A 72,089-nucleotide genomic window follows, 5' to 3' on the forward strand; every position below is an offset into this window, starting at 1 on the left:
AATGGTTTAATAAAATGGATTAAACCCTTTACTGCTAAGTTTCTAGTTTTGTCTACCAAATGCTCTATTTGAAAAGTATGTTCTGTACTAGAAAACCGAGCATTAAATTTGTGTCCTATGACCTGATCCATACCTGGTACCCCTTATGATGACTTAATGTATATGAAACATATATATTACTAAGATCAAATGGATCATAGGTAGGCTGAATCCGCTCTAAGCCCACAACCAAACAAGGAACATGAAATGAAGCAGAAAGGACACATCATATTACCTGTCGGGTCCTATTAATATATATCCCTTGATGTATACATTAAGGAATCATAAGGTTAGCATTATGGTCCCTTTCTACTAAATGTACTAAACTCGACTGTTCTGTTTGTCGTTTGTAAAAGGTAAGTTTTCCCTAGTTTATAACTATCTTAACTCGAAATAGTTTGCATTAACTTTCAATTGGAAGTTTCACAATATGAAAGTAACGGGAAAATGTAAGTACCCAGTAGTCTTTTGAATTGACATCCTGACCTTTTGATTACCTTAAAACACGTTTGTTTTATAAAGGTCATAATGTGAAGGCTAGTTCCCGTACTAAACGCTCTCCCTGTCAAAAGATTCTAGGAACCAAACACGCCTTCAACAAACGAATTGCTAGGCCGTGTAATCCGCATTAAAGTTATATGATCATGTATACCCAATTTATTATCAACTTTTGTTTTGAACAATGCGTTAGTGATCATTGGTATAGTTAGATCTGGTAGTAGTTCTCATGCTATAGCATCTTAGTAAGTTCATTATGTTATAGTATCTTAGTACGTTCCTTGTGTTATCATGTATAGTGTATAGTATGTCTCTCTGATGTATTTATCTACATCCATATTTCTCTTTATAGTATGCTCTAGCATCTAGTATTAATTGAACCTCAAAACTATACCCCTTATAGTTTACTAGTGTTGTACTTGAACTGTTACTGAAAAGACTCATTTTACTACTAAGTTATGCTTGTACTTTCAAAAACGTAGTTTTGTTAAACTATAAAGTAACATAACTTTAAAAGAGTTTTTGAAATATTTTGATCACTTACAAAAGACATAAGCAATCTTTTGAAAGATGTTTATAACAAACATTTACACAATTATCATTGTGTTCAACTTGTATTCCCCCTAAAAGTATTTAAAACAGTTAAAAGATTCATTACAGCGTATGAACTCACCTGATGTGGGTGATTCAAACGACTATGCACGTAAGGATGAGAAGTTCCACGAATGAAGTCCTGAGTCACAAACGAGTCCTAACTGACATATAATGGCATCTATTCGCATGAATTTAGTGTTTAAAAGAAACTAACATGCAAAGAACAACCTTAGGGACAACGAAACACTTGAAAAGACGTGTTGAATCACATGTGATTGACAAAAAGGGAGTTTACAACCACTGAGTTCACGGTCATAGAGTTTACAGTCCTTGAGGTTTATGGTCTAGGGTGTTTACAGTCTGGGGTGTTGACGGTCTAGAGTGTTTACGGTCAAGGAGTTTACAACTGTAAACTCCAGGAAAATCATGCAAAACGGTTGTTTCTTGGTGCATATTCAGAGTTTCTAAGGTATATGGAAGGGTACTTACAGCTTGGAAGTTTGAAGAGGATTTCACGGCCCAAGAACCATTATGTGTTCTTGGTGTTCTTGGTGATCTTGAAGATAAAACCCAAAATCGAAGTTGGTAGATTAAATCAAATGGTGAATCAAGAAGAAAAGATGTATGAACTCATAGAATGGAAGGAATTACTTACATTTTCGAGGATTTGAGGGATGATCCTTTGATACTAGAGAGAGAATTTAAGTTTCTAGAGTTGTAAAGGGAAGAAATGATCAAAATGATCATAAATTATATATATATATATATATATATATATATATATATATATATATATATATATATATAGGAGGGAGTTTACGGTCACCCTGACCGTAAACTCCTCATGAAGAGGTTTACGATTTTCTGGATGGCCTAGAACTTCCGCTGATACTTCCAAACACTTATTCCATGAGTGTACTAGGATAAAACTCCTTAGAATGACCTTTAAAAGGGCTAGAACTCATTAGAAGTGAGTCTGACATTCAGTTGAGTTGACTGACTGAGCTATCAAAGAAAAAATTTTGGGTTGTCACATCATCGCCCCGTTAGATGGAACTTCCTCCCGAAATTAGCTTTCTTACATTACTACTGGGGTGGCGCTCCTCAGATTTGCAGAATACCTACTTGTAGACCTGGCAACTTTGCCCGAGTGTTCATGATAGGATTCGTACATTGGTCCACCTATCATTACCTCGTGTATACAAGTCGTATATAATTAAGATTAGTTAGATGGTCGGATGTGCAACCGTGCCCCAGGTCCACAACCAAACAAGGAACATGAGATAGGGTGGAAACACACATACTAGATCTATGTAATCATAATTATATACCACTCTTGCATATACACTGAATTGTAATAGGTGGGTTGCATTCATCCTTAGCCTTTGTGCTTGAACTTGGTCTGCTGGACGAGTGGTATTTCAGAATGGTATGCGGAACTTATGGCGACAAGGCTTCGGAGGACAAAGTACCCTTTGCATGAGTACTTCGAGGTTTAGAATACAAAAGACAAAATTGAGGTTTATGTCGGATTGTCGATACGAATGACGAAGGTTTCGCGAACTTGACGGTCGAGGCGATAGAAACATATGAACTTAGTATGGTGAGGACCACGCCAACTCATGATGAATGATAGTACTGAACTCTAGACTGAACAAAGTTTGGCTGATTTGAAAGAAACATCTTTTATACGATGATGTACCCCTAGCGGGTTCGACAATGTACTCCTAGTGTGTTCGAAAATGTACTCCTAGTGTGTTCGACAATGTACTCTTTGTAAATGTTCTAGTGCTTTCTCTTTTCCCTTTGATGTTAAAACTCCTACGTATCGTACCGCTATGTGCGAGTACATACAATGAATGTGCTTTGATTATTTGTGTTGATACCTTATATCATGATCCTCCTTGGTACCACTACGTTCGCATGTCTTATACAAGTTATGAATAATTAAGATGAATAAGACAGTTGACTGAGTAAAGCTGCCTCAAATCCACAACCAAACAAGGAATAGTAATTAAAGTGGAATCACTCACTCTAAGTCTACAACATATTAGTCATGCACAACCCTAATGTATATGCTAAGCCATCATAGCTTCTCTAAACGGATCTTTTAGTTCTCTTGACTACTATGATCTATTTCAATAAATGAGTTACTATAATTACTTTTAAGTGTCTTCCCCAAGTTTTAATCTTATATATAAATATAAATTAATATTAAAGTAATTCATAGATCGAAGACGTACCGCTGCTCGCTGATGACTCTGGGGTTGATTCTCTTGTGGTGATCATCAGAACGCGTCCATCCGCGCCTGAGTTCTTTGTTATCGGGCAGTCCCTCTAGTAGTGTCCATTCTAACATAACCATAGCAGGCTTGTTTTTCTTCAACTCCGGGGACTTGGGAGATCGGTTGAGTCGGTGTCCTACAAAAACGGATTGTGTGTCCCTTTTTGTAGCAGTTCAGACACTGCATTTCCCGGCATACTCTGGTGTGGTGATAGTTGCACTTCCACACTTCAGGAGGGTTCCAACATATCGACTGGTAGGTGCTGGAGTAGTAGGCATTATAGAGGTGTACATCGTACACGCTTGTTGCTCTTGTGGGGGTTCATGTGTTGTTCGCTTCTTTTTCCTCTTGTTCCCCGACTTCTAATTATAGTCCTTTCCCTTCGATGGTTCGGGACCGAGGACTTCTACACCATAGCGGACTCCATGGTCAATGAGTCGTTGGGCCAGGCTTTTGGCGCTATCGAATGTGGCAAGAAGCTTGAAAGTTACATATGGGGTCTGGCTGCTCTAACCCAATGAGATGTGTTGTCTTCTACCATCCTGGGGCATAGCACGGCTGAGTCGCTAAATCTGTCAGTGTAGGCCACTATTTTTGAGCCGACCATCGTGAGCTTCCATAGTTCTTGTTCCAGCTTCTAAACTTTGCCCCTCGGGTAGTATTCTTCCAGCATCATCTCTTTTAGGTTCTCCCAACCTATTGAGTTAGCCATTGATAGGTCAGTGACTTAACATGGCTGTTCCACCATGTCAAGGCTCTGTCGGAGAAGGTGCAGGCAACAAACTTGACTTTGCTCCCTTCTGGGCATGAACAGATTTTGAAGACCGAATCTATTTTCTCGAACCATTGCATCAGGTCAATGACTCCCCCGTCTCCATTCAAGAATTTGGTTTTGATCATGAAGTCCTTATATGAACACTCTCTTGGGTGTCCGTGAGTAGCTCCGGGGTTGGCTAAGTGGGTACCGCTACCAGATCCGAAGGTACCACTTTCGCCGAAATGAGCTAGAGCAGTTGCCACTGCGGAGGATATCCCTGCTTGGAGAGCAGTAGTATCGAATTGTGGCGGAGGTAGTGGTGGTTGAGTTGGAGTTATCGGAGTAGTGCGTCTGTTTGATCTGCGAGGAGGCATCTTTGCTAAAAGAATACAAAGATGAGACATGAATAAGTCAATAGCAATGGATAAAAGCCGAAAGCTGAAAGACAAGGTTATCCTAGTTCTGAATGTATCGGGTCTTGACTTCCACAGGGTTCTGGAAACAATTCATAAAAGATTCTATACCTAATAAACTTTATGAATTTGGAATGGCTATCCTCGAATGAAAATTTGTTACTTGAATAACTATTACTAGTTGCATGTAAGAAAATAATCCTAACACATAATGTGAGCAATGTTTCCACTAACTCATTAAGTTAACCAAGATTATTATTTATTAGTGCGACGCATATGACGTTTTGGTTACTTCGGCTGATCCCTCCTTGAAAACTTCTCGTGAACTTACTCTTGTTCCTCCTTGACTCTTCTGTTGACTACTATGAGGAAGTGGTTACATCTATATGGGTTTGTCGTGCGAGAATGGACGTGACTAAAGAATCTATGAGATTTAGGGTAACTCTATGGGCTGATCCTTACAGAGTCCTATAATTTTACAATGTATACAAGTTGTAATAATTCAAGATAAAATAGACCTTCGAATAAGTGATCCTACTCCAAAACCACAGCCAAGCAAGTAACAAGTAGTGAAGCGTAGATCATAAATTCTAAGTCTATAAAATCTCAATTATATAAAACCTTGGGAGTATACATTGCAAGATTAGAGACCTATCCGTAAGGGACTTTTAAGTTATCACATAAGTTATTTATATAGTGCCTAAAATACTCCTATAGTATTTTAATGTAATGTACTTGGTATGTTTCAAAGTTGTTATTGTGTTATAGTATCCTAGAATACTTCTATAGTACTCTAACTCTATGTACTTGATATAGAATTCTCTTGACTGGTGTTAGGTAAGTTTTAAGACTGTTGCAAAACCACATCACTCCCAAACACATATCGGTCACATCTCGAATGAATATAGTTGATCAGGTTATATTGATCCTATCTGTGATTACATAATTGTCCAACTTTGACCGTAGTGTTCAACCTTTAAATACTTTTGTTCTGTTCTTCTTATGCTACTTGTTCTAGTATGTAGACATGTATAAGCAAGTAGGTATATCTTTATAACTTATTGTTATAATCATAAAATATATCTTTATCCTGAGCACTTAAGCCCCATTTTATTTATAGTTGTATATCTTCTATCGGTTGATATACTTAGTTCACTATAAACAATGCTCTGATACCAATCTGACATACCCCAAAACCGGAACGGCGGAAACTTTCGGGGGTGGAGGACGACATGTTTAGTATCACAAGGATGGCATCATAGTAATCAAAGTAATGAACAACCATTTCATTAGAAAGAAAGTTTTTACAAAGTATGTGTTCTCAAAACATAGAATACATATGTAATTAACAAAACAAGACTTGGAGCTATACTGCTACATCTTCTGAATTCCAGACGCGAGTACATGTCTATTATTTTCCTAAGAATACAAGTTATTTTAAAAGTGTTGATTAGCAATTAAGTTGGTGAGTTCATAAGATTTTAGTGATCTGAGTAAGTTGTAATAAAGTTTAGTAAGTTATAGTAAATTGTAAGGTTTGTTTAGAAAAGTTTGTCTATTCCTTCAGAAAATCCTATATTTCCTATTTTGATGATAGATAAGTAAAAATGACTCTACAATTCTTTTCTATGAGTACTAAGTGGATACAAGTTATATAGAACTCATAGTAAATAAACAATCAATTGTGTGTTTCTGCCCTAAGCCCGCAACCAAACAAGGAATAGAGAATAAAGCGGAGGGCACAGATCCCATTGGTTGTTAGATCGTCGTTGTATATAACCCTGGCGTAATCACTTGTTAATCACGGAGTTAATTGTAATAGTTCCTTTATATTTGATTATTAGATTCTTTAAGAAAACCCTTATTTCTTATAATAAAAATGGTAACCACAGTGGTTACTTCTATAATCACTTACTTTATACTGGTTATATATAATCTAATATCGAATTGACAGTTAATTGTGTGAATTTGCCCTAAGCCCACAACCTAACAAGGAACAAGAAGTAAGGCAGAAAACACACATCCAGCTACCTATCGGGTATTAATTATATATAACCCTGATGTATAAACTAAGGTATTATAGAGTTAATCACCTAAGGTCCTTTAATATATACTAGTTTAATAAAATGGATTAAACCCTTACTAGTAAGTTTCTAGTTTTGTCTATTAAATGCTCTATTTGAAAAGTATGTTTTGTACTAGAAAACTTTGCATTGAATTTTTGTCCTATGACCTGACCCATACCTGGTACCCCTTATGATGACTTAATGTATACGAAACATATATATTACTAAGATCGAATGAATAATAGGCTTGGTGAATCTGCTCTAAGCCCACAACCAAACAAGGAACAGGAAATGAAGCGGAAAGCACACATCCTATTACCTGTCGGGTCCTATTAATATATATCCCTTGATGTATACATTAGGTAATCATAAGGTTAGCATTATGGTCCCGTTCTACTAAATGTACTAAACTCAACTGTTCTGTTTGTCGTTTGTAAAATGTAAGTTTTACGTAGTTTATAACTATCTTAAGTCGAAAATAGTTTGCATTAACTTTCAAGTTGAACTTTCACAATATGAAAGTAATGGGAAAACATAAGTACCCAGTTGTCTTTTGAATTGACATCCTTGTTGGATTAATGTCACAACTAGAAATCTTGGTAACTTGTAATCACAACACCTATAACAACTATGAATCAATAACATGAAAGCATGAATGACGCTTATTTTATAACAACAAAACTTCATCAAATACTTCATTCTAGCCCTACAAATGGTCAACAAAGAATTGGAAACCTTTGAAATTCCAATTTAAGCTCACTTTGAAGTAGGACTTCCTTATTGGACCTAATGGACCAATGAGCTTCCAATTTAACTTTCTTGAACCTAGAACTCTCAAATGGGCCCTAATTGGACCCATATACATGAAACCTAACATTTTTGGGCCTTATGAACCCAAAATAAACTAGATTAACTTTAATGGGCCTTACTGGACCAAAACAAATTTATATTAGCCCTAATAGGTCTTAAAAATCATTCTTTGAATTTTATTGGGCCAAAAATCACCTAACTTAACCATAAAACAGACTTAAGCATTCAAGGCCCAATTCTTTCCTTTTCCCCTCTCCATTCTTGGCCCAAGCCCAGCAAGGAAGGAGAAGTTGACTTATGCTTCCCACCTCATTTTTACATGGAGGTTTTCTATGCACATAACTCATATCTCCATGCACCATCACATCACTCACTCTCTCTTCTCTCCTCTCTTTCTTCCTCTCGGCCGAACCCAAACACACACACACACACACACACTTCACTCAAAATTCTCTCAAGGAAACTCTCTCCACTCCTCTCTAAATTTTCGAGATCTAAGAGGCTTTCAAAGAGATTCTTCCACAAAAATCATCATCTAAGGTAAGTTCATGCTTGGATCTATGACCTAGATTCTTTGTTATATCAAAAACCTCTTCCTAATCCATACAAAATCATGATCACTCTCTTAGAAATCATCTAAGTTTGAGATCTTCCAAGGAAGGTTGCTAAAGCCGAGAATTAGCATCAAACTTCTTCTAATCTTCTTCAAAAACCAAAACTAGAACTCAAGGTGAGTTTCATACCCCTCTATATTCGGTTTTCATATGTTTTATGGGTGAGAATACAAGAAAATGTAGATCTATGTGTATGTGTATGCTATGTGTGATTTTATGCATGTATGTGTGTGATGTTATGTGTTTTTGAGATAAATATGTAACAAAAAGAGTGATAATTCGAGATCTATGACATGAGAAAGGAAACAAACATAATCTAAGTTATTTTACAATAATCAAGTCAAGAAAAATATCTTATAAGGTTATGAGGAACATACTTTAACATAAAACTCATTTTAGGGCTTAAAATGTTAAAAATAGAAAACTTAGGGTAAAATCTGCCAAGTCACGGTTTCTTGAGGGTCAAAAGAGTCATGACAATCTTCATAATCATTTTTTCTGAATATTAGAATTTTCAAAGGACTTAAAATGCAAAAACTTGAGTTATTGGGCTAAATATGGGCTTTTCGGCCCAACAAGGCCAAAATTGCGAAAATTGAAGTTTTTAAGGGGCTAAATTGTAATATTCTGTAAAAGAGGGGACATGAAGTGCAATAAAACTATTTCTAAGGTAAAAAAATGCTATTAAACTCCCAAAAGGATCAAAATGGAAACTTTTTGTATTTTGGGCCAAAATTGTAAAAGTTGTGAAATTTGGGGTTCTAACCGAGAAACACAATTCTGGAAGGGCTAATACTGTTTACTAAATATAATTTGGGTTAAAAATGTCTTTTCAACAAGTTTATGATACAAAAGTGTCAAGAAAATGTTTTTAAGGACTAAAAATGAAATTCTTTTATATAAAGGACTAAAAGTGCTATTTTTATAAAAGAAAGGTAATGAAAAGGGTCAAAGTCATACTTCTAAACAAATTAATTCATTAAGACAAAATACAAGATATCTGGCTAGCGACAAAACAAAAAACAAATACACCTACAATACCAAAATATCGTTATAAACGAATTGATTCGGTCTCGAATCACTATAAATCAACAAACGTTAAATCAAAACATGTCAATAGATACGTGATGACTACAATGAGTAAATCTACAAAATTTGAGCTTATGTGTTTCAAATTATGCTTGTCGGGCCTTGCAAGCCCACCAACATGATCTTTGGGCCCAAAGGGATAACGCTTATATGTTATTGGGCCTTCAATGACCATATTTTAAAAAAGGACTTTCAATAGCTTTGTGTGCTAGTTGGCCAAAGTGTCCCGCTAGAAAATCTAGTAAGGTCACAGTAATCAAATACGAGTTGGACTATCGTGTCTTTCGCATCCACGACAGCCTAATGAACTTACGATAGTAGTGGGACATAATAGTCCCCTTCTCTTCATTTGTTAAGGCTTACGCGAAATGAAAGTAGACATACTTAGGACGATATATAATACATGTTAATTCAATATTCATTTGTTAAGACAACACAAAAATCAGTAATCACGAATACATTTCAGCATCGGGAAACATCTGGTTTTCCGGGGAATTCAATACTACTCGTTCGAAATATTATAACTATAATACAAAATACCCTTCATATATATATATATATATATATATATATATATATATATATATATATATATATATATATATATATATATATATATATATATATATATATGTGTGTGTGTGTGTGTGTGTGTATGTGTGTGTGTGTGTGTTTAAAATCATTCATGCATCAACTTATGGATCTCACACTTTGATAAACAAAAGTCTTTTCAGAAAATATTGGATTTTTTTTGGTTTTACAAAATATACAAATCATTTTTATCACAACATTGCTTATGAACTCACCAACATTTCATATGTTGACGTTTTTTCAAAATAACTTGTATTCTCAGGTAACAGGTAAACGGAAGATTTATAAGAAGTAATGTTAGATATTATGTTAAAAACACTCGAACTAGTTATGTTATGAATGTGTAATGTAAAACAATGCACTTGATGTGAACAATTTCAGTTGTAATATATTGATGCATGGTGACGTTTCTGTTATGATTCATTTATATTCATTGTGATGGTATTCAATTAAAGTCACGCAAGCCTTCGGACATTTCAGCCGTCTGGTTCGAGGGTGTGACAGGTTGGTATTAGAGCATTGTTTATAATGAACTAGCATATCTAACCCCACATTGATATGCAACTATAAACCAAAAAGGAACTAACCCAACTCTGAACAAAACAAAACAAATAAAAACACAACTATAAAACATCTTTGCTTGTGTGAATTAGGAAACAAAACATAAAACTGAACCAAACAAGATAAGGCTAGCATCTCGGTTAACCCATGACTGTTCATAGTCGTATCAAGGAGTGGATGTAGCCTGATCAACTACATTCCTCCAAGGTACAACTATCACATGTCCTGAGGAAATCAAGATGGCTAGGGAACCTAAAAGCATACCCCTTTAGCACCAAAAAGAGAACATCAACTTAATCTATACAATAACAGAAGCGTCATAGGAGTAATGATAGTTATTCGCATGCCTCCTCTCAGTCGCTATGGAAGGGGAGCAGCAGGGCATTTAGTTTCACCAGGTCTTAGTGGCTCACGGGATGATTGAAGATGAGCTTGAAGGACATCAAGGGGAAGCACACGATGTTGGGCCTAACGATTACACGGACACTGACTACGACTTTGATGAGGCCGATGATGACATGGAGGAAGGACAAGACTCAGGAGAGGACTCCGCCACATCACCTGTCAGCGAGTCGCAGCAGGACCACCCCGCCCCACCAGTGAATCCCGCAATGGAGAATCGCTCCCCCGAAGCTGAGATTTCCGCCATGCGGCAATAGCTATTCGCCATGGAAGCACGCATAGTGCGAGCTGAGCATGAGAGGGATGAGGTCATTGGAGAAATGACTGGATAGCTCAGTTGTTGGCTCAACACTTCGGCATATGACCTCGCTACTGCTATAGAGCACTCTGTAGAGTGTTAGGAATAGACTTGTCTTACTAGTACTAGGATCTATAGTATGTCCCCCCCCCACTCTATGTTTAAGTGACTACACTACTCATAGAGCCGTTATGCTGACAAAAATGCATCACTTATGTATTGCACTTTCGAGCAAAATTTTCATGTATCAAAAAAAAATGCGGATAACATTAATGAAAGGTTTTATGTGTTCCACTGTGATGTTGTAATCTGCTATGTGTTATATATCCATGATTGTATGCTAAATTGTGAAATTACTTAAGTTCGCGCCACACACCTAGTTTTTAGGATCACAATCTCACAAAAGCAAAGACACTCAACATCTTTCCGTTCCATGACAGAAAGATACCTCGACGACCCACCCGCGGTAACCCTGGACCAACCCCTCCAGAGGTTGACTCAGCTGCATTCCAAGCAGCTGTGTCTGCTGTGGTCATCGCAACTATGGCACAAATTCACCAAGGGAACAATGGAGGAGTCAACTGACAAGGGGCCGGAAGTTCAAACAACGGGATAAATCAAGGACCGACCAAGACATGCTCCTACAAGGATTTCACCAATGCCAAGCCGCAAACCTTTAATGGCATGGGTGGTGTCATAGCCCTGAAGTGGTGGATTGAGAAGGTGGAATCAGTGTTCGAAATATGTGAATGCCCCGTGGGATTGAAAGTGAAGTTTGCCTCGTGCACCTTTGTCGACCAGGCTCTCACCTGGTCGAATGGGCATATAGAGGCCATGACTCTCCCTGTAGCCAACTCGATGCCATGGACGGAGCTGAAGGAAATGCTGACGGCTAAGTACTGCCCTCGCGGCGAAATTCAGAAGATGGAGCAAGAGCTGTGGGATCTCGCTGTCCGAAACTCTGATATAGATGCGTACATATCAAAGTTTAGCGAGCTGTCATTATTGTTCCCTGGCATGATTTCGTCTGAAGGAAAGAAAATCGAACAATTCATCTAGGGACTGACTTCCCTAATTCAAGGAAATGTGATCACTGCAAAACCTAAAACGTTCGACAGCGCCAAGAGAATGGCCAAGAAGTTGTACGACCACAACAACAAAAAGGGCGAGAAGCCAGCGGAAATCGAGGGCAAGAAAGAGAATAATAGCAAGAAAGGGAAGAACAAAAAGAGGAAAGGGCGACAAGGCTCGGAATCAACAAAGAAGCAACAAACGGTGGCGGTCAATGCTGCAACCACTCAAGTACCCTTCACACCACATGCTCCAGCCTCAGCTAATCCAAGTGCTCCTAGGCAGTATTCTGGGAATCTCCCAAAGTGCAACAAGTGCAACTACCACCACAACAGCGTATGCAGGGAAATGCATTACACCAGCTGTAATCAGAAGGGTCACACTGCAAAGTATTGCAGGACATATCCTCCCCAGAATCAACCGCGAGGAAACAACAACAACAACAACAACAACAACAGCAACCGCAACAACAACACCAACAACAGCACCAATAACGCGGGGTCAAGCCCCACATGCTACGGATGTGGAAAGACAGGGCATATCCGCCAGAATTGCCCCAACGCCAACAACTCTGAGAATGCAGGAACATGAAGGGTGTTGGCTATGGGTCAGAGAGAAGCAGTTCATGATCCCACTGTTGTTACCGGTATGTTTCCCCTAAACCACTCCTATGCATGCATTCTATTTGATACTAAGGCAGAACGAAGTTTTGTGAGCAACAAATTCAAACACCTATTAAATCAACAACCCCAGAAGCTTAATGAGACCTTTACGGTGGAAATGGTTAATGGGAAGACAAAATCCACTGGGGAAATCTATATCGGATGTACCCTAAACTTAAATTACCACGTCTTTCAGAAAAACTTAATGCCTATTTCCATTAGGAGTTTTGATGTGATTATTGGCATGGATTCGTTAAGCCCCCACCATGCTGATATTATTTGTCACGAGAAGGCCGTTCGCCTTCATCTACAAAATCATGAAACCCTGGTTATTTACGGAGACAAACCCAGTACAAACTTTCGTCTTATCTCGTGCATTAAGGCGCAGAAGCACCTACGAAAGAAGGACTTGATGTTACTAGCTCACATAGTAGAAAAATCTAAGAAAGAGGTCAAAATTCAAGACATTCCAGTAGCTCGTGAATTCCCAGACGTCTTTCCTGATGATCTTCTGGGGATACCCCCAGAAAGACAAGTCGAGTTTCGAATCGACCTTGTACCAAGAGCTACCCCTATTGCCAAATCACCCTACAGATTGGCTCCTGCGGAGATGCAAGAGTTGTCCAGTCAACTCAGTGAGCTTTTGGATAAAGGATTCATCCGACCCAGTTTCTCACCTTGGGGAGCTCCAGTTCTCTTTGTCAAGAAGAAAGACGGTACATTCAGGAAGTGTATCGACTACAGAGAACTTAACAAAGTTACTGTCAAAAACTGATATCCACTTCCATGAATCGACGACCTATTCGACCAGCTCCAAGGAGCTAGTTACTTCTCAAAGATAGATCTACGATCCGGATACCACCAACTCAAGGTCCGGGAGGAGGATATTCTAAAAACCGCCTTCCGAACTCGTTACCGACATAATGAATTTCTCGTAATGCCCTTCGGTCTAACGAATGCTCCTCCAGCATTCATGGACCTAATGAATCGAATATGCCTACCTTTTCTTGATAATTTCATAATCGTTTTCATCGATGATATCCTAGTATATTCCCAAAGCGAAGGAGAACACGGCCAACATCTTCGACAAATCCTAGAAACCCTGCGAACCGAAAAGTTGTACGCAAAACTCTCCAAGTGCGAGTTTTGGCTCTGAAACGTGAACTTTTTGGGTCATGTTGTTAGTCAGGAAGGAATACATGTGGATCCTTCTAAGGTCAAAGCCATCGAAGGATGGGCAATCCCAACAACACCCAAAGAAATTCGCCAATTTCTGGGTGTCGCAGGCTATTACAGAAGATTCATCTAGAACTTCTCTAAGACCGTCAAGCCACTTACCTCGCTTACACAAAAAGGTGTACCCTTCGTATGGACGGAAATGCAGGAAGCCACGTTTCGATCTCTGAAGCAAGCACTCTGTAGTGTGCCAGTGCTATCACTACCCGAAGGAACAGAAGACTTTATAGTCTACTACGATGTGTCAAATCAGGGTTTAGGCTGTGTACTCATGCAGCGTGGAAAGGTGATAGCTTACGCGTCCCCATAGCTAAAGACACATGAAGTGAATTATACGACCCACGACCTGGAACTCGAAGCAGCGGTCTTCGCCCTGAAGATTTGGAGACACTACTTGTATGGTACCAAGTGCACTATCTTCACTGACCACAAGAGTCTTCAGCGCATCTTGAATCAAAAGGAACTAAACATGAGGCAACGAAGATGGGTGGAACTGCTAAACGACTACAAGTGCGAAATCAAGTATCATCCAAGCAAGGCTAACGTGGTAGTCGATGCCTTGAGTCGGAAAGAATACTCAAATCGTCGTGTGAAAACTCTCTCGATAACCATCCAATCCCACCTGACCTCGCAAATCAGAACGGCTCAGTTAGATGCCATGAAGGCGGAAAACAAAACAAGTGAAGCGTTGCGTGGAATGGAGAAGAACTTGGAGGTGAAAGAAGATGGAGCATACTACATCATGAACCGCATATGGGTCCTTAAACTTGGGGGATTCAGAGAGGTAGTCATGAACGAGGCTCACAAGATGCGATACTACATCCATCTGGGTTCAGACAAGATGTACTTGGATGTTAAGCAACATTATTGGTGGCCAAATTTGAAGGCAGAGATTGCCACTTCCGTGAGCAAGTGCCTCACTTGTGCTAAAGTAAAGGTTGAATATCAGAAGCCCTCTGGATTACTACAGCAGCCAGTAATTCCCAAGTGGAAATGGGAAAGGATTACCATGGATTTCATGATCAAACTACCCAAGTCACCGGACGGTTTGGACACGATTTGGGTAATAGTTGATAGACTAACGAAATCCAACCATTTCCTGCCTATAAAAGAATCATACAAGATGTAGCGCCTAACAAGAATCTACATCAAAGAAATTGTGAGACTCCATGGAGTACCAGTATCCATCATCTCAGATAGAGATAGTAGATTTACTTCACACTTTTGGCAATCGCTTCAGAAAGCTATGGGAACACAACTCGATATGAGCACTGCCTACCACCCACAAACGGATGGTTAAAGCGAGCGAACCATTCAAACACTAGAAGATATGCTCCGAGCGTGTGTAATAGACTCTTGAAGATCGTGGGATACCCACTTGCCTTTGATCGATTTCTCATATAACAACATTTATCACTGGAGTATCAAAGTTGCTCCTTTCGAAGCATTATACGGGCATAAGTGTAGATCACCGTTGTGCTGGGCTGAGGTAGGAGACACCCAGCTACCGAAAGGGAAAATTCCAAACAATGCCTTAACAGGACCGGAAATCATACACGAGACGACCGAGACGATAATTCAGATTAGAGCACGACTACAATCGTCATGAGACAGACAGAAGAGCTACGTCGATAAACGACGAAAGCCCTTGGAATTCGAAGTCGGAGATAGGGTGTTACTAAAAGTCTCTCCTTGGAAAGGAGTGATTCGTTTTGGGAAACAGGGCAAACCGAACCCTCGATTCATTGGACCCTTCGAGATTCTTGCCTGAATCGGTCCAGTGGCTTATAGATTTCAACTACCCGCCGAGCTCAGCAGTGTACACCCTGTGTTCCACGTCTCCAACTTGAAGAAGTGCTTATCCGACGAGACTCTCGTCATTCCATTAGAGGAAATCGAAATCAATGAGAACCTTCTTTTCATCGAAGAGCCGGTTGAAATCATGGACGAAGAGGTAAAGCGTACCAAGCAGAGCCGCATTCCGATCGTGAAAGTTCTATGGAACGCGAGACGCGGACCAAAATTCAAATGGGAATGCGAAGATCAAATGAAGCAGAAGTAACCTCATCTATTCTCGCATTCTCAAATCTAGCTTTCAAAAGAATTTCGGGACAAAATTCCCTCTAACGGGGGGATGATGTCACAACAAGAAATCTTGGTGCCTTGTAATCACAACACTTATAACAACTATGAATCAATAACATGAAAGCATGAATGATCCTTATTTTATAACAACAAAACTTCATCAAATACTTCATTCTAGCCCTACAAATGGTTAACAAAGAATTGGAAACCTTTGAAATTCCAATTTAAGTTCACTTTGAAGTAGGACTTCCTTATTGGACCTAATGGACCAATGAGCTTCCAATTTAGCTATCTTGAAACTAGAACTCTCAAATGGGCCCTAATCGGACCCATATACATGAAACATAACATTTTTGGGCCTTATGAAACCAAAATAAACTAGATTAACTTTAATGGGCCTTATTGGACCAAAACAAATTTATATTAGCCCTAATAGGTCATAAAAATTATTCTTTGATTTTTATTGGACCAAAAATCACCTAACATAACCATAAAATAGACTTAAGCATTCAAGGCCTAATTCTCTCCTTTTCCCCTCTCAATTCTCGGCCCAAGCCCACTAAGGAAGGAGAAGTTGACTTATGCTTGCCACCTCATTTTTACATGGAGGTTTTCCATTCACATAACTCATATCTCCATGCACCATCTCATCACTCACTCTCTCTTCTCTCCTCTCTTTCTTCCTCTCGGCCAAACCCAAACAAGCACACACACACACACACACTTCACTCAAAAATCTCTCAAGGAAACTCTCTCCACTCCTCTCTAAATTTTCAAGATCTAAGAGGCTTTCAAAGAGATTCTTCCACAAAAATCATCATCTAAGGTAAGTTCATGCTTGGATCTATGGCCTAGACTCTTTGTTTTATCAAAAACCTTTTCCTAATCCATACAAAATCATGATCACTCTCTTAGAAATCATCTAATTTCGAGATCTTCCCAGGAAGGTTGCTAAAGCCGAGAATTAGCATCAAACTTCTACTAGTCTTCTTCAAAAACCAAAACTACAACTCAAGGTGAGTTTCATACCCCTCTATTTTCGGTTTTCATAAGTTTTATGGGGGAGAATACAAGAAAATGTGTAGATCTATGTGTATGTGTATGCTATGTGTGATTTTATGCATGTATGTGTGTGATGTTATGTGTTTTTGAGATAAATATGTAACAAAAAGAGTGATAATTTGAGATCTATGACATGAGAAAGTAAACAAACATAATCTAAGTTATTTTACAATAATCAAGTCAAGAAAAATAGCTTATAAGGTTATGAGGAACATACTTTAACATAAAACTCATTTTAGGGCTTAAAATGTTAAAAATACAAAACTTGGGGTAAAATCTGCCAAGTCATGGTTTCTTGAGGGTCAAAAGAGTCATGACAGTTTTCATAATCATTTTTCTGAATATTAGAATTTTCAAAGGACTTAAAATGAAAAAAATTGAGTTATGGGGCTAAATATGGGCTTTTCGGCCTAACAAGCCCAAAATTGCGAAAATTGAAGTTTTTAAGGGGCTGAATTGTAATATTCTATAAAACAGGGGACATGAAGTGAAATAAAACTATTTCTAAGGTCAAAAATGCTTTTAAACTCCAAAAAGGGTCAAAATGTAAACTTTTAGTATTTTGGCCAAAACTGTAAAAGTTGCGAAATTTAGGGTTCTAACCGAGAAACACAATTCTGGAAGGGCTAAAACTGTTTACTAAATATAATTTGGGTTAAAAATGTCTTTTCAACAAGTTTATGATACAAAAGTGTCAAGAAAATGTTTTTAAGGACTAAAAATGAAATTCTTTTATATAAACGACAAAAATTGTTATTTTTATAAAAGAAAGGTAGTGAAAAGGGTCAAAGTCATACTTCTAAACAAATTAATTCATTAAGACAAAATACAAGATATCCGGCTAGCGACAAAACGAAAAACAAATACACCTACAATACCAAATATCGTTATTAACGAATTGATTTGGTCTCGAATCAATACAAAACAACAAACGTTAAATCAAAACATGTCAATAGATACGTGATGACTACAATGAGTAAATCTACAAACTTTGGGCTTATGAGTTTCAAATTATGCTTGTTGGGCCTTGCAAGCCCACCAACATGATCTTTGGGCCCAAAGGGTTAAAGCTTATATGTTATTGGGTCTTCAATGACCCATATTTTATAAAAGGACTTTCAATAGATTTGTGTGCTAGTGGGCCAAAGTGTCCCGCTAGAAAAGCTAGTAAGGTCACAGTAATCAAGTGGGAGTTGGACCATCGTGTCTTTCACATCCACGACAGCCTAAGGAACTTACGATAGTAGTGGGACATAATACTCCCCTTCTCTTCATTTGTCAAGGCTTACGCGAAATTAAAGTAGACATACTTAGGACGATTTACAATACTTGTTAATTCAATATTCATTCGTTAAGACAATACAAAAATCAGTAATCACGAATACATTTCAACATCGGGAAACATCGGGTTTTCCGGGGAATTCAATACTACTCGTTAGAAATATTATAACTATAATACAAAATACCCTTCATATATATATATATATATATATATATATATATATATATATATATATATATATATATATATATATATATATATGTTTTTAAAATCATTCATGCATCAACTTATGGATCTCACACTTTGATAAACAAAAGTCTTTTCAGAAAATATCGGATTTTCTGGGTTTTACAAAATATACAAATCATTTTTATCACAACATTGCTTATGAACTCACCAATATTTCATATGTTGACGTTTTTCCTAAATAACTTGTATTCTCAGGTAACAGGTAAGCGGAAGATTTATAAGAAGTAATGTTACATATTATGTTAAAAACACTCAAACTAGTTTTGTTATGAATGTGTAATGTAAAACAATGTACTTGATGTGAACAATTTCAGTTGTAATATGTTGATGCGTGGTGATGTTTATGTTATGATTCATGTATTTTCATTGTGATGGTATTCAATTAAAGTCACGTAAGCCCTCGGACGTTTCCGCCATCTTGTTCAGGGGTGTGACATGTTTGGTGCAATTGTCAAGCAAATATGGATGGCAGGTGTATTTCTCAAACCTTCCATGGACATGGACAATGGTGACATTGGAAGTTTAGAAAAACTTTCTCTTCCCATTGGAAAGGGATCGGCCTTGGACAACCCGGTTGACCGGAAGGTAAAGAGAAAGTCTAAGTCTGGAATAGTCTGTGTACCATTCCCAAAGAGTCTATATGTTCTCAGTGTGAAGAAAAGGGGCATTGGAAGCGAAGATGCCTAAGCTACCTGAAAAAAAAAAGAATCAAAACTTCGACTCTACTTCAGGTAAGTCCACCATCTAACTCTCTTAAATTTCATTTGGAGATTCTTAATACATCTTGATGTATGGAAGGATCAAGCAAAGGGTAGGAAACTTAAGAAAAGAGTATGTTGAATCTGACCGCGTAGATGGATTTCTATCGCATGGTTTGAAGATCAGATTCTTGAGCTAGTTCTCAGGAGTTATGATAGATTGCAAGGAAACATGTAATAGCATAGTTTTCATTTTGAGTTACATTGTAAGGAACAAGTTTTTTCTACATTTTAAAATAAATAAAAGTTTGTTTTCTTTATTTTTATCTCCTTACAATGGCATTCATGAAAACTTGATGTTTGTATGTTTATAGCAATATTGGAAATATGAATTTGATTCTTTTCATTTGTGGTAGTGTCTAAATTTACCAAATAAGGAAAGATTCTCATCACCCAAGTTTCAATTGGACCAAAACTTGGAATCATACAAGGTGTTTAGTGTGATGTATCATAATTTTCAACTTTGGAAAATCAAGACTAGTTCCGTGTTCACATGTATGTATGACTCAAGAGAAGGACTAAGGGATCAGGTACACATTCTTCTACACTAGCCAAAGTTCACCACAAAAGATGGATAAGACTATTTGTCATGATTTACTAAGGTTTAGTAAATATGATTATACTTACAAGCTTAAGTATAATTCTGAAACATTGGAAATGTTTCAATGTATGACAGAATGAATAAGAAGAATCAAATTAGGCAGAAGGATAAAAAGTTTCTCAAATCTGAAAAGATGGGAGAGTACTTTAGTATCATGTTTTAAGATCATCTTAATGATTTTGAGACCTTATCATAATTCATCCTCTAAGTGCATTCTGATAGTTAAGAAAAGGAGTTATGAATTGTTGAAGTGGTGAAATCAAGAAGATGATTCATACTTCGTTCCAAAAACAATTCTTAGAGTTATACTCTAAGATTGTAACTTAAGTGAGATGTCTTAAAGAAGGTTTAAAACACTTGTCAATTGTAAGAGTAAAAGTTTTCGACTCTTGTACATTTGAAATTGGTAATTTGTGATGTTTTTGATAAAACAAAGAGCAACTAAGGCCAATTGTGTTAAGTGTCTGTCTTGATTAGAATCCACACTATCTCTTGAATATTTGGCAAGAAAGTCTTATAGGTCAAGGAGATAGTGGGAGTCTAAAAGATCCTGAAAGGGTTTCAAGAAGTAATCAAGAATAAAACATGTATTTCGTCACTAACACACAACTAGAGGTTTATAACCTATCGTGTTGACATTTCTATGCCCATTCCAGTTAAGTTGGCTATATATATATTTAAGTTCTACATGTTCTCAATTTTGAACTACTGCTACAATACTAGCCTTATAGATTTCATGACTTTCGTTTAACATGTTAGAATGCTACATAATTAAATAAGTTAGAAATATCTCAGGAATCGTAGTTTAAACAATTTCAATTATAATACCATAGACTAAATATTTAGCAAAAGAGTTTTCTTTTGATCATATGAATAGTAGCAAGGGCTTGACACTCATGATCAAATTATCTTCTCCATGTTTCAGTCTTCTTATTTCATTTTAGTCACTGCATATTCTTGCATATGTCAGTACTTTATCATTAGTAAAATACTCAAGGTTTAGAAATGATGTCCTGATGGCATTATGAATCCATATAGTTTATTGAACACCAAACATGGGAGAACTAGTTATGTTCTGATCCTATGGAAAGTAGAAAGGGCTCGTGATCCATGATCGAATTTAACTTATTCATGTTCTAGTCCTTTCACCCCATATATATATATATATATATATATATATATATATATATATATATATATAGAGAGAGAGAGAGAGAGAGATAGGGCATATATGCTTTCTAAGTCCATTCCTATTATTGAAACGAGTCACTATCAGAACATATCTCAGAATAAGCCTTCCTTTGTCCTAGGACTTTGGGCCTAGATTAGGAATACCAGCAATGATTTCCTTTTAACCCATGGTCAATTGGCTTTTTCTTCTTAACACTTCTATTCATGATACTATGTATACGGTAGAGTTTTGAAGTTTGACTTTCTATGATTGGCCATGTTAGTATCAAAAGGAAATCATAACATGTTACACAACTCTTTCATAGACATTCCAAGTTGTTCATATAAGAATCAGAATGAACTTAGTATATGTACATGTCAGCTAGTTAACTAAACCAAGTCAGCTTCTAACTCAAGGAAACTCCATTTTACTTCAATATGTTTGTTTACAACGTACACTTTATAACTAGTCTCTCTGAAAGATTAGAATGCAAGGATTGGATGAACCTCAGCAAGAGCTTGTCGAAAGCATAAGTTTTCCTTTCGTTTATGAGATCTATTCCCAAAATACGAATTTAGACAATATTGATAATCCTAACAGCTAATCCTTTCAAAGGTTTTAAAGCAGTAGACTTTAGTGGATGAGGTTATAGACATCATTCATTGTCAATTCCGTTATAGTTTGTTTCAATAATCCTTAGAAAATAATAACCCAAAGGTTTTAAAGCACACCATAAAGTTATTTAGGTGGGCAAACCCCTTTGCCAATTTCGATCACCACGAAATTCGTAGATAATTTAGATTCATTGACTATCAATAACATGTTAATCTTAGATTACATTCATATCTGATTCAATGACAGGGTCGCCGCGGACCACTGAATAGATGGTGAATCGACCATACCAAATTACATGGTCCCCGGCTCTAGTTAGGCTTGATATTCGCGAGTTCCACATCATTCTCTACCTATACTCTCAAATTAATGTGTCGGTTAACCACACGGGCTTCATCAACAAGTTATAAAAAGAATGTGCAACTTTTATGGATAACATAAGATTCTCATTAAGTAGATTGTGTGTTAACCATGCACAATCGCATGGTCCCCAACTCATGTTTTGCTTGAGATTCACGAGTTCCATTTCATTCTAAATTATACTCTAAATTGATGTGCTCGTTAGCCACACGAGATCCACCAATAGAATATAAAGAGAATGTGCAATTTTCATGGATAATATTAACCTCACATTCTATTAATAAAATGGGATTTTGTTTTATACTTATATTTAGAATACTTTTAGATTGACCATTATCACTATCAAATCCTTTCGGTAACTCCATTCTCAAAATGCAATAGGGCGGGGAGGGTGGTAAGCGCAAAGCATATTAAAAACCAGCCTCATTAGGAATCATAGAGACCTCCTTAAACGCCTACATTGGAATGGGTGAGCCTAGTCATGGTAAGACTGATAATGTCAACATTTAAAACATAGGAGGGCGCATGTTGTAAATTTCTTATACATTTAATAGACAAAATGCCAATATATATAAGTATAAGAGATAAATTTAAAACCTTTTAAATTTAGTAGTCTATTATTATTTATAATTATTTGCAAGGGTGGAATGTAATAATTAATAAATCATGAGGGGTTAATATTCAACATTTACAAATCTTTATTATAGATAATATTAACTATTTAAATTCACTATTTAAATATTAAATAAATAAATATTGAAATTTAAATCATTATTAAATAATATCTATTATTTTCTAGATTTAAAACATTTTAAATTTTGTATTTAGCCGTAAATAACAAACCTTTAAATTTGAAAAATGAAAAATAGGGAAACCCTAATTCGGACGGCTCACGTCGTGAGCATAAAGCCCTCACGTCGTAAGCAACGACAAAGGGTTTTTTCAAATACGATTTTTTTAATCTTTCTTCTTCCATTCAATTTCAAACAAGAACTTCCAGAAAATATGGATATATGGTTGTAATCATGAACCAATGGCTCTGGTACCACTGTTGGGTTTTCTACGCATCAAATAAACTCTAAATTAGGTAGCAGAAAAAGCAAAACTACGATATACCTAAGTGTAGATGCAACGTATGGAACTATGGTTTCATGCTAATTACATCTACCCTAGAAAACAAAAATCGTAAAGAAGAAAAACATACCTCTTATCAATACCTTGATCTCCATGTTTGAGATCTCGTCCTCTACGAAGTTGCTTGGATGAGAGGACCCAAATCAGAATCCCTTTATCGATATCACACCCAATGACATGAAATAGTGGAATAAAATAACTAGGAGAAGGTTCAATTTCACAAACCCAAAGATGGTTAGACATAGTCCCTATGGGAGGAGGAAGAAGAGTTGGTGAAACTTCAAGCCAATGTACAAGGAAGAATGAAATCCTTAAGGCCCTATTTATAGCCTTGGATCCCTTCCTAGGTTTGGTACTCCTTCCCATGCGGGATAGGAAGCCAAAAACGAAATTCACTCCGTTTCCCATGTGGTATGGAGTGATTTTCGTCCAACCCTAAATCCATAAGTGTGATGGAACATTCTTGATTAACCAATTATCGATTAATGAATATTCAACCCTTCAATTAATTAAACTGTTAATTAATTCCCAAAATATTTTCTAGTTAGTATTTAATTAACTCTAAACCATAATAACTAATAAACCAATGTATACTTTATTTATTCTACTCAATTTGGGTCTTGCGGGCAACCCAAAAGGATCCTATTATTCTTAGAAATGTTACCACTAGTTGATGACCTTGGACACTCTTTCCAACATCTCAACCGTCATTCAATCATCGGCCTCTCACCGGAACCACATCTCTGCTGGGGCCAATGCTAATACTATCAACCACCACATGAATATGTAGTCATATGTGGTCGAGAATTGGATAGATAGTCGAACATATGCACCTACTCGAAAGCTATAAATCAAACAAGAACCATGCAATACGACTTTAGACTAAGGTTTTTCAGGCTATCAAACTTAAACTAAATACAAATCCTAGGGTATCTACTCAACGATTAACCAATACTGTCATTACCCTAACCAATTATTAAACCTAATAGTATCACACAATCAACAGGAAACACCCTACCAGTCTAGCATACCATGACATCAAGTGTCATATATTGCACATACATAATGAGATATCCTATTCAAATAGCATACGTGTACTCTAATAGTACCACTATCCTAACATACAAAGGATATATAATGTCGTATGCGGTATAGTGACAAGACTCACCTGAATAGCAAAACCAGAGAAGCACAATTATACTCTCGATCAGACTTTCAAAACTAAGTATCACCAATTAAAGATAGAAATTCAATCAAAAACCCAAGTCCTTCAAGTTTAAACAGGTTAAAATTTAATGGTCAACGATCAATTAAATTCAACGGTGAAATAGGTCAACTACCACCACACCTGGCGATCCCTTGGTCGTGTTGTGTACAAGTCCCGATAAAATAGATGCGTTGCAACACACCACCACACCATGAGAATTCCTTATCCACGTCATGGTTTCAGTTAGGATGTCTTTTCTTCTTTAAGAGCTTAATCCTTACAGATCAACGCCTATAAATTCATATCTGGTTCTTTTCCATGACATAACGGATAAAGTTTCCAACTTTATCCAAAAAGACATCACCACAATGCAAGATCTTGAACTCTAAATCCAATAAAATCTCTAAAATCCATGACATAATGGAATTCTATTGACCACAAGAGTGTCATATCAAGCTCTAGAGTTCCTCAAACTCCAAAAGCATCCATGAAAGGGACCAAAACCAACTATAAAGAGCGTAAACTTGGATCTAAAGGAACAAAGGTCAAGGTACAAGCTTTATACCTCACATGACATATAAATCTAGAGAACATAATGGATATAAGCCAATTCTTTAGTTCAGTGCTCCAAGATAGAGCTCCTTCTTCGTCAAGCTTCACAGAAAACCAAGAAGACAAGCTTAAAAACAGGGGAACAAGTTCAATCATCAGGCATGGAACTAGGGTTTCGAGTTGGGAGGATGGAGGCTAAAGAGAATGACCTGATGCAAAAGTTAATGCCTTTAAATATGGAAAAAAAAACCCTAAAATATTGGGCTTTGGCTGCAACAGCAACCACGATGTGTCGTGGTGACCAACCAAGCACGTTCTTATTTAAGTTCCATGGCGATTTCATGTTCAACAACCTACCATGTCGTGGCATATGGTTTTTCCCAAAAGCTTTATCTTTGACTTTCTTAACTCTTCAGTTGATCAAATTGGGAAAACGGGTGTTACAACTCTCACCCAGTTAAATTAGATTTCATCCTCAAAATTTGTCCTTACCACTTACTCCTTAAACGCCCTCCAAACATCTCATAGGCTTTCTAAACCCACCCCTCTCTATATGAGCCGACACGACTCCCTCTTTCTAAGGCTTGCGATTAACAATCAAATTGTCTCCATGAACAGGCACAAACTCCATTCTTGAAAAAAATGCCCATCAATCAAACCCACATCCTACTATAGTGCTAAAATAATACTCTAAATAGACTTCCATCTGCCGATATAGATGATGATTCAATCTTTTGCGAGAACTTGCCACCTAACAAAGAAACTAATACCAAACACATCACAACTATCCTACATCAAGAGGGACTAGTCCTTTAATCATAGTTTAAAGATTCCTACGTATTACTTGGATTTTTGGCAGATGAAGCCATCCCATACATCAAAGATACTAGTCCGTTTCAAACCAAGTGAATGCTCTGGGGCAAATCATTGTCTTACAATCACCCCTGTAACGGCCTATTTCAGGTAATGAGTCTATTTCAACCCAACTAGTATCTTTTAATCTAACGGAATATTTCGACCAACAAGTCTATTTCAACCCATGAAAATGCTATGGTCCACCCGTAGTGTAACATCCCCTTCCGGCATATATCATTATATTGTCCGCTTTGGGCTCCCGACATGAAAACTTCCCAGGGGGTTACCCATCCCGGAATTGCTCTCGCCTAGGCATGCTTAACTTCAGGGTTCTTATGGGATCTGCTTATTGGATTAGTGTCTAAGCCCGGTTATGTATGGTCCTTTTGGTTTGCCAGGATAATTTGTGGAGAGAGAGAGAGAGAGATAGAGGGAGAGAGGTTATTATGGTTTATTAATATATTATACGAATAATATATTAAAAGAGAAATCATATAGTTTAATTAATATTGGACAAGAATTAATTAAGAATTAATTATATGGCTAAAAGAGATAAATTAAATAAAGGGGACTGGAACTGTCAATTGTGTGATAGTTGATTTTGGGTTGTGGATCATCCTGGACATATGAGGGATGAAATTAGGAATGGAAGCCCACTCTAATTTCGGCCAAGGAGGCCTTATTCCAGAAGGTTATCAAGCTGCTTAAGGCCTAAGTCATCCAGTTAGGGTTTTGACTGAAACCCTAGCAGCTCAGCTATTTAAAGGACCCCAGGGCTTCAGTTTCAGCTACACCAAGAAAATGTAAGGTTACTGTAGCCAAAATCTATCCTCTCTCTTTCTCTCTTCTAGATCATCCTCTTGCTTGTGGTGTTTGTAAGCCAATAAAGGTGTTACACTTGTGACACTAAGCTTCTTGAAGATCAAGGATTCTTGCAACTATTGAAAGGTATTATCTAAACGTGTTTTGTTGTAGATTTCGATTTCAAGATATCCTAGATCAGGGTATTCAAGTATTGGATGAATTTCATGTACAACAGAGAAACCTAGATCCAAGCTTTAGGGTTTTGCATGAGCACATAAGATTGTTCTTTCGTATAAAACCCATCAATGGTATCAGAGCCTTGATTGGTTTTTTTGTTGTATTTGATGTTTTATGTTTCATTCATGCTTGAAAAATCGAGTTTTTTGGTCTTCTGCCTGACAGAATCGTCGAGTCCCAAAGTGTGCTCGCCGAGTCAGATGAACTCAACGAGACCATAAGGGGACTCAGCGAGTCGGGCTGTCAGACAGAGCGAATTTCGGGATTTCATGCCTATTTTGCTATCGGATAATTACCAAAACATTATTGATTAATAAAATACAAATTTTATTGATATTGTGTGATTATCCTTGCCAAAATAAAAGATAATTTCAAATTAATTGAATAATTATTTCCTTATATGATAAATGTTAATTATTTGAATTATTTGTTCAATTATCTTGCATTAAATTGGATTACGTCAAAATTAGATAATCATCATAATTAATTGTTTAATTATTTATTTGAATTTTGATCAAGATAGTTTTGAAATGTTTCAAAACTTGTCCTCAAGTTTTAGAATTTAATTTTTGAAAAATTTTGAATTAATTAAATTCCAAACCCTAGACTTGATATGATGACCCTAGAGTTTGTTGTATGTGGCGCGTAATGTAATCCTAATAACAATTAAATACATATTCATATGTAAATTAGCGATTTCGTTAGATAAAGTGTCAGAAAAACACTTGCTATTGGTTTAGGAATGTTATCGAGACTCAATCGAGGTGGAAAGCCCCTTGAAGGGTTTACAGCCGTGAAAGGTTTCCGGCTGTGATCTATTATTTGCGGCCGTGAAAAGCCCCTTGAAGGGTTTACAGCCGTGAACTATTCTTGATAAGTCTATGAATATTTGAAGGGTGTACAGCCGTAAACTCAAGAACAAGTATGCTAGATTTGATAAAAACACGTTTTAGGTGCCTCACAACAACACCCAAAGGTGTTTCTTGATGATTTTCGGAAGAAAAGAGGGTGGTTTGGTCTTCACGGTTGAGAGGCAGAGAGAGAATGAGAGAGTTTTCGGCCAAGAAGGTTCAAATGAAGGTGGAAGTCCCGTATTTATAGGCTGGGTGTATGGTCGGTGGTGGGGGGCCACCTGTCACCAGCCGTAAATGGGTTTACGGCCATAAATGGGTTTACGACCGTGAACTCCAGTTAGGTCATGAAGTGTTGTTTTGTTCGATGGAAAACTCATAATTTCGCGTGGTTTTAGTCCCGACTCATATATATATATATATATATATATATATATATATATATATATATATATATATATATATATATATATATATATATATATATATATATAAGGTTCAATTATATAACTAAATGATTTTCCAAACCCAAGGAATTTGACGGGACTCAATAAAATTCAAATTTTATTAACGGAAATTGGCTAACGGTAACAGAAATAGTTTCAGGTTGTCACATCATCTCCCCGATAGAGGGAATTTCGTCTAGAAATTCGGATTCTGAGTGGATGGTTAAGGATAAGGAAAAGAGACAGGTACTTCAATTCTATTCAATCCTTGCGTTCTTTCAATAAATTTGGATCCTCGCTCATTGCTTCAGCGGATCATCATTATTGGATCTGTTGTTCTGATCTTTGGAGAGTATGGGTTTAACTTGCTTGTCTATGTCCGTCCAACTTGGTAGGATGTCCATTTGTAGTCCTGAGCAGCTTTTGTGCTGAAGTTCATGGTAGGACTCATACATGTTTCATCTATCATCACCTTGTGTATACAAGTCGTATATAATTAAGATTGATAAGACAGTCGGATGGGTGGCTCTGCGCCAAGTCCACAACCAGACAAGGAACAGGAGATAGGGTGGAAACACACATCCTAAGTCTGTAGAATCTTAATTATATACCACCCTCGTGTATACACTAAACATTGATAAGTTAACCGTATCCGTCCCAAGCCTCTGTGCTTGAACTTGACTTGCTGCGTGTCTGGTATTTCTAGGAGGTCTGTAGGGAATACTTAAGGAACGTTACGAGAGGATATCACACTCCTCGCATGGGTACTTCGGAGGTTTGAAGTGAGGGACAGTTATGAGGTTCGCATCTAGTTTGTCATTAAGAGTGGCGAAAGTTTTGTTATTCGGTCAATTTAAGGCGAAGGGCCTCATCGGTGACACATGGATTTGGTATAGCGTGGACACAGTTAGAATAGGTGGGATGACATCGTCGGATCACGTGTTAAGTTAGTTCAGAAGGAGCATTTTGACCTTGTTATTACTATCGCATATGTTTTGTGCTGCGTTAACTGTGTACTAACTAAAAGATCGTTCTAGTGAATGTTACTTGATCTTATAATCCCTATCCGATTCCTTTATAATCGCTTGGTGTCTACAAGTCATATATAATTAAGATTGATAAGGCGGTCAACTGAGTGACTCTGCCCAAAATCGACAACCAGACAAGGAACAGGAAATAAGGCGGAATCACGCACTCTAAGTCTATAAGTTGTTAAGGTTATATGGCCCTAATGTTTACACCAAGTCTTTATAGCTTTCCAGAAAAGGGTATTTAATTTTTATATAGACTATGTGCTTTGTTTAGACGAGGAAGAAATTATTATAGTCAGGATCTAGTTGGCAATGGTTTTCTTGAAAATGTAGGTTTGGGAAATGATTCGAGTTGTAAAAAGTACCACTGTTCTCGGGGGTTTCTGGGGTAGACTCTCCTGCAGTGATCATTAGAACTCTTCCCTCTTCGCCAGGGTTTCTGGCCAAAGGACAATCTCTCCTATACGTAGTGTCCCGTTTCACCACATTCGTAGCAGGTCTGACTCACTTCCTCAAATGCGACTTGTGAGATCGATCGTCTTGGCGCCCTACAAAAACAGATAGTGTGTCCCCTTCTGAGACAGTTCTTGCAATACAACTTCTGACACCTTCCAGTATGATGGAAGTTGCACTTATTACATGTAGGGAGGACCCACCTTTTTGGTATTAGAGCCAGGTTTTGATCTTGGGACTTGCGGTTCAAGTATACGAAGCTTTGTTTCAAAATTTCATCAGGACGAAGGTGTAGAGCAACTCTAGGATGGGTGACCTCCTAGGAAGTTTCCGTGCCGAGAGCCCAAAGTGGACAATATTGTGATACGTGTTGGAGGGGGATGTTATATATAGTCTTACAATCACTTCTTTTGCTACGATCTACCTATAGTATTTTTTTTCATGGTCCAACCATGGTCTTTCAAGAAATTATCACAAAGACAATTTAGCCTACACTAGTAAAAAACGGACCCCTAGTCTACTAGACCTCATTAGGTGTTCGGACCATGGTTTGAACCCTAAGGAATTCATTAAACAAGAAAAGGTAGAGTGGCCCTCAACAGAACCCTCGAATTGAGGCTAATAACTAACCCTATCCTACGCCACCATCAATGATTCTAGTCTTCCAGACGAGATAACCCTAAAGCCTTGGCATCTTCTATGACCACAAACTGATTGATAAACAATATTCCTTACACAAGGTTCATCCTTGACAATAATCCGAACATGCTACCTTCTATCCTTGAATATAAAACTTCGAGATGGATTGAAACTCTACAATCTTGCAACCTAAAAACAACTCTCTTGTAATTAGAATTAAATAGACTCTAATGAATTTATATAACCATTTAAGATTTTGGGCCAATCCACATATCAACAAGAAAGGCAACCATAATTAGTCATGAAATATAGATTAGAGCCGATTAAAATAAATATCATTCAACCGATCATCGAGGATTACAATAAAACAACGAACATAAATGGAAAATTATTGAGGACACCAGTGAATGATGCACCCGAACAAACTGAAAAACTGATAACTCAAATTGTAGCCCTTGGGATTCTAGTTTTCCAATGTCATTTATCCGATAACTACCAAGCTAAAGTTATTGGATCCAAAACCATCTGATCCGCTCTCTGTGGAAAATCAACCTTAACATTGCATGGTTGGCTGCAAAAGAAACATACGATCGAATTCCTATGATTACATTCCCAGTTGTAGTAACACTCTTGACCGCATTTGAAACACCAAAAAACCGACGCACAATAAATACCCCAACATGCCATACCACACTGCCACAAATTCATCGAATCCCTATATCTCCTGACCAAATGTCAGTTACTCTGGTCTTCTCTAATCCTGATGCGTGAACTTGATCTTGTTTTTGCTTCCGTTGTTGGGTCTCCAACTACAAATCTTTGTACATGGCTTCATCCAGTAAATCAAAAAATGTCTTATGGCTAGTAATGCTCACGAACTCCCAGACCTCAACCCTCACCATAGCATGCTAGCGATTCATGCTCATCTCTTATATCATCGCATATTGTCTAAAAAGAAATTCTCTCTCTCTCTCTCTCTCTCTCTCTCTATCTGAACTTCACAGTAATCTCCGCCACCGAATATGTACTTTGCTCAAGTGCCAAATACTCTCAGATAACAAGTAAACCTTGATTGCCAACACGAAATATTTCTTGAGTATGGTAACAAAATCCTCCGAGGTCATAGAATCGATTGCTTCTGGTTCGAGGCAATGAGGAACCTCGCCCCACTAATCCCTCACCCCATTATGCGGTAGACATTCTACAAACCTCAACTTGGTCTTAGCTAGACAAAAGCTGGTAAGAAATGAACCTTCCACATCGGCGATCCAATGTATACTGATGATGGGCTTACTCGTTCCCATGAACCCTGGATCCCTACAAGCATCAAATTCCTTGAAGGTAATATCACAGGTCCATGGGAGATTGGTCTCCAATTCGACCTGCAAAAACCTAAAGTGCTCATGCATTACTAAAATTAACTCATCCTTGGTTGAGATGATCATACAAGGAAAATCCTCCATCAGGTACCTCGAAACCTCTGAATGACAATGTCGCGGACATCCTTCTCACTCAGGTCTGAACCTATATCATGGATGGTCACCATACTTAATATGTAAAATAATAGAAACATATCAAATCAATGCACAATGCTAACCCTAACTATCCATACCACCTACAAGTTCCTTGGTATTCCTATAACACTTCCTTGACCAGAGTATGATACCTATGCTCTCAGTAGGACAAGCCCGATACTACCTTCCACACCTATCCATACCTACACCAAGAATTGTTCTATGACTCCCAAGTTACTTTTCATCACTCCACCAAAACTCTTGGAACACATGTATATGCATATCCATATGCATAATACTACACCTCCAAGACTCTCTCTAGGATTCCCCCTCCCCACAAACTCGCAATCCGAAAAAACCTCTACTACCATCACAGGAAATTCATCACCAATGTGCAGCCATACATAACCCAAAATGAAATAGACATTCAAATAAGTGTCTCTACCCTAAAACCACAACCAGACAAGGAACATGTAACAATGCCAAAACACACGTTCTAAGGATGTTAGATTCTATTTATATTCAACCCCTATGACATTCGATTAACAGTTCAAAAGTATCAAACCAGGATTCCAAAGCACATACCGCAATCAACACAAGTACGACATACTAGACATCTATACAAATTAGGTAATTTTAGCATGCAATTCCTGAACAGATCCTTATCCTATAATCTAGCATGCATAATAATACAAATCAAAATACATAACCATATAAGTACATTGGGATCACTTACTTTTAGAGCTCTGGTTGACATTACGCATCACATACTTATTTTTTAATTTGAAGTTAGATCAGGAAACCATGTTCACAATCACAAACCAACAATAAAAAAATAACATGGCAAAACTTTGAGCTCATGTTTCTGATCCAACTATTTTCCTAAGTTTATTTGAATAAAAGCATTGGCTTTCAAAAACTTAGTGTAGAAAATCTCTCATTCCCCAATTTGAGTTTAGACATACCGTAAGGTGCACCCAAATCCCTCAAACTAAGGATCTGATACCAACTTGTAACTTTCCAAAAATTACAAAAAGATATTTTCCATTTAAAATAGATTAAGTAATAAAAATCCTTCACTTGAAGTCATGTTGCAACATCCAATTGTTTGAAAACCATGTGATTAACATAGTTAAGTTACAAAATAGTGGAAACAATAACTTTGATGTGAGTGTAGAATTCCTCTGAGCTATTCACCCAAACAACCTACAAAAACATTTAATTCATAATTATAAGCATATGACTTAGTGAGTTCTGTAGTGTACCATATATTCCACCACACATAAAAAAATTCAAGCAACATTCTCGACTCTGGTGCCGATCTTGCAACTCTCCTATCAATAAGCATATCATACATCACAACCATACATAACGTTCACTGGTACTCTGCCGCTACACTGCTACCGACTCTAAACCACCACTGCTACCGACTCTCAACGATCAACTATCACCGATTCTCAGCCACCCTACAATCATCAACCTCTCACTGGAAAAACGTCCCAATCATGGCCAATGCTAATATTGATAACCACCTCATGAATAGGTAGTTATATGTAGTCGGGGGTTGGATAGACAGTTGAATAGATGATCCTACTGAAAGAAATAAATCAAACAACAACCATGCAATAAGGCTTTAGATCAAGAGTTCTTAGGATATCCAACATAAACTACATACAACCCCTAGGGTATCAACACAACAACCAACCAATACTATCAATACCCTAACCAATATAGACACCAAAAAGTATCATAAAATCAATAGGCAAGACCCTACCATTCTAGCATACCATGACACCAAGTGTCCTATATTAAATATACATAACAAGGAGTTATCCAATTCAACAAACATACATGTACTCTAACAGTACTACTATCCTAACATATGAGGGATATAAAATGCCATATGCAACATAATGAGAAGACTCACCTGAATAGCAAGACTGAAGAAGCACAACTATACTCCCGATCAGACCCCGCGAACCAACTATCATCAATAAAAGATTAAACCTCAATCAAAAACACAAGTCCTTCAAGTTTGACCAATGGTCAAACTGGTAAAAATTCAATGGTCAGTGGTCAATGGAAGTCAAAGATGAACAAGACCAATGGCTACAACGAGGCCTGTCGCAAAAACCCGAAACCCGTTCTACCCACTCGACCCATTCCGAATTCGGGTAGAATGGGTCAGGTTGAACGGGTAACGGGTATGAACATTTGGGTAATAGGTTAACCCGATAATAATATAGGTCGGATTTTAGGTATGAATACTTATTCTCGGGTATACCCGAATTCGTTTTCTAAATAATATCAAATATACAATGCAATCACGTATGCACACTTCAAATAAAACAAAACACTTCGTTTCCTTCTTATGAACGACGGCTCGACATTCGACACAAACTTGCAAAGGGAATATGACGCTAAAGCTGAAGTCCTGAACCGTCATCACAATTCTTAGTTTCTCTATATTGCACGTAATGGAATTAAAAAAGTACATAACATATTATAATGATTTGTATTGTTATTATAGATATACTTGTTAATTGTATGGAGTATTTTCCTACCCAATTCTTTATTAAACCAACCAACATGTAAAAACAAATATATCAATAAGTGTCATTTAAGAAATTTTTGGGTATACCCGATAATTACCCGACCCAACCTCAAACCCAAATACCCAAAACCTAAAAACCCGAATTACAATATAGGTCGGGTATCGAGTATTATTTTCTTAAGGAAATACCCGTTCTACCCGAAACCCGAAAATTTTACCCGTTCGACACCCCTACCTACAACACCTTGGGGAGCCCTTGGTTGTGCTTTTTCCAAGTCCCGACAAAATAGAGTAGTTGCAATGGGCTACCACGTCGCGGGCCTTCCTTCGTCACGTCGTGATTTCGGTCAGGATGTCTTTTCTTCATTAAGAGCTTAATCCTAACATATCAAGGCCCATAACTTCATATATGGTTCTTCTCCATGTCTAAATGGTTAAAGTTTCCAACTTTATCCAATAACACCACAATGCAATATCTTGAACCCTATGTCCAATAAACTCTCTAAAGGCTAAGTCTGTGTGCAAGGGCTCGATAGAATCCAAGAATATACCTCTTTCTCACTTAAAAAAAAGTCTTTTGATCACAAGAGTATCATATCAATATCTTGGGTTCCTCAAACTCCAAGAGCATCTGTAACATCCCAAAAATACGAGCCAAAAATTTCATTTTTGGTTAAGTGATTTGTAAAAACGTTTGTAACAAAATATAATACGATCATAACATTTGATAAAACATGTCCCGTGGCCGTAAACCAACACGTAAAACATGAGAATGTCAGAGTACAAATCCCAAAATGACTCATAGTGCGGAAAACAAAGAGCGTGTGTGTGATGGGCCGCTACGGCGCCTGATCCTTCCCCTTGACTGAAGAGGTACCTGAAACAACAACTGAAAACCGTAAGCACGAAGCTTAGTGAGTTCACCCACTGTACCACATACCATATAATCACATAACATACATATATTGTCAGGCATATCTGGGTGCCCGACCTACCCTTTCGGTCCTCTAGACCGGGTACTGACTAGCATATATGGGTGCTGGTCTCCCCTTCGGTCCTCTCGACCGGATACTGACTAGCATATCTGGGTGATGGTCTCCCCTTCGGTCCTCTCGACCGGATGCTGGGGACTATTTCACCCCTACTACTACCACATAACACATATCACATTATCTATCTAGCATGGTTGGGCATGACAGCCCCTTCAGCCCTATCGACCGGTAATCTGGGGACTATCTCTGCCTACTGTCACTAGCACATGGCATCATATCATACTAGCACATAAACATGTCACACGTAGTAGCAACCCTAGATGAATATCACAGAGACAATCATCTAACATATAACTCCTACTTGTGGGTCGTCATTGTGGCCGTAGACCCACCGCTAGTGGAAGGTAACTCACCTCGGAGTATCTGCTGATTTGAGCGGGAACTGCCTGTCTACTACTGATGCTACTGTTCCAGAAGTCCTCCGGCTATTATTCCCACAAAACATTCAGTAAAACACTGCTAGATGTAATTAGGGTAAAATGACCATTTTACCCTTGACCAGGTCAAAGTCCAAGTCAAAGTCGACTTCCAGTTGACCCAACTCACCGAGTTGGCTTGCAACTCGTCGAGTCCCGTCCCATTCGATTGTCCTTAATCCCGACTCTACTCGTCGAGTTAGGCATTGACTCAACGATTTCTCCTTCTAAACTCATGACCAAGAGTCCTTCATCCTACTCGCCGAGGTGTATGAACAACTCGTCGAGTTTATCTTCACCCGATGAACACTCTATGGTGAGACTCGCCAAGTTGTATGAACAACTCGTCGAGTCTGTTCTTGAGGTAAGAAGATTGCCTTGGACTTCTGACTCACTGAGTCCACCCATGACTCATAACTTTACCTAGCAAACACGAAAAGGGGAAAACTCGGAGACTCGCAACTCGACTCGCCGAGTCGTTCACATGCAATTACTACATACTCGATTTTGCTTGAATCCAGCTCATGCCATACATAGATCTGGGCTCTTAGGGTAGGTTTTACATGTAATTTTTCCATCTCTACGTGTATACATGCATAGGATGGGCATTTAAGGCTTAATAAAGGCTAAAATTGTAGATCTAGGACATTCAAGTAATTTACTTCCATAAAGGCCATGGATCTGAGCTTCTGGAGCTCAAACATGCCTAGATCTAGAGGTTAATCAACTCATTACCATCCCTAATCCATAAACAAGTTTGGAAATGGCTAATGAAGGACTTTAATAGTGCTCTAAGGGACTCTTAACATAAAAATAGAAGGAAACTGAGTTATACCTCAAGGAATCTCTGAAATAACACCAAGATATATGGCCTCCTTCTTCTCCTCTTGATCTACCCTCCTTATTCTCTCAAAATCTTCAAGAAATCACACCAAAACACTTCAGTCTCACAAGAAACGGGGTTGGGACGATATAGAGAGCTCTAAGGGTGAAGGGGTCGGGCTTGGGGCGCATAAGATTGGTTTAAATAGGGTGCAAACCCTTGAAATTAGGGTTTCATCCAGACAGCGGCGACTCGCCGAGTCCAGAATATGGACTCGCCGAGTCGCCAACTTAAACGTGTTCAAATGTCTTGGCTCTACTCAGCGAGTTGGGCCAACAAATCGCTGAGTCCAGGGCTAAAAATGTAAATTAGTTAGATACGTCATACGCACCAGGAACCAAGTGCTACAAATCTTCCCCACTTATTTTAGACTTCGTCCTCGAAGTCTGCTGCTCGATCCTGAAACAGCTCGGGGTAATGTTCCATCATTTCTTCCACCGGCTCCCAAGTCCACTCCGAACCCTTCCGGTTATACGTAATCAAAACAGGATAGGCCTTCGAATAAGTGACCTTAACTCCAAATTCACACAGAATAGGGTAAAGTAAAATTTTCACAGATTCTAAGTCTATAACATCCTAATTACACATAGCCTTAGTGTATCCACTTAGCAACTATCAACTTGATAATGAAGATCCCGTTTTAGTTCTCAAGTATAAAGTACTTATAGTAACACCAAATACTCTTATAGTATTTTAAGTATAATGTTATGTTCTATTGTTCTCATTGTGGTAGGGTTGGTAAGATTTTAGCATTGTTGCAACCACACAATTAAACTTAGGCACATGCTAGTCAACCTTCGGATAATATAGGTGATCAGGCTATATCTTCCCAGTTTTGACCATATGTCTCTAAGCCCACTTGCGTTGCCCAACAATCGTAATTCTTTTTTACTGTCCTAGTAACACTGATTTTAGTATGAATGCAGGCACATATACTTTATTAAATGTTTTATTATTTAAAGTATAAACTCTTGGTCAGAGTATTTTTAATCCCTTATCTATTTATAGTTAGTATATATTTTATGCGTTGATATACTTAATTCACTATAAACAATGCTCTGATACCAATCTGTCACACCCCAAAACCAAGAACGGCGGAAACGTTCTGGGGCGGAGGACATCATTTACAGTATCACAACAATGAAAAGTAGTAAACAAGCAACAACATCAGCCATTGCATTAATAATATAATTTTAATACAAATATATTCTGATATGTATAATAGACACTAATGAATAAATCAAAATGAAAGATGAGTCTTGAACGAGCTCCATCTTCCTTAATCCTTGCATTGGTACAAGTAATTTTGAAAGAGAGTATCAGCTTTGAAGCTGGTGAGATCATAAGTATTTTATTGTCTTAATTTGTATGTAAATACTTGTATGTATTTGAAATGTAAGTATTTGTATGTATACGAATTGTAAGTATTGAAAATGTAAGTGAACTGTATATATGAAAATGTTTGTAAAACAACTGTAAACGTTTGAAAAGCCCTGGAAATCCCTATGATTCCTATTAGTAACAAAAGGTGTCTTTTACCAAGACTTAACTGTTCTCAATGTAGTCTTCTACCAAGACCTAACTGCTCTGAATGTAGCCTTCTACCAAGGCATCTAGTGTCTGAGCGTGTGTCTCTTGTAAGAGTATGTATTTTCCCAAGTATGACTATCATTAACCAAAAATATAGTTTCTACATTACCGTGCGTCGTGTGAATGTTCACGAAGTGAATGTACATAGGAAAACGAAATAGTACTATGGGGTAGTATCGAACTACAACCGTACCAATTACCTTAAGTCTAAGGCAATCTTGTAAGTACTGTAGCATTTGTAATAAATAACTACATCGGTACTCAGCTGCCTTATTTGAGGGATAAGGTATAATGTGATGTCTAGATCCCAGGCTGTACGCTTCCCTATCAAAGGGATTTTGGGACCTACCCACGACCCCTGATATCTGCAAGTCGTGGGCATCCACATTACTATGATCATGTATACTCGATATAACAATCACAATTTCATTGTGATTCATCGGTATAGTTAGATCCTGAACTGGTTCCATGCTATAGCACCTAGTGACGTCTGTTCTATGTATATGTAAGTGTACTCATGTAAGTGTGATCATGTAATTGTACTTATGTAAGTGTGATCATGTAATAGTATACTAGTGTACTATAATGTTCTACGTGTGCTAGCTGTAATGTGTGTTCTCTCTCTATCTAGCAAGTATAGTAATGTAATCGTTCTGGTATCGTTGTATATGTTCTCTTTCTAGTATAGTTGCATATGTTCTTCTCTAGTATAGTTGTATATGTTCTTCTCTAGTATAGTTGTATATGTTCTTCTCTCGTATAGTCATATATGTTCTTCTAGTAGTAAGTATTGACTCATGAATGAACTGACTCATAGTATGATATCGCGTTCTAGTAATAGTTCTAGTATCTTCCTAAACTACCCATATAGTAGTTTACTAGAAATCTAACTGGTACGTATTCACATGGATGTATACCCTTGCTACCCAAGGGCATGGGATGAACTGGAAGGGCCTTTATGACTATATATGTATATATGTTATATAACTAATATTTAAACGACCTTCGGATGAGTACCCGATATCCCACCAGACCACATCTCAAGCGCGAAAAGGAAATAGGGTGGATAGCTATCCTATGTCTTTTAAACATTTCTTATATAACTATACATATAGAGGCATGCAATTTATAATATAAGAACATAAATAAATTTTGTAAAACCTTTGAACATAATTATTATCTTAAGAAAAGATCGACTTGATGTCAATCTATAAAACGGTTTGAAGGTATGGGTTTGATAAAACCGTTTAGTATAAAGAAACATTTGTTTGAAACACAATTGTAAATACATTTGAAAATTAATATACAGAGTAAAATGTACGGAGAAATAAGGAGCTTTAAACACATAAAGTGTTTATGAAAGACATTTGAAGGAAACTGTTTGGTAAAACGGCTAATGAGTAGCCAATCATTTGAATGCTACTTATTAATCACATGTGATTGATATAATAATTAGCATAATTCTGCTTGTATCCCCCCCATAAAACATTTAAAAACAGTTTAAAACATTGATTAAGGGGTATGAACTCACCTGTAGTAAGTGGTTCTGATGAAAATGTTGGATCAGTTTCTAAGTATCAAGTGGTGACTTGAGTACACACGCGAATCCTATTTAGCATATATTGGCATATATATGAATATAATTAGTGTTATGAACAATTAATTATTGAATTCGGACCACCTTAGGGACTAGTGAACACTTATATTGAAGTGTTACAACCCGAAGTGGTTGTATGAAGGTTTAAAAGGCTATACAAGGGAGTGTATGGCCAAAATACACACTATATGTGTGTGTGCGGCCAGGTGTGCAGCCAGCACATGTGTACGTCCATGTGTGCGGCCAGGTGTGCTACCACAAGTGTGTGCTGCCATAAAACATGGTGTTCTTGGTGTTCTTGGTGTTCTTGGTGCCTTTTATGAAGATCTTCAAGGAGATTTGAATGATACTTGAGAGGATTTCGAGTTCTATGCTTGAAGAAGTGAAAGAAGTGTTCAAAAATGACTAAGTGTGGTATATATAGGTGGAGTGTGCGGTTGGGAAGGGTGTGAGGCCGCAAGCACATGTGTGTGGCCGCACACTCAAGTGTGTGGCCGCACACTCCTTGTGTTGGAGTGTTTGGCCTCTTTTTGATTCCTACACTTTGAGTTAACCCATTTCCACACTCCAACCTTGATTATAACACGTTTAGAACGCTCCAATAGACCCTAAATGGTACTACAAGATAGCAAAACGAGTCTATTATTGATAAGAAATGAAGAATGCAAGCTAGAAATTTTTGGGTTGTCACAAATACACAGTAAATAATTTCTTCTCTCAAGTTTTCAGTGCTGATTCACATTCAAAAGGAAGGATTTGCTCAATAGTCAAGGAATCAGCTTCTCGGAAATTTGACATGAAAGAAGAGGTCTGGTCTTTTTACCTCAGTAATCTGGAATTAGAGTTTATGCAAATTCTACTCTAACAGTGTTGTGTGACTTTTATTGTTTCAGGTGATTATAATTGTCTTAACTCCCTTGGAGTTAGCTGAAGAGCAGTATTTGCGTTTACTTCCCCAAGCAAGTGTCACATGTGTTGTAAATTTTCTATGGTGGATCCCCTACCCCTACTTAACTGCCACATCATATTCTATCCCCTTTGACTTTCATTATAGCAGTATAGTTGACTTATGGGGCCCATGGTTAGCAATTTTGTTGATAAATATAGACATCTCTAGCATTGCTTGCTGCTAAGGACACTGTGATCAATGCAATTTTGAAAAAGTAAGTATTTATTAAGGCTATTATTTTCACATATGAAATTGTGCATTTTTAGTTCAATAATAAAATAGAATATGATCCAGGTCTGAAATAAAAGATGGACAATATGTGTTTGACATAAAATGAGAAGCTAAAAGAGCAGAAAAAAAAAATATTAGCAATCAATCCCTTCAAAGAGCAGAAAAATATGTATTCCGAAAAATGAAATAAAATGAAAAATCTAAATGTAAATGAAAGAGCAGAAAAAAGATGTCTTAATGTGGTTACTTCAAAAAGCAATGTGTTTACTTTACTTATTTGGCTTAGACATCGGTTTGCTTTTGTAGAGTAAGGCGGGACCCATCCTATTAGCAATCAATCCCTTCAAAGATGTTCAAATTTATGGAGACGATTATGTCACTGCTTATAGGGACAAGATTTCCGAGAACCCTCATGTATATGCTACAGCTGACACTGCTTACAACAATATGATGAAATGTGAGATTCAATAAACAGTTCATATTGAATCGTTGGATCAAAATTCATAGTGTGAATATTCTTTCTTGATAATTCTTCCAGATGGTAAAACCCAGTCTATTGTTGTTGGGGGTGAAAGTGGATCTGGAAAGACAGAAACATCAAACTTTGCACTGCAGTATCTGGCATCTGTTGGAGATGGTGACAACTGATAATTGTGAGATGTGCATTCACCTTCCCGAATCTTTTATTGTGTACATAGTTGAGTATTTACTTATTTTTTGCTTATTTGTATATATTAACTTTCAATGTGTTTTATAAAAGATACTACCTTAACATATTGTTTTGTATAAAGGTTTTATGTAGTAGGATAAAGGAAAACAACTGTAGTAGTTGGATACCGGAAAAAATAAATTGAAGCATACATCTGAAATGAAAACAACACCCTTTGTTGGTGCAACAATAGTTTATTCGTCTTTCACTTCAAAGGAAATGTCAAGACATTTTAGGTGTTTGAGAGATGGAATTGTAAGTCAGATCAAGGTGACAAAGAAGGCGATGGGAGAAAAAGACATTTCTTCCCCTGATGCAATGAGAGGAGAGACTCCCAGACTAAGGGTTCTTGATCAGACGCTGAGGAAACAACGGGCTTTCCAACAGATTACGATGATGGATAGCCACCCATGGTGTCCTCAACGTGGGTTGCCTGAGTGATATGTATCTATTCTTCGTGCTTGGCTCTTAATTTGAACACTTCTTCCACCCATAAGTGATCGGCTACTATCATCTCTCTCGATCCAATGATCTTGTGTGGCCTTTATTTTACTTCACAAGTGAACATAACCTGTTAGGTAAAAATCCCTAAAGCCATGTAGCCACTAATTTGATTTTTGGGTTTATATGTGGGATGTCATGTGTATCTGTGTGTGTGTGTTAGCTGCCATGTGTGTGTAAGATCTAATTTATATGTATGTGTGTGTTTTGGTCCATATATTTTCTGTGACACCTAATCTCTATGTATGTGTATGACCTGCTCTTTATGCAATTATGAATATATGATATGGTATGTATGTGTTTGTCATATGATATGAATTTATATGTTGTCGTTTTATCATGGGTTTTTGTTTTCTAATGTTAACATTTAATTTTTATGCAGGGTCACCGTTACAGTATGGACCTGTAACACCTTTGTCGGACGAAAAGTTGTTGGTGTTCATTTTCATTTTCTTTTAGTGAAACCATATCGACACATGTTTGTTACTCTTAAGTATTAGTCCCCAAAAATTCTATGATATTTTATTCCTACTACCTTATCAGTATTTGTTATGTTGGTTTCCAGAATACATCAACACAAACACGTTTGATACAAGTTGTACGTTACATTAGATTCTAAGTATTGGTTGTTGGTTGTTACAGAGATTTTTTGTGTTACTTTGTTTGTTACAGGGACTTGGTTGTTTTCTCATTTGTGTGATGATGTTCAATTAGGAGTGGCAGTAGATTCACATGGGTGAAAGTTGAATATACAATTCGCAGAAAGCTTTTGACATCTTTTCGAACCAAGATTAGTTTCCTTGTTTGTTTCTTCAGGGTTTATTGTTTTGGCTCTTTACTCTGTAATTTTCTGCTTTTGTCAGGAAGATTTGGAGATAATATCTATGTTTCTACTATTATGGATGAACTTTTAATCGGCGTCCACCAGGCATTCGATGAAATGTGTAGGTCGTTTCTTCTATTTTGTTATCATCACTTTACCTAAAAGTATTGACGAAACAATATTACTGCCCTATAACAATACTCGAACTATAAACAAATAGTTGATCAACTAACATTTACAAAGAACAAACAACGGAAACAGTTGTCGCATCTGACCCCCGCAACGCGGGGTTCCCCACCTAGTTGTAATAAAAATATAACTAACCCTTTATCCACATGAGAATATAATATTTGAGGAAAACTAATTTTAAAAAAAAAATGACATACGAGTAATTCATATGTGAATATGGAAGGAACATTAACAAAAATCTAATAGATGTTTTATTCATTAACAAAAATCTAATAGATGTTTTTATTCATATGTGAATAACGAATTAACTATTATAAAAATATAATAAACAAATTATTCACTTGTGAATAACAAATAAAATATAATAATAATCAATTAAATTATTTTATTCATATATTAATATAACATGTAATGAGAGATTTTTCCAAAAAAAAAAGGTACGACGAGAGCTGATGCAAAAAAGTTATTGGATTTAAAAACTGGGTAATATTTTTGAAAAAAAAATAACTTCTAAAAAAATAAAAACGATAAAAAAAACATTGTCATGCTTATTCATATGTGAATAATATATAAAAGTATATTCACATATAAATATTAATATGTGAATAACATAAAAAACTATATTCATGTGTGAATATTACATTATATATTCATATACGAATATTCACCTTCGAAAATGTCATGCAATATTCATATGTAAAAATTACATAATATATTCTAATATGAATATTACATGATATATTCACTTTGTGAATATTAAATGGTATATTCACATATGAAAATTCACATGTAAATAACATATAAAATATTTATTCCGATGTGAATTTGTCGTGCAATATTTATATGTAAGTATACTATGTAATATTCATAGTGGATATATAATGTAATATTTATGTGTGAATATATCAAGTATACAATGGTAATAACGGTGACAGTGATGGTGGGGGTGGTGTTTGTAGTGGTCGTGGTGATGGGAGTGCTAATGGTGGTCATGGCGGTAGGGTTGTGGTGACAGGGATGGTAGTGATGTTAGGGGTGGTGGTGGGTGGAGATGGCAGCAGGATGGTAGTGATTGGGAGTGTTGTCGTGTTGGTGGTGGGGTGGGGCAGTGATGGTGGTGCAAATAGCGGGGATGGGGTGGTAATAGGTGGTTGGTTCTAGTGGGTGGCGATGATGATGACAATGGCGGTGGTGAGGGTGAGTGTTGTGAGTGGTGGTGTGGTGGCGAGATGTAACTCATGTTTCCGAATTGTGTCCTAATTTGGGACTGTGACCCGAAGATCGGTTATCATAAGGCTTAGGGCCTTTGGGAAGGAGGGATTTAGACCCATTGGGCGTGGGTAAGGTAAGTTAGACGATCTGGGAGTTCGTTTTGTGTTTTGAAGCCAAGGGGTATATCGGTAAAGTGTCGGTACGGGATTTTTTTGAATTTTAGATTTTACTTCGGGAAGTTTTAATGTAAGGATGAGTTAATAGAAGTGTAGAGCTACTTGTCACCGTTCTGTGGATATAAGGACCATCAAAATCGGGCATAGAACGAAGAAGATATGGCATTCAAAAGATTAAAGGATTAGGGCCCAGACCAATACGTGGGGCGTACTTGGGAAGTACGCACGACGTACTAGGCAAAGGAGTCGTGTGAGCTCATTGGAGTGCGCTAGGTGTACCACAGTTACACATGGCATACTCTAGTCAAACCCAAACCCTAATTTAGGGTCTTGGACCTTATTTAAGCTCCTTAACTCCACACCAAACCTTATTATCTTCAGCCTCCATCCCATTAAACCCTTGAAACACCCTAACCTCCATTGGTATGATCCTTGAGCTTTATGAGTATTTTCATGCATTTTAGTTATTATTGAAGAAGAGAGAGCTTCTTAGAGAAGTATGGGATTTCTTCGAGCTTTTGGATCCAGTCTTTGTGCACCTTGATCTATCTTCTGGATGTATAAAATTTCTAACTTGATGACTCTAGGTGTTAGATCTAGTTTATGGAATTTTTTGGGTTTATTTTGGTCTATGAGCTACTCCATGAGCTTAGAATGTTGGATCTTGGCATTTGTGAAGTCACTTGTTCATAAAAACATCATCTTGATGATTTGTGTTTGACCATGCATAAGCTTGGGTGCTCATTATGGTTTGTATTAAGGTTTTGGTCCCATTAAGCCATGAAAAGGGGGTAAAGTTGCCAACTTTACATGTTAAGACATCTCATTAGGGTCATATATGAATTTGGGAGTCATTGTCTTAACCATTAAGATCTTAATGTTGATTTTTAGGTCCCTGACGAGTACGTTGGGTGTACGTGGAGGTACGCTCATCGTAATGCTGGAATTCGGAATTAATCACTTGTACTTTGTGCTTTGAGAGTGAGTATGTGGGACGTACCCTTCTGGTACGCAAGGCATGCTCCCTAGTAAGTCAATTTTGGGCCTTTAAGGTTTAGGCCTTGTTGGGCCATTGGACTTTTGACTTTGGGCCATGGTTAGTCTGTGGACTTTCTTAGTATTGGTCCCATAATGGTTTTTGGGCCTAATTAGGAAGTTAAGCCACTTTGGCCTATGGGTTGACATTTAGAGATTAGGGATTTTTGTGCTAATGGGATGGATCTTGGTTTTGGGCCAAGTATGAAATGGGTAAAATAATTTTTTACCCTTTAGGAAGTTGGATTATGGATTAGGCCTTGGACTTTTGGTTATCCGGTTTAGCGACCAGAGCAGCTAGTTGCTTATCAACGGTTTGATGTGAGTCTTCCTTCGCAGTATCCGTGGGTCAAAGGCACCAATGTCGGCTTGCTACTTTATGATGTAGTGTGTTGATTGTCTTTGTGACAATTGTCAGTTATGCCTATATTTGCTTGATGATTATGTGATTTTGTTATGATATTATGTGTTAGGAGTAATGTGATATAGACCCGGTATCCGGTTGAAATAGACCGAAGGGGATTGCAAGCAACAAAATATGCCTGATAGTATCCGGTTGAAATAGACTGAAAAGGATTGCAAGCACCCATATATGCTTGATAGTATCCGGTTGAAATAGACCGAAGGGGTAGGTAAGCACCCAAATATGCTTGGTAGTACCAGTTGAAATAAATCGAAATGGTAGCACCCAGATATGTCTGGCAGTATGTTTGTTTAGTATGTGGTATTTTGGGAACTCACTAAGCTTCGTGCTTATGGTTTTCAATTTCTGTGTCAGGTACTTCCAGATTTTCTTCTTTCCCCTACTATTTTCTCTTCTCCTTCACTACACACTTTAGATAGATGTTTTCATCCAATCAAAGATGGCAAAGTGGCTTTAATATAAAGGCCACAAAGTGATCATATTGGTTGATAGAGAATTAAAGTGGATTTTCCAATAAATTACGAAATGATATAATTCTTACATATGATTTCTGAATTTATTCAGAAGTAATTCGCGAGATTATGCACCATTTTGACTAACATTCCCTTATAGGTGGCATTCTAACAAACCCTTCAATATATTCAATATAATTATAAATATAAATAGAATCAATTTAATTTTTAAGAAGCTTTTTGCTTAGTGAATGAAATTTGAAGACAAGAGCAAAAAAAAGGAAAGAGCTCGGCTTGATCGCAGCGCATCCACCCATGTTTTCGCGTTATGATGATTTTGGGATTGTACTCTGATAACTGTTTTATTATAATATGCTTTTAATATTTGAACAAAAGATAATTGGTGTTTTGATTGTATTAAAAATGAAATTGTTACCTCATAATTTTTGGGACATTACACGAGCGATGAGTAGCAGTGACAATTAAGGGGGGGGGGGGGGGGGGGTTATGGGGATGTTGGTGGTGGTGGGTGCGGATGCGGTAATGGTGGGGTGGTGATGGTGTGATGGTGGTGGTGGTGTTGGAATTTTACTTGTATAAAAGAATTGCACGTTGGTAATTTCCTTGGTATCCCAAATTAGCAGGAGGAAGAAACTTTTATGGGTTTATAAGCTTATTCTCTTGATAGGCCTTCAAAGGCTTTCATGGATCCAAGAAATAGGACAAGCCCACACGCGTGCCTAGCGTAGCCTAACTAATGTCGTAAATGCACAAAATGGGGCGATTTAGGTGCACTTAACACTTCACGAGACATTTATCGCTGGGAGTTGAGGAGCTTTTATTTTTGGTGAGTTCGGGTCAAGTCGGTTTACTGTCATTGACTTCGTGAAAATTAGGTCGCAATATTCTGGAAGGCATAAAAAACTACTTGCTTAGAGAGCAAGGCATCGCCCTAGGTTTTCTAGTGTCCGGCCAATGAGGGCCCATTATTTTCTTTTAGGGTTTCGACACCTATAAGTAAAGCTCCCTAGGAGTTGTATTCCACACATGATAATAACAACTCGCCTCTCTCTCTCTCTCTCGCTCTCTCTCTCTCTCTCTCTCTCTTTGTGACTTCTTCCTAAGTTTATGAGTATCCACTTTGCGTTTATTGTTTTCCATTGTTGTTGGAAAGAGGATAAGTTTACATTAAATCAACCAATAGAAGTGAAGTAAAAACCTTTAAGGGCAGGAGTCTGATCGGCATAGTTCTTCAAAATCAAGATCAACCATCAACATGTGGGGTTTACTTTACTGTCATGCATTTACTTTCATCCAAAAAAATGACACTCTTCTTCTACCTTTCTTATAACCAGATCTAATCGAGAAGGATTGATCTGGTTTCTTGACAAAACTTGGTAATCATATTAATAAAAATTAGATTTATTATTCGCAACCAATCGACATATAATTGTCAATATTATTTATTGGTTTCTTTGGGTGTCTATTGGTTCTGATAATCAACAGGCGGTGGGGTAGTCGGTGGTGGGTGGCAGTGGCGGTAGTTGTGAGGTGTAGTGGGTGGTGGTGGTGGGTGGTGGACGGTGATGATGTAGTTAATAGCATTTATTAATTTTTTCACACGAAAAAGTACATAGAGTTCAATGAAAAATATAGGTTCGTAAAAGATCATGAATATATATATATATATATATATATATATATATATATATATATATATATATATATATATATATATATATATATATACTAGCCGTTTATCCATGCTAATCGACGGGTGCGAATAGTTTTTAGACAGTGATTAATACATTTCGGTGAATAGTTTTCTCGCGTCCATGAGATCAAACCTTAAAAATATAAAATCATTAAGTATTAACCAAGTTACAAAATATTAATAATTCTTTAGTTCTTACGATCCTCAAACGCTTATATATGCAGGCCAAATTCCCTTTAAGGGGGAAGTTTTTTTTTGCAAAAATATTTTTTTCGTAAACATATTATAGTCCATATACCACAATGCATTAGTTGTTTTTTATGGAAGGCATGTGTCATATTTTCTATTAAGATCATATTAGGCTTTTATAAAAAAGAATGTTACTGAAATCAGATCCTATAAATTGGTATGCTAAATTAAAATCCGTTCATTGTAAAGAAAGTTATACTTTGATAAAACACAATCATATATAAATTATAATTGTAATTTAAAGAATACCACATACATTAAATGTTTAGTTGTAATTTAAAGAATACAATAGAATTTAATTGTTGCTGGTTTAATAGCATAAATATAATATTTATCTCTATTTTTCTTTGATAAAAATAATATTTATTTATTTATTTCATAAAATATAAAATAATAGAACATTTCAAATAACTTATTTATTTACAATATATTCTTGCTAAATTTTCTGAACAATAGAGTCAATTTATATAAAACATAGAAACAGAATATGATATTATTACTAACAAAAACCAATGGCAAGATCTTATTTCAACTTAAGGGCACACTGATAGCATGACACTATTTAGTACATACACTCAGGTTGCAAAGTGAATATATAATAACAGATTCATAAATCATGTTTAGTGCAATAAATAGTGTCATACTTTACTGAATTGTTTCTTATAGCATCCTACTTTAAAAAACATGTTCAGTGCACAAAACACACTTCTTCTTTCTAATAAAATAAAATAACATGCTATGGTAAACAATTAAAAGAGAATAGATTGTTATGATTAACAAAAAAAACTGTACAAATAAAAATAAATTAAAGTAAGTTGCAAAAGGCTACTATAAAACACCACGTTTGGTTGGTGATTTCACCATGTGATTATGTTGAACGTATATGAAGTTGAGGCAGCAACCAACATTGTGAGCTGCAAAATATTCCTTAAGACGCCTTCTAAATTCATTGATATCGGTTGTCAAAAACAAATGAATTGAGCTGCAATTTTTTCTTATAATTTTCATTTATTTAACAACTTCGTTATTACCTTTTTAACGACCCATGGATGAAGTCAGTATAAAAGAGTTACACATACCAAATAGTAAAACCGTCTTATATTTTAACATCATAATAAGCTGAGCAACAAACAAATTAAGTTTTCACATTTACCCTTAAGGACCTGATCAATTTTTATTGCATCCAAACTTGAAATTCCAGATTTGAAACTTTTTCAATGCTTTACTTTTAAACATTAAACATTCCACTTCCTACCTTTTTCCCTGATAAATTTGATCAAAATTATGAGATCTTCGGATTTGTCCCATTCAATTCTAGTATATATTTCTTTTCTCATGTTTATCCCCTTTTAAGGAAACCACTATAGCATGTCTAAAAATATTTGGTCTTCATTCTGCCACAAATTTCTAAATCAAACCCAGTAAAAATGGTTTGTTATGATGAAGGAAAGCACTTCTAGTGATCTTGGACATTGCCAAATCAAAAGGAAAGCTTCAAATGCTTCTTTTTAACTAACAAATCAAAAGGAAATTGACCAACCAGGACTGTATAACTTACTAATGTAGAAAGCTTCAAAAGCAAAAAAATCAACTAAATGCAAAAATAAAATGAAAATCAAAGATACGTCAAAATAAATTAAAAAATCAATAGAGAGAATCAATTATTAAAAGATTGGAAAAAAAGAGGAGATGTAGAGAATGGGGTTTACCTAAACCAGTTTGATTGAAACTCCATTGAAGAGAACAACAAATCAAAATCCTAGTTTCCAGGTAAGAAAATCTCTTTCATGTGGGTCGTAGCCATAGAAGTCCTATATGGTAAAACATGAGTCAATTGAGATCAGACAATAAAGATATGATGAAATAAAGAACACAAATAGATGAAAGTCTATTCAAAGCACAAAAGAGCCGAGAGTTAGAAAATCGAAGCACAAATAGGGTTCCATGGGTTTTAGTGGGGCTTATATTCTTTTTTTTTTCACGATCTAGAAAGAAGGAAGTAGCATAAGAAACATACCTGAGCGAAAGATTTAAGCATCAAACAAATAAACTTCAGCAACAAAAAAAAGCTTCAAACATATAAATTTCAACAAAGAAGATGAGAACCTTAGCTAGATTTGGGGTGGGAGTTGTTCGCTGTTGTGACAACCTGAAATTTTTATTTGTATAAACTCCGCAATTCTGTACTTCAAAAAAAAATTAGCCAACTTTATCCCAAAACATTTTTGGCCGGATTTAATCCCTTTTGAATATTTTAAATAATATTCGTCAAGCAAACAAAAATAAGGAAGCATAATTTTAGAGTTGCCGTGTACCACGTAAGTCGCGAAACTCCAAAAATTTGGAATTTACGGCCGTAAACTCGGAGTTTACGACCGCAAACCCCCGAGAGTATAAATATGAAACTTAGTCATTTTTGCTTATTTTTCACTTCCTAGTTTGAGAACACCCAAGAAATTCTCTCAAGTATCATATTCCATTTCCGTCGAATCCGCCAAAAACTTAAGTGTTTCTTACCTAGATTTGTTCATATAACACTTAATCTAGTATTTTTACAACACTTCATCCATGTATTTTCGATTTTTGGCTAGATCTTCAAGTGTTCTTCAAGAACACCAAGAACACACACTAGTGTTCTTGGCCAAAAACGATCATTCAAGCTCCTAGAACGTAAGTACACCTGCCCTAGCTTCTTGTGTGCTTAGTATGAACTTGCTTACACCCGAAAATTATCATTTCCTCATGTTCATATGGTTTTACGGTTTGGGGAGACCATCCCAAAATCGTAAACACCTCCAAAAGGTGTTTAGATGCCCCTAATGCCTTCAAATGGTTGTGTGATGGAGTAGAACCTTACTTGCATGAACTAGGGACCCCAAGAACATGAAATGAAGGGACAAACTTGAGTTTATAGTTTGGGAAGGTCTCCCAAAACCGTAAACACATTCTAAGGGTGTTTAAGTGCCCTTAACACCCTGCAATGCTTGTATAAGTGACTATAACCTTGCATGCATAGCCTAGAACCACCAAAGCACAAAAGAAATGGACTAACATGAGTTTACGACCGTAAACTCATGTGTTTATGGCCGTAAACTGCCAAGGGAGTGGTCCAAGGACCGTAAACTCCAAAAAGTGCCCATTTCAAGCCCTAGTCACTTCCTTAGCCCTTGATTCGAGTCTAGCATAATTCCTTGAGTGATATAAGACCTTTAAACACCCAATGACACCACAACCATGAGTTTACGGCCATAAACTCATGGGGATTATGGTCCAGAAACCGTAAACACCCCTAAGGGCCACCATTTGAGGAGTAAAATCCAATGTGAGGCCATACTCTCTTTATATGCAACCCTTGGTACTCCTAGCACTTGTAGTAAAGTGTTTCCATGCCTTAGGATGTCCTTACTTGCATAATTGGTAGTTAAATGACTAATTAGATACTTAAATGTTTCATTACATGTTAAATAGGATTCGTGTGTGTGGTCAAGTCCTCACTTAACACTTAGCATCCTATATCGTCCATTCAACCGAATCACCCACGCCAGGTGAGTTCATACCCTTGAATCAACCTTTTAAATGATTTTAAATGCTTTTATGGGGGGAATACAAGTTAAACTATAGAGTTATTAGATCAATCACATGTGATCAATAACTGTATATAAAAATAGCTTTTGCTTGTCAAACTGTTTTATCCAGCTGAAGGTTTTCAAATCTTGTTTTCAAATCTTGTTGTAAATTATAAATTTCTCTTTTAGATTATCAAAGATTTTCCGAAGGTTATCCAAAGGTTTTCAAGGCTTGTTTTATAAACTGACATCAAGTCATAAATTCTAAATTGTGAAGTTTTCCAAAGATTCTACCAAAGTTTTTTTCATGCTTTTATATTGTTAAATGCATGCATGTATATGTATAGTTATATAAGTAATGCTTAAACGACTTAGGAAGGCTAGCTCGCCATATCTCCTTTTCCTTGTTTGGATGTGGTTCTGGGGAATCGGTTATCCATCCGAAGGTCATTTAATTATTAGTTATATATCATGTATACATATATAGTCATAAAGGTTTCCATCAACCAGTTCATTTCCTTTGGGTAGCAAAGGCATCCTTCCCTTCATTGTTCTTATACCTGAAACATTAATAACTATTATAGGAATAGTTAGGAGGTTCTATTTACTCTTTCTAATACGAAGAATTCCACAAAAGTCAGTTCATTCATGAGTCTATACTATTATTATAATACTTTGTATAGAATGTGACACACTATTCCCCGATACGACGCTTCATAGCGCCATCGCAGTGTAACCAGAGTCTCCTGGAGGGAGAGCGGACATCATGTGTATAGATCTATACGGGACAGACACTCCCGCATCCTGACTGCTAGCTACAGTCCGAGCCGGTAAGGCCCATGGGTGACATAATGTTACTAACTCTACGCGAGACCTGGAGGGTCATCAAGGATTCAATCGTCAATCAGCATGGTTACATACGAGTTCACATTCACCCTTTTTATTCTATTTCAGACTGAGCCAGGTGTATTGTTCATTCGATACCCTCCTGGAGTCTATGTATTATTCTCCTTTAGACTGAGCCAGGCGTATTGTCCATACGATACTTTCCTAGAGTCTATGTATTCATTTACCTTTTTAGACTTTGCAAGGCGTCCTGCCTAAAGTCTATGATTTATTTACCGTTAAGCTTTGCGAGGCGTCCTGCCTGGAGTCTAGGTTTTATTTACTTTTAGCCAGCAGTGTTTCTGGTGAGGTAAAATATTATTTTTCCCTACTATTTTTACTTGTGACTTTTCTCACAATCCCTTTAAAGTAAAAACTATATGTAGATAATGAAAGTACTTTTGGGGAAATTACCCCTTAAACACAAAACAATTGGGACTTGGTAGAAGACTAGTTTTAATAGAGATACTCCTGGGTTTAAACACAAAACAATTGGGTCTTGGTAGAAGACTACTTTTAATAGAGATACTCCTTGGTTTAACACAAAACAATTGGGTCTAGGTAGAAGACTACTTTTATTTAGAAAATATAGGATTTTCTGGAAAGAATTCTAATACTCTGTATATTCTAAACTACCATCTTTCATGAGGTTATTTTGAAGAAAAAATGTGTATTTATACAAATGTCATTAAGTACTTATGAACTCACCAGCATTTAAAAATGCTGATACTCGCTTTCAAAATAACTTGTATTCTCAGGTCATCGGTAGATAGGTACATACCGGGAGCTTTGGCGAAGTTAGCCTAGAACCAAGTTGCATCTATGTTATGTTCTGTATTTAATTTGTTGTTGCTATGAAATGTAACATATGTAAAATTATTACTATTAATGCAATGGTTGTTGTACTTTGACTACTATACTACATCTGATGTGATACTTGACATGATGTCCTCCACCCTAGAACGTTTCCACCATTCCGGTTTTGGGGTGTGACAGATTGGTATCAGAGCATTGTTTATAGTGAGCTCAGTATATCTAATCATAAAAGATATACATCCTATAAATACATTGGGATAAAACACTCTGACCAAGAATTATACTTTAAAATATAACCATATTTTACCAAAGTATAAGAACATCCAGAATCTAAACACCCGAACAAAGTATCACAAGAAGAAAAAGAATAAAAGTCTTTGGATGTTGATTATTACCGTCAAACCTAGGCAGTTATGTAATCGTAAGCTGAAATAAATATAACCTTATCAACTATATTTATTCGAGATGCGATGAACGTGTGCTTGGGAGTGATGGTGGTGTTGCAACAGGTCTGAAACTTACCAAATAGGAATGCTAGAGCCAAACACAAAGTTTAAAATACTATAGGAGTATTTTACGATACTAAAAGACTAACAATAAACCCAGAAGCATGCTCAGAAGTTAAGAATCAAACAAGAAACTAAAATACCATAGGGGTATTTTGGGAATCATAAATAACCTTGTGTGAAAACTAAAAAGATCCTTATTGATATACCTACGATTACAAAGTGTATACTTCCAAGGTTATATATAGTAAGGATCTCATAGGCTAAGAATGTTTGGTTTCGCTCTACTTCCTTTTCCTTGTTTGGATGTGGATATAAAGTAGTATCACATATTCGAAGGCCTATCAGATCTAGGATATATATGATTTGTATACATTATGGAATTGTAGCAGGACTCGATATGGATCACCCAGAGAAGTGTTTAATAATCTCTTAGGATTCCTTAGACATTTCCATTCTCGCGCAAAACCCTTTAGAAAACCATATCCACTTCAGTGTTCGACAGAAGAGTTGATTCAGACCTAGAAGAGGTTCACTGAGAGGATTTCCAGTTCGGAAATAAATAAACCAGGACGAGACTATTGAAACCACCAAGTGCCTATACCTTTTAGGGACATCGGTGGGAAATTCTCCTGAACTTCCGAGATTTCCAGTCATCTATCATGAAGCGATGACACTCAGGGTCAGGATCATAAGTAAGGCAGTGATGACACTCAGAGCCAGAATCGGAAGTAAGACGGAGTAGAAATTCAATATGTCTACACAAGAAGAGAACCCTAGGTAACTACCCGAAGAAAACCAACGCCGGTCCCAGTCAGGGATAAGAGGTAGACAGAGGGAGCCAATACATAGAACCCAAGAAATTTCTTTTCCTCCTTATCGTCACGCTGATACATCCATAAAATAATACAATTTAGTAAGTTAGTGATTACATTACTCACAATATGTGCTAGGCAAATCGTCTTTTTCGACGGAAGTAATACGAATAGCTCGGATCTCAAACCCTCAATTGAGAGTGTTTAGTCATAAGTCTCCATGAGCCTTTCCAAAGCCGGAGAGTGAATCTCTCCAGTATAAAGATAACTTAGTAGGAACAACTCCCATCATATGGCTTTCCAATACTCTTACTCCTACCCGATTTCCCAAACTGCATCATAGGGATGTAGGTCGACACTCAGATAACCAATATCCGTGGCGCAGGAAAAATTTATAGCTATTGCAGTAAGGATAGATGTGTCTAGAGTTAATCATCCCCTATCATCAGTTTGTGTATCTTTTCCATGCAAGAAAACCATGCCTCCAAAGAAACGTAAGCAACCCGCTGTCAAGACACCGACTCTCCTATTCGATGAAGTTACGTTTCAAGTTGTAGTTGTAGCAGCCGTAGCAGCTGTGATGGCTCATCTGAACGCTAGTAACGCCAATGTTAACAAGAGCCCTATCGGGATTCCCGATCAAAGCAATGGACAGCAGCAACCAACACCTGCGTACCAAACTACCCAAGAACCTCAACCAAATCCACTGAAGAGAAAGTTCAAGAACGAGGAGGGAAGTACCTCGACTCAAAGGCCTTCTGAAGGGCAACAAGCTGAAGTGGTCAATACCTTCGTCAACACTTCCGCGTCGACTCCAAGAAGACTATACCTAGGAAACCTTCCCCATTGCAGCAAGTGTAGCTACCATCATCATGGTAGTTGTCGAGAACTATTTTACGTTAGGTGCAACAGGAAGGGGCATACCTATCGTACCTGCAGAGCCCCGATTGAGTTCATTACATCAACCACCAATGTTGGGACCAGTCCAATATGCCACCTATGTGGTGAAATTGGGCACTTCAAGAGGGACTGCCATATGAAAGAAATGACCAAGGCACAGGAGAAGGTTGATCCTAATGCCTAGGGGAAAGCATCAAGGAACCCGGTAGAATTTTGGTATGTCTCTCGATCCTAAGTAACTAAGCGACAACATTAAATGATTCATCCTAATTGTAATTACTCTCTCGTTAAGGCGAAAGTCGCAGCACTGTTGTAAAATTCAAAAATCCATCAAGTAAAGCTATGATGGCTTGGTATATTCGTTAAGGCCATTTATAATTAAGATTAATAGACCTCGAGTGAGTGGTGCTGCCTTATCGCTTGTTCCTCATTTGGTTGTGGATTTAGGGCGGAGTCGCTCAGCCAACAGTCCTTGTAATCTTAATTATGCATGACTAGTGTATGCTAGGCAATTATAGAGAGGCCTCGTAAGAACGCCGTTCAAGAAAAGTACACTTTTGCAAAACATCAGGACCCTCTAGAGTTCCGTGTCAATTCTATCGGTCCAAGTATCCACGATAGTGATACCATGGACGAAACCCGAGGCGCTAAGAACTTGTGTGCCTTGTTCAGCACAGGGTCCTATTGATCTTTATCCCATATCGTGTCGATGCCTATTAAATTCGACACTGCCATCAATCATGGTTAGACTTGCTGCGACCATGTGAAAATTTCTAGTGTTGTGTAAAGAGAACTTTCACCATAGCCAATTTGTCAAATAAAGGTTCTTCCGAACCTAATAATAAAACCTAATGTGATCCGTCGGTCGTCTCTCTTATCTAAAACCTTCCAAAGTACCCAGGAGAAGAGTACCGCGCGTTGTTAACCAACGTCCCTTTAGACAAATAGAACCCGAAGCAAAAGGCACTACAGGTATCCCAGAAGACAATAACCGCCCGAAGCCTACTCGGTATATCCCTCCGAAAGACCCTTAGCACCTCTCAACCAAATTCGTGAATCAAGAGAAAGAACTCGTGAGATTAACTTACTACTACTAAATATATGCATTAGATCAGTATATATAATTTAGATCAATAAGATTTAAGATGTGTGCTTCCTCCCTACCCCCCCCCCCCCCCCCGTTCCCTGTTTGGTTGTGGGTCTGAGGTGGGGCCACACATCTGAACACCTCATCAGTCTCAATTATATATAACTTGCATACACCGAATATTAGTGATTAAGCCGAGTATGAGGATTTCCACGAACCTTATAATAAGAGCCTTCATCCTATCCCATATAAAAGGAGCTTGAGTCAAGAGAACCACTGCGGGTTGAGCTACTAAAATGACCACAAATGGGAAATTTGTTGTCATCTCGGTCAGGCCAACATAGTAGCTAACACCCTCGGTTAGGAAAGTAACTCAAATCATAAGAGTCAAGGACATTGACTACGACCATCCATTCACGCTTAATCCCACGAATTAAGCATCTCAGCTGAGATCCCGAAAACCGGGAAGCTGTGATAGGTTAAACACTAAGAAGAGTGGATGAGGAAATTAGAAGTTCCGAGTGACGGAACCCTGTACTCTCTAGATTTAATCTAGATCGAGGAAACTCTGAAACACCAGAAAAGTAGTTGCAGAAGATACTCGCACTGCTCAGGCACTTCGTCCATCCCGTTACAAACAAGTAGTGCCTAGGACACACCACCTTCTCATGCGAAAGAAGTTACCATCACCCTTTAGACGAACGACCGCGTTCACCGAAATGAATACTAGAATGCCAAGAACCATAGGATAACCTTCGTGACCAAGGATACTTGAGGAAGGTAAGCGATAAGTTATGTTAAACTATATAACCCAGGTTGTAAGAGATTTTAGACTCAACACCGGTCTAGGGGGTAGTCGATGGGGTATACGAGAGCACACGCTTCCTACAAGCTGGAGAGAGAACCGACACCTTATTGGTGCATGTCTTAGAGATTTGTTGGGCTACTAGGTGTTCCATAGAATACTGTCTTTAAAGGGGTAGTAGAACCACCTCCTAAAATAGCCCATCACTTCAGAAAATCTCTAAGGGCTAAGTTAGCCCTGAATAGAGACTGTTATCCATGAAACAACGAAGTAAGTAAGAGCATAATTCCTTCCGTTTAGAGATTGTGTTATGAAAGCATCTATTAGATGATTATGAAAATTTAAATTTTCTAAGCATCGTCTGGTAAAAACCCCCCTATCTCACCGACCTCGAGAGTTTCCGTTAGAGACACCTCAAAGGGTAGAAGTGCAGGTCTATTTTTGCACTAGGTTGAGATAGATGCCCTGTAGCCAATAGATACTAGTAGATATCCAATACATCCGATGATCCAGAAAATCTCCGAAAGCCAATCAGTAGGAAACACGAATCCGAAGTTAGCCCGAGCCTTCTAAGAACCAACCCGGAGAACTACACCCCCGGTATGAGAGAACTTTTGGAACTTCAAAATAGCGATCATGCCAGTGATCATCTCACCATAGAAGTACATTATGTTCTAAGTACTGAAAAGCTCTATCTTTCCGAGAGCTTAGGACCATCCGAGATTCATTGTAAGAATTGGTCCAACCCTTGTCAGACCACGACTACTTTTGGAATTCCATAAATTCCACCATGGTCTATTCGCATCTCCAACCTGGACAAGATGTTTGTTCGACGTGACTCGTATAATGATGGATTATCGGCAAAACATCATTCATATGGTGTACATGCAAACCCTAATAACTTTTGGATCTAATTTCTCTAATGAACATGCAATTGAATATCCAAAGCTATAAACCCTAGATCTAGCATACAATTAATCATATTAACATAAGAATGGGGTTTAGCTCTTACATTGATTGTTATGTAGCAATAACGATCTCAAATCATCCTTGTAATGGCTTTAAAAAGCTTAGAGTCACAAGTGTCATCCCTTTAATGGCTCACAAACACCAAGAGCAAGAGGATGAGGAATGATAAGAGAGGAGGCACCCAAAAACATGTAGAAACCCTAAGGAATCAGTTGGCCACGTTTTTGGTGCCCTAGGGGTCCTTAAATAGTGAGGCTATTAGGGTTATCTAACAAGGAAACCCTAATTTGACTGCTTAGGCCCTATGCAACCTCCTGTGAGGCCTAGGATGATTTCTAATGGGTTTCCCCATAGAATTCGTCCACCCCTCTAATATGGAGTCCATTAGCCCAATACTCAACTATCATACAATTGACAGTTCTAGTCCCTTAAGTTTAATTAATGTCTTTTAGCCACAAAATTAATTCTTATTAATTCTTGACGAATATAAATTAAACAATATGATTTCTCCTTTAATATATTATTCTCATAATATATTAATAAATCATAATTAATCTTCTCTCTCCATAATTCATCCTATCAAGTTGCTTTGGTGAAGACAACCCAAAAGGACCATGCACAATCAGGTCAAGTACATACCAAAATAGTTATGGACTTAGACACTAATCCAACAGTCTCCCACTTGGATAAGTTTAATAACTATTCTGCATATGACTTCAGATCCTGATCTGCAGTTGTAGCTTTCAAAAACCGCATTGAACTCTGATCCTATCAAAAGCATGTCCTTTAGATAAGGGATCATATATTCCTCCATTCTAGATATCGTATAGACTTGAGACATGGATTTAAATCATTCTCTCTGTCTATGTGTTGTTTCCCGATTTCCGATTCACGACGACTGACAACAGACTATAATTGAACACATCAAATCAGTCCCGGCTTGGCCAAGCGCTTAGGTGCCATCACTAAATCATCGAGGGACCCACAGATATCGCTTTCATCCCACTTTGGATAAAAGGAACGGATAAACATTGATTCAATGCTTGCTTGCACTCACTCACCGAATCACACACAACAATATGTTTTATGACACCAAGCTACTGGTGCGTTTACATATTATCAACGTATAACCAACTCGCAAGATGCAACTCACACATCTCGGTTTCAAGAATATAAGATATTATCGTCTCACCAATCACTCGTGATAAAATCCATGAAGTGATCCAAGTGAGCGTGGGTTTAATCCAATGCTCAAATCATATTCATAAGCACTCATGAACATTGCAGCAAACATTTGCTTATGTCTAATACACTTTAGACAATCCACACACCAATTCACGACAGTCTTCATTCATACCTACTTCCAACATATGAACAACTGTGGTCCGTTCGAATAATTTGATTGTTCTGAACCAATTTAATTATTCAGGAAGTCAAAACATGCAAAATGAAACACAAGAATAATACTAATCCCATATGGCCCCAAACTCTGGGTATAAATAAAACATTTGATTTAATCACCATATTGATTACTCATTATTTGTTGTTTCGGGTAACCAACTTCTTACTTGAATTATTACTACACTTGTGCCATGCGCTCAGCATGCACACAATGTTTACCTACGGTCCTTACTTTGAGAAATAGATCAAATGAACACATTTCCAATCATACTCATTTCACAACTCCCAATCCTTAACATAAGTATAAGAATATCAAATTCTTATTACTTATGCTAGATTCTAACATTTTATGCAACGATTCTTTCGTAAAGTCATAGCTCAAAATCATCAAGACTTGGCTAATCTCTATCAGAAACAATTCTATAGATATGATGTCTCTCACTCAAAGTACATTCCTTTTAACATCCTTCTTGCATAAAAGTTTCTACTCTAGATATAGATTCTCAATATCCAACTCCCAATATGGAAACATTTCCATATTTGCCATATGACAATTCATTCTTAATAGAATCTTATCTATTCATAATAATGTCGATATGGTCCATCCAATACCATACTTCCAACTACTCACAAGCGAGCAATCCTCATCGAGCTTTGGATCGTCCTTTGATATTTGTTTAATTATCTTAGTCAAAAACCGATTCTTGTCCTTTTTCCCTCTTAATGCGCTAGACATTTGGAAAATTTTAGAATGGTCAAATTTTATAGCAGCTGCAATCGATCCTTTACCCGAAGCGTACGGGATACGATGCATAATGTCTTACATGCTATCTATCCTTGACTAAATTTATTAAAATTCCACAACCTAAGCCTTTAGATTTGAAATGAAGCATAATATTCTCTCCCTTAATTATAGCAAAACAACTATTCAATCTTTACGACTTTGCAAATTATAACTCTTGTTTTCTATAATTAATATTGCTAACTTGCAATACTTGCCTTAATAATAATACAAGCACAACATTTATGCTCCCACTTTCATGATGATTATTATTATATAAGCATAACACTTATGCTCCCACTAGCTTTGACATGTTTTAGAAAACAACTGAACTTCCAGAAAACAATACTTATTGAATTTCGGAAGTTCATATTTCTAATACCTAATGCTTTGATAATCCTTTATCTAAGCTTCTTAATCTTATACACCTTTGCCTTAGATAGCTCATATGTGTGTCTAAACAATTCAGACTAATTGCCAAATCTCACAATTCGAATTATGGAAAGGGATATCGTAACCATAATCGAATTCGAGAATACAATTTCACAATCACTATCTTCTTAAAATCTCTCTTAGTGAAAGCATTTCCTCACAGTCATTCTCATGAAGAAGGGAATCTTATGACACGTAGATTTTAATGGTGTATGTGTTCCTATCCATGCAAATTTGTCAAAACCAAAGCTTGCGACAAATCCAAACTCATATGGACTGAACTTTCTCAATCGTGATTTCTCGCCTTATGGTAACACGAGTGCCCACCATGTCTTCCAAGTAGTTAAGCAACTCACCCTTTCCTATCAATATACTTTTCATTGATCAAGGTGCTTGCCTTTTATGCGTTCAAATGAGAACTCACAGAACTCACATGCATAATTAACTCAATTGGAATGGCACAGAAACAAAATAGTGTCAACACGATAGGTCATAGACCTCAAGTCATGTGCTAGTGATGATTGATAAGGTTTATTCTTAATTAGTTCTTGAAACTTTCAAGACCATTAAGAGTCCCACTGACTCCTTGACATATAAGATTCTTTTGTCAATAAACATTTCTCGACAAACAAATATTCAAGAGTTATTGTAGCTTTTATCAAGATCAAACACTTCACAAAATTGGTCGTAGTTGGTCTTTATCTTATCCAAGACATCACAACTTTCCAATTTTAAATTTGCAAGAATAAGAAAACCTTTTTCAAATTCCACATTTCATGAATGTTATAAACCTTCTTAATACTTTTCACTCAATTCACAATCTTAACTCTAAGACTTGTTTTTGAAACGAAGTATGATTGACTTCTTGATTTAACCATTTCTTCAATTCTTGATTCCTCTTCTCAGACATACAATTGCACTAAGACTCACTTAGAGGATCAATTGAAATATGGTTCTTAATCATTAATACCTATCATAAAACATAATAAAAGGTACTCTCCCTTCTTCTTAAAATAGAGAAATCTTTATCTTTTTGCCTACTTGATTCTTCTTATTCGTTCTGCTATTGATTTAAACTCTTTCAATCAACTCGGAATTACACTTAATCTTATAAGTATAGTCATATTTACTTAACCTTAGTAAATCATAACGAATATCTTTGTTACTCTTGTGGTGGACATGATCAACACACAACCTTGTGTACTCGATCTCCTAGTCCTTCACTTGACACTTTGTCAACGAATTAGTCTAATTTCCAAATATGAAATTTCTCATTCATCATGCAACCAAGTTGTATGATTCCATGTTTCTATCCAATTTAAACTTGGGCGATGAGAAACTTTCTCTATTTGGTAAATTCTTGACCTTTCCACAAATAACATAATTAAGATTCAAATCCATTATTGCTAATAATAGAAACTTACAAACATCAATTTTTCATACACGCCATTGCAAGGATAAATAAATAATATAAAATCAAAATTTATTTTGTTGCGGAAAAATTTGTCCTTACAATGCAATTCAATTGAAAAACTATGTTAATACATATTTCTTAGCAATCTTATTCTAACTCCTAGTAGTAGCTCAAGATTCTAATCTTCAAGTAATGCGATCGAAATCCATTTCTTACGATTAGATTCCGCTCACTTCTTCCCTTAAGCTTCCTCTCTTTTCTTTGATCCTACAAAACATCGAAATATAATCTTATCACATCATGTATTAAAAATCTAGAATAGGAACTTCAAAGAGTTAGTTAATGGATTTTACCTAATGTAGAGTCATACGTTTTGACTCTCCCATCTCTTAGATCTCTTAGGTAAATAGGGCAGCTTCGTCTCCAATGCCCCTTCTCTTGGCAATAAAAGCAAATTGACTCTTTCGGAACAGCACACGGAACTACTTCTGACTTTGCCTTTCTCTTATGATCAAACTTTTCGATCATGGCATGCCTTTCGTAGCCATTGCCTATATACATAGAGGTCTGGAAGGCAGATCTACCAATCAACTGTGCTTTTCCAGTGCGCCAAATCATTGCTGATTCAACAGCAATAAGCATATTGGTGAGATCGATGAGGGTTACATCGTGGTTCATCATATAGTACTCTCTTACGAACTCACTATATAAGTCAGGGAGTGACTGAAGAACCCAGTCAACAGCCAGCGCCTCACAGACAACAGATCCCAACATTCTTAACCTATCAATGTGTGACTTCATCTCTAGGACGTGTGCACACACTGACTTTCCTTCTTCATGTTTACTTGCAAAAAGGGATTGAGTGAGTTTGAACTTTTCAATCTTTTGAACTTGTGGGTTAGGGAGAACAATAAGAGGAGGTGGAATAAGTGAAGCATGATCTTGTGTTCCTCTATCTAATCGTGGAATATCATCTTCATGTTAAAAGCTTGTTCCACGGGATTTGGGAAGACCATAGTTGTCATACTTTGACATCTACAAAACGGGAGAAAAATTCAAGTTAGTTTATTAATTGAGTCCTTAATAAATCACCCAAATGAGATATTAAGGCTAAGACCCAACACAATACTCTACAACTTGGGAGAGGGATGTCGTAACCCAAATTGCAGAACATTTGAAGGTAAGTGAATGACGATTCACTAATTTCCACCATGAAAAACGAAAAAGAAATTTAAGTTTTAAATCTATTGAAAATTCCTAGATCTTTTGAGATTCATTGAACTTTTCAATGGCATGTTTAAATCTCGATATGCCCCTCGATTTGTGACTGGGATGCCGAGGATCACAAAACAAGGTGTGAATAACCATGCAAACTTACATGGTGCCCCCAATGTTACAGTCACCTATTCGATGTGCCGGTTAACCACACACACTCCACCGAACTATGACAAACAATGAGTCACCCTTTGCTACCTTTGCTTAGAACCATTAAGTGTGTTGGTTAACCACACATGCTCCACTAACGTCTTCGCAAGGGCACAAAGTGTAATTTAATGGAATTGCATCAATTCACTTTTGCCTAAAGTAACTAAGATTGGTGTAACGACCAAAATTTCAAAACAATTAAAACTTTTCAAAACCATCCATTTTAATAACGTTGTTACAAAAAGGTTTTCAATACATTATTTAACAGAGTATTTTCCCAGGTTCATATCATAAAACATCAACGCGAGGAACGGTACGATCACGCCTTTTCCTTGTCACAGACTCCTGAGAACCTGAAAACATAAAACCACAACTGCAAGCCCGAAAGCTTAGTGAGATATCCCCAATATACCAACCACATATACGCCCTTCCAGGCCATGACCTTCCGGTCCATACATATCGCCTTCCGGCCCATAACATATTGCCTTCCGGCCCATAACATAAAATGCATACATAACATAACAAATCATAGAACGACCCTACATATCGGGTCCACCCCAGATCTAGCAATCATAACACATAATCATATAGCAGTTCACAGTCAGCAGTCGATCAACAGATCACATATCATAGCATTACTCTAAACAAGATACCGGTCTAGCCGGTCACTAGCATAACATTACCCTACGAATCAGTCAACATACTAAATGCATACATATGCCTTTCCAGGCCATGACCTTCCGGTCCACACAGCAATGCCTTCCGGCCCACAACATGTAATGCCTTCCGGCCTGCAACATATAACGCCTTCCGGTCCATATCATAACAACTGACAACTACCCGGATTTCCATCCGATAAAAGGGTTGGCCTTGGTGCCATAAACCCTAGCGATATAGTGAGGATAACTCACCTCGAAACTGCCGACTGAACAGATAGCTCAAGCTGCTCCGATCACTGATACGATCTCCACCTCTGGACATCCACCAATGCACTGAACTCAAACAATAATCAACAATTACCAAAATACCCCTGGAACCACTGATCAACCCTTGGTCATAGACAAGGTCAAAGTCAACCCCTGACTGACCCTACTCGCCGAGTCAAACCTATGACTCGCCGAGTCTCCATACTCAGAACTTCACTCAATCCGCGATCTAACTCGCCGAGTCACCCCGAGACTCGCTGAGTTCAACAACTCTGAGTCCACTCGCCCTCAACTCACCGATTCTCTAAGATTCCCTTTCTACACGTCGAGTATTCCCCTTGACTCGACGAGTTCCTCCTGGAAGAATCGCGGGGCCACCCCGACTCAACTCGCCGAGTCTGAAGAACAACGCGGCGAGTCCCAGTTAATCTTTAAGCTACTCGCCGAGTCTGTTCATCGGACTCGGCGAGTCCATGCCATGCAACCGCTCAAACTGCTTTCTAAGGTCAGATTTGCTCCGGCAATTCATAGGTCTGGCCTTCCTAGACTGGTTCAGCACGTAAGGTCCTCATTTCGGTGCTCATAATACACCCCATGACTCATAATTTACATTTTGACCTAAGGCATAAGGATTCAAATCCAAAACCTTCATTGATTCCCGAAATGCTCAAGCATGGCACATTCTGGACTTCCAAGGGTCCCAATATAGGGTTCCCATCGCTTGGGGGACTAAGGAAACACTCAATCTAGCCACAAAAGGGTTCAATAAACCCTAAATCCATATGCACATCAACATAGAAGGAAACAACTCGAAATATTACCTGAATAACGTTGCTCTATGTCCCCAACCCTCAGAATATGGCTTCTCCTGTTGTTCCCTTAACCAAGCCTCCTCCTCCTTGCACAATAACACTTCCAAGATCAATAATGGTTTTCTACCTTGCTCCAGATGCTCACAATCGAATTAGGGTTTCTCTCAAAGGACTAGGGTGAACAATGACGGCCATAAGGCCCCTGATATATGTCCCAAACCTGGACGGTTAGGGTTTCGCTAAACAGCGCGGACTCGCCGAGTCCATATCCGGACTCGCCGAGTCCATAACAATACCTGGAATTCCGGGCTGTTACAATGGGAATTTTATGAAGCATTTAGTTACTTTTGTACTTCATTATACTTATAATGGAACGTTTCTGTCCTATACTACCCGTTCAGCTAACGACCCTCCACTAGTCAAGAGTGCGGTGGGTAAGAGTGGATACCCATTCAATCGTCATTTTAAAGGTAATTTCCTTAAACACCCCTTATAGACCAGCTTTGTGAATGAGGCCTACTAACGGTAAGATTAACTGTTTACTCATACATATATAATACTAGACTTTTAATGTTATATATAGTATAGGGTGTATTTTACACTTTTAAAATACTAGGTGGTCTAATTTAATAAATTATACTTTAAATTAAATTAAATGTAAACCAAAACTTTATGGGTTTATTAAATCTCTTTTAATTATACACTTTAATTAATTAGAAAAACCATAAGGGTGTTATTTGAACTTTTCAAAATACTAGGGTTTTAGAATTTAACATTTTCAAAATTAAACTTTTAATCAACTTTTAAATTCCAAAACTTGAGGGCAAGTTTTGAAACATTTCAAAACATTAGGATTTAACTTATTTAAATTTCAAAAACAAAACTTTTAAGTTCAAATTTAAACTATAAAACCTAAAGGGATTAATTTGAAACTTTTCCAAACTTTGTCAAAAATATTCTAGATCACAAAATTCAAATAAGGCAATTAACAACTAATTGGTGGTTATGTAATTTGACCTAGTCCAAATTCTTGCAAGATAATTCACCAAATAACTCAAATAATTAAACATATTATCTTATAAGGCAACAAATATTTGATTAATTGGTAATTATCTTCTATTTTGGTAAGGATATTTACCCAAAATCAATACAAATCGGATTTTATTCATCAAAAACGTTTTTGGTAATAATCCTAAGCCAAAATAGCACTAAATCCCGTTTTTCCCTCTTTCTGACCAGCTGACTCGTCGAGTCAGGCATGGACTCGTCGAGTTCACCATGGACTCGGCGAGTTCATCTATGGACTTGGCGAGTTCAGCCCCCAGAAACCCTAAATTTCGAATTTTAAGCAAGGATAATCCATAATAGCATCAAATACATCAAACAAACAGCCATGGCTCTTATACCACTGATGGGTTATGGGCAAAACGTCATTCCTATGGTGTACATGCAAACCCTGATAACTTTTGGATCTAATTTATCTAATGAACATGCAATTGAATATCCAAAGCTATAAACCTTAGATCTAGTATACAATTAATATGGAGTCCATTAGCCCAATATTCAACTATCATAGAATCCGTCCACCCCTCTAATATGGAGTCCATTAGCCCAATATTCAACTATCATACAATTGACAGTTCTAGTCCCTTAAGTTTAATTAAAGTCTTTTAGCCACAAAATTAATTCTTATTAATTCTTGACTAATATTAATTAAACAATATGATTTCTCCTTTAATATATTATTCTCATAATATATTAATAAATCATAATTAATCTTCTCTCTCCATAATTCATCCTATCAAGTTGCTTTGGTGAAGGCAACCCAAAAGGACATGCACAATCGGGTTAAGTACATACCAAAATAGTTATGGACTTACACACGAATCCAACATATAATCCCACTCAACGAGATAGAAATCATTGAGAACCCCAACTTTGTAGAAGAACTCGTAGAAATCATAGACCAAGAAGTCAAGCGAACGAAACGAATCCGCATCCTGTTAGTGTAGGTTCGCTGGAATGCCAAGCGAACACCGGAGTTCACTTGGGAGCATGAGGACCAACCGAATAGGAAGTACCCTCATCTCCTTACTCGATTGTTCATGCCTACTTCCTTGCCTAAACTCTAATTTCGGGACGAAATTCCCTCTAACGGGGAAATGATGTGACATCCCGAAATTTTTATTTGTATAAACTCCGCAATTAAGCACTTCAAAAAACATTAGCCAACTTTATCCCAAAACATTTTTGGCCGGATTTAATCCCGTTTGAATATTTTAAATAATATTTGTCAAGCGAACAAAATTAAGGAAGCATAATTTTAGAGTTGTCGCTTATCACGTAAGTCGCGAAACTCCCAAAATTTGGAATTTACAGACGTAAACTCGGAGTTTACGACCGCAAACCCCCGAGAGTATAAATATGACACTTAGTCATTTTTGCTCATTTTTCACTTCCTAGTTTGAGAACACCCAAGAAATTCTCTCAAGTATCATATTCCATTTCCGTCGAATCCGCCAAAAACGTAAGTGTTTCTTACTTAGATTTGTTCATATAACACTTAATCTAGTGTTTTTACAACACTTCATCCATGTATTTTCTATTTTTGGCTAGATCTTCAAGTGTTCTTCAAGAACACCAAGAACACACACTACTGTTCTTGGACAAAAACGATCATTCAAGCTCCTAGAACGTAAGTACACTTGCCCTAGCTTCTTGTGTGCTTAGTATGAACTTGCTTACACCCGAAAATCATCATTTACCCATGTTCATATGGGTTTACAGTTTGGGGAGACCATCCCAAAACCGTAAACACCTCCAAAAGGTGTTTAGATGCCCCTAATGCCTTCAAATGGTTTTGTAATGGAGTAGAACCTTACTTGAATGAACTAGGGACCCCCAAGAACATGAAATGATGGGAAAAACATGAGTTTATGGTTTAGGAAGGTCTCCCAAAACCGTAAACACCTTCTAAGGGTGTTTAAGTGCCCTTAACACCCTCAAATGCTTGTATAAGTGACTAGAACCTTGCATGCATAGCCTAGAACCACCAAAGTACAAAAGAAATGGACTAACATGAGTTTACGATAGTAAACTCATGTGTTTACGGCTGTAAACTCCCAAGGGAGTGGTCCAAGGACAGTAAACTCCAAAATGTGCCCATTTCAAGCCCTAGTCACTTCCTTAGCCCTTGATTCGAGTCTAACATAATTCATGAGTGATATAAGACCTTCAAACACCCAATGACACCACAACCATGAGTTTACGGACGTAAACTCATGGGGATTATGGTGCAGAAACCGTAAACACCCCTAAGGGCCACCATTTGAGGAGTAAACTCCAATGTGAGGCCATACTCTCTTTATATGCAACCCTTGCTACTCCTAGCACTTGTAGCAAAGTGTTTCCATGCCTTAGTGTTAAGATATTAAATAAACTTGAAGATCGATTAGATCTTTGTAACAGGTAGTGCGAAGAACATAAACAATAAACAAGACAAAGTTGAATCACAATATGTCTAATGATTAATTCAAACAATCCTCAGCAGAGCTCGACTAAGAACTTCCGCTGTAGAGGACTTAGGGTTACAGAACGATAATGAAACTACTCTGATCGATCTATTCTTTTGTTACAATCATTTCAGTCGTTAACCTAAGATGCATGCAAGCACCTATATTTATCATAAACCCTATCAAGCTCACGGTTGGACAGGCCCAAACCGGAGTTACAAAACTGGACTAACTAGCGAGCCCAATCGACGCAATACTTAACAAAACACGACCCAACAATCTCCCCCTTTGCGTCAAATTGGAGCGAGACTACTTCTTCTTCTTGCTTGAGCCAGCAGTGGGAACTTTCTTCGTGGTATCAAACAAACGATAGATTAGCGCAAGGATCGTCTGTCTGAACCGAATGTACCAATGTATCATATCGTCGAAGTACTTGATATCATCCGCTGTGTTTTGCTTGCATCTGTGGATGATCCCCAACACATGCTCTAGGCAAGCAGTGGTGTACAGATGTTTATCAACTAAGGCAAAAAGACATTTCTGTCCTTCGTTCCTAGTGAACATGACTGAATTCCGTCTCGAGTCAATTTTTCCCATCTGTATTTGGTTCAGATCACTGGCCGAGCCAACAGGAGATATTGTTGGTTTCTTCTTGAAGACGCTTGCTATCTCCTGATCCATCAATGCAACTTCCATGATGTAGCACACGAGCATCCTTTTGAAATGGTCGATAATCGGACCGTATTCAGCTTCGTTGGTCAGAAGGATGTTGTGCAAGCTTATCCAATCATGGGGTTTGAGGTTCGGAAGATTTGCAAAAGAAATGGCATGTTCGGTTTTGGCAGACCCCCGAAGCACCTTGAACCGAACGTTGATGAAGTTCCCTTCAATGTACGGCTTCAAGACCCGAACGTTTATAATTTTCTGAGCGCTCCAAGTCTGATATTGAGGATGAGCAGCCTTCAGATAGAAATTAATCAAGTCCCGATCAACCTGTGGATGAGGATGAGGGAACTCTGAAATGTTGGCGAAGGCGTGAAAGATGAACGCCTTTCGGGTCAGAGGCATGTCGAATTGAGAGTCGACAGTGTTGGAACAATCAAGCGATATAACAGGTTCCAGCCACAAGATGCTTGGAGTGTCGATGGCTTCTTTTATCATCCTCTCGAGAGTCCAGACAGGATAAAGAGTTTTCCTACTCTCAAGAAGGTCGTGGGCTTCCTTCTGTTTTCTTTCTGCTTCTTTAGCTTCTTTAGCCACACGAGCACTGATATCAGCATCATCGACTCGACGTTTTCGCTTTAAAAGATCAGCGATAGTCTCTTGATCTTCATCTTCATCCTCAGCAATATTCTTGCCTTTATCTTTCACACTAGAACCGGAGGCTTGACTTACTGGAGGAGGTTCGGTTGTGTGAGTTGCCTTTGAGGATGGAGGTGGTTGAGACATGGACTCCTTCTCTCCCCCTTGTTTCGGAATGGACACGAAATCAAGAAGCCCTTCAATTTTGCTTAGCAGGGCAAGGGCGGGAGCGAGCTTCTCTGCAAGGTCTCGCCTCACAGTGTAGTTCAGGATGGGATCATGTGCTTCAAGGATGTTGGATATGGTAGAGTGGACATCCGAAACACACGACTTAATCACCTCCCTTTCGGACCGAAGAGAATCAACCTCCTGTTGAAAGTTAGAGAGTTGAACACTCTTGACCTTCAGAGCGGTGGTCTTCCTGGCTAAAACATCCATCAACGAGTTCTCAGCAGCCAAATCGGCTTGGAGCTTTGAGGGACGCTCGTCAATAGTAGCACGAAATGTTGAGTTGTCGTCTGAGAGCGTTTGACGAAATGAAGCGAAGGACTTCAACTCAGTGGAGACAGATGTGACAACCCGATATTTCGAGACAATGTAATGTAAAACCAATCAAATTTATAAAGAACCCTAAAATCCGAGTTATAATGAAGAAGTTATGACCAACCGAAGATTCTCGGCAAAACCGACAACACCGATTAAACGAAAAACACAAAGTTTCAATACAATAGTTTATAGCCTTAAGTATCTAAATGAAAGTTATAGATAACCTCAAACCGTGAGCGTACATAAAAAGAACGTCCAAATCTGACTTCGTATGAGGAAGTTATGATTTTTCCAAGATTCGGGTATAGCAATAGACAGCTAAAAACTCGAAATAGAGCTCGAGATACTTTTGACCAAAACAACCTAAATGAGAATCTAATGTCTCAACATTAGTAGCGCAATGGCGAAAAGTCTGACGAAAACGGACACCGGATGAAGAAGTTATGGAATTTTAACGGACTTTTCGTGTCCCGGCCCGTTAAAAATAAATAATTAAAAATAAAGTCAGAATTTGCTGATGAAGTCTAAATGAGAGTTGTAGAT

At 37.5% G+C, this 72,089-nt stretch overlaps 1 long non-coding RNA gene across 1 annotated transcript; it reads left to right on the plus strand.

The window, feature by feature from the left end:
- The first annotated feature begins 41,567 nt into the window (after positions 1–41,567).
- On the plus strand, positions 41,568–42,910 carry LOC122197068 (uncharacterized). The gene is made up of 2 exons (XR_006189857.2): positions 41,568–42,448; positions 42,754–42,910. It is a non-coding gene; the product is annotated as an uncharacterized LOC122197068 (long non-coding RNA).
- The last annotated feature ends 29,179 nt before the right edge of the window (positions 42,911–72,089 follow it).

The sequence above is a fragment of the Lactuca sativa genome, chromosome 3, assembly GCF_002870075.4.
Source record: "Lactuca sativa cultivar Salinas chromosome 3, Lsat_Salinas_v11, whole genome shotgun sequence".
NCBI classification, from domain to species: Eukaryota; Viridiplantae; Streptophyta; class Magnoliopsida; order Asterales; family Asteraceae; genus Lactuca; species Lactuca sativa.